Source organism: Lepus europaeus, chromosome 3, assembly GCF_033115175.1.
Source record: "Lepus europaeus isolate LE1 chromosome 3, mLepTim1.pri, whole genome shotgun sequence".
Taxonomy (NCBI): domain Eukaryota; kingdom Metazoa; phylum Chordata; class Mammalia; order Lagomorpha; family Leporidae; genus Lepus; species Lepus europaeus.
In genome coordinates this window covers 105,726,364-105,797,164 of record NC_084829.1, presented here as the reverse complement: position 1 = coordinate 105,797,164, position 70,801 = coordinate 105,726,364, and the positions used below count along the sequence as shown (strand labels likewise).

The window sequence follows — 70,801 nt, the reverse complement described above, 5'->3', positions numbered from 1 at the left end:
ACAGCCAGGGCTGGGCTGAAGCTAGAAGCCAGGACCTCAATGTAGGGCTCCCACATGGCGTCAGGAAACAAACCACGGGAGTCATCAGCTGCTGCCTCCTGGGGTCTGCATTAGCAGGAAACTGGGATTGGAAGTTAAGCTGGGACTTGAACTCAGGCATTCTGATACAGGGGCACCCCCAAAATGCCTTTAAATGATAACAGAACATTTCTATAAAAATTCACGTGTGAGTTAAGTAACACACAACCATACCTGTTAAGATAAAGGGCAGTATTTCCCCCAACTGAAAAGCTGATGCATTCTATCTGTGCCGGGTTCAATAGTGCAAACCTTGCTTTCCAATGTGGATCCACCTTGAGCCTCAAAATATGAACTTACTTGGAAGCAGCGTATTTTCAGATAGAATTAGGCAAGGTGAAGTTGGGGGCTGTATACCCAACAGTGAGTGTCATAATAAAAAGGCCATGTGCAGACACAGACAGACAGAGGGCAGGCCATGTGGCCTTGGGAGTGAAAGCAGATTTCTGACCTCCTGTGTGAGAAGACATTTCTGTTCATCAAAGTCACCCCAATTCTGACAGTGCTGGGGACCCGCACACTGCCCAGCTGGGTGAGCAAAGAATGAAGTCTATGTATTCAACCCTCTGTCTGGTATGCTCGGATACATTTGAATCAATAAAGCACGGATGTGCTCTAAAAACATTCACATACGAGTACAGACAGATAGCAACTTCCCCTGTTGCTCAAGTTCCTTATATAAACTGTCAGAGTCTTTGTACCTCCTGCTTCCTTTACATCACCTCTAGATCACCTGTAATATTTAGTGCAATGTAGATGCTATGTAAATTGCTGTTATACCGAGCTGTTTAGCAAATCATGACCAGAAAAATAAAATACGTGCTACTCTTTAAAAACATCTTCTATCCCAGCTTGTTTGAATCTGCAGAAGAGAGACCTGCAGATACAGACAGCTACCTGCCTGGATCGAGGTGTGTGCCTTTCCTGTACACGTTTTGGATAACATGCCAGGGAGGTAACATGTCCAAGCCTGTTTGCCACTCCTTACTGTTGATTCCTAACAGAGTGAGAAATCCTGAAGACGGTTCTCTGTTAGCACACAGAGGAGCCTGAATGGTTTTCCTCCGGCTGCCTTGAGACCAGGGAGATGATCACTCCTGAAGGAGGTATGGTGTTCCAGGATATAGATTTATCATGATTTATCTTGGCAGCACAGTTCAATTAGACGAAGGGTTATTACATGCCTCGCCCTGAGCATTTCCATTTAAATCTGCTCAATTCAATCCAAGCCAGTGCAAACCCCTTCAACAAAGATCCAGGGAGCCCCTTCTTTGTGAGCCTCACTCTGCGGTGATCACATCTTTTGGTTTCATTTTAATCGACCACACTGCCCCTGAGGTGTCACGGCAAAGGCACTTCTGGAGAGCCTATTATGAAAATGAACACGAGACTGATGACAAGGCCATAAGAAGAGACTGATGCTTGGGATGGAGGAAATATTTTTCTTCTCCTGTCCTCACCTCCTTGTTTTAATAGACTCTGGTATCCTTCCTAAAGCGTGCTTCTTAACCTTGGAGATGTGTCCCCACACAGAAAGCGACAACTCCCACCACGGAAAGAAGTGACAGAGGGGGAGATGGCGCGGTCCCCACTGAGAAGTGCGCGCTCCTAACAGCGTGGGGGAAGTCCAGCATTCTGCGCGCTGCGGTGATGCGCAGGGTTGGTTGGTCCTGCACCTCGGCGTGGTTGGTCCACATGGCTTGTCTCCGCACAGTGAATGCCCCGGGCTGCATGGACCCCGCTCTCTCGTCTCAATCTTGCTGCGGAGATGCGGAAGCCTTATCAACCGCTGCTTTCCCACTTGGGAGTTAGCATCCCAGGGGGGAGCTCTGAGAATCATCCTGTTACTTACCAAGTTTTACATTCTTGGCAGATCGGCGGTGGGATCCTTGGCAGCTTCTGTAGGGGGTGGGGGTGGGGGGAGGCGGCCACCATACTGTGGTTCTACTTCGTGGGGCCACGTGGAGTAGTTTCTTGCTCTCCAAGCTAAATGACCTCAGCCATTTCGACTGCTCCAAGAAGGGAAGTTCCAATGCCTTGCTCTTCCCTCCTTTTGGATTCAATATTGATTTTGATTCTTGCCCCCAGAAACAAGTGTGAAGCGGCAGATGTTCGGCAGACAGTGGAGCTGCTGTTTCCTTTGATCTTGACAACACACAGTCAGCGATCACACAAGCTTCTTGACGAAACGACCCTCACAATAATCTAAATAAGGCTTGTCCTTAACTCCAATTCTTAAATCTTTTTCACACAGGAGATTTTTCCTGCCGAGTCTCTCCTGTACGCTTGTGAATGATACTTTAGCTATTTTATCTTTCTGAAATTTCCCTGGATTGATTTGGCCTGCTCGCCTGGATTGTTTTGAATCTCAGTTCTGTAACCTGGAGCATTAGCTGTTCCTGTATCATCTGCTTATCTGATCGGCCTGCTTTGCTGATCTTCATCTACGTCTTCCAGGCAATTGTAACTAAAGCCAGAGACCTACGGATTGCTGCTAGACAATCTACAAACTGGCTCCATCTTGTGAGGGCTGGCACTGTGGTGCTTCGGGTAAAGGGCCCGGCCTGCAGTGCCGGCATCCCATGTGGGGGCTGGTTTGAGTCCCAGACGATCCACTTCCAATCCAGCTCCCTGCTAGTGTGCCTGGGAAAGCAACTGAAGATGGCTCAAGTCCTTGGGCCCCTGCACCCACATGGGAGACCCAAAGAAAGCTTCTGGCTCCTGGCTTCGGACTGGCTCAGCTCCTACCATTGTGGCCATTTGGGGGGTGAACCAGAGGACAGAAGACCTCTCTCACTCTCTCTGTGTCTCTACCCTTCACTGTAACTCTTGTCATTCAAATAAATAAAATAAACTTGATCTTGAACTTGGGTAGTATCTTGTGTTACGATTCTACCTAAGGTGATATCTCTGCCCGTGTTACTCTCTGATCCTGAAACCACCTTTTGAAAACGTGTCAAATACTTTGTGATAACTAAGATGGCTCGTGGTTGTATAATTTCTCTGATTTCCAAACTAAATATCTCCAAACCCCAATAAACTTAGTTAGATTAAGACATAAACTTTAAGGGAATTTGCTCGTAGGGAGACATTGTCCCAATAAAAGTGACGATCCCATTCTTTTATAAGCACTTAATAGCTCATTTAGTGATCAGTTCTGTAACTGATTAGTCATGTCCACCACCCGAAGTATTTTGAAAACTGGGATAAACTATGCTCCTCTCTGCTCTCCTGGAGTTTCTGCTCTCTCCTTCCCTCCTTCCTTCCTATTTATTTATTTATTTATTTGAAAGTCAGAGTTACACAGAGAGAGGAGAGGCAGAGAGAGAGAGAGAGGTCTTCCATCTGCTGGTTCACTCTTCAATTGGCCGCAATTGCTGGAGCTGCACCTACCCGAAGCCAGGAGCCAGGAGCTTCTTCCGGGTCTCCCATGCCGCTGCAGGGGCCCAAGGACTTGCACCATCTTCTACTGCTTTCCCAGGCCACTTGGACACCAACACTCAGTGTCGCTCTTTGCTCCGACTGAAAGCCAGCTCTACTGGTCCTGGCAGAATCAGAGTCCTTGTCTCTCAGGGAAGCAAAGATTTCGGCTACCAAGTAGGGAGAAGCAAATAAATCCATTTCAAGGCAACTTTGCATTGTTTTTGCCTTTCACCTTAAAAATGCCTCTTTCTTTGGCTGGCACAAGAGGCGAGGGCATGGGTGTCGGTGTAGTTCTCATGATTGCTTTCTGCTGCCTGCCGTGTCCCGCTCCCCTGGGCCCAAGGTGGTGGATCTTTCTTGGGCAGTGAGCTCTTCAAGGACAACAGCTCATCCGACAGCCGTAACGAAGTGCCGTGGGTTCTTCAATGCTTCCTGAAGAGCATCCTGATGAAGATGGCACAGTGACACTGTGTCATGTTGGAAAGATTGGTGTCTAAAGGACGCTTGTCCTGGAACAACTCACAGACCCCCAAGGCTGGTGAATAGATTCCTACATGGTGACATGCTGACATGAGGAACTGTGATTGCTGTCATTTGGATCTTGTTTTCCTGTTGTTGAACTTGTAAGGATTTTTATTAGCAAAGTATTTGAAAGCAATCTTGGTCTATAGTTGGTTTATATTACAAAAACAAACAAACAAACAAACAAAAAAAAACCACACCATCTTGAAAAGAGAGTTTGATTTACAGGCAAAGATTGACCTAGAGATAACCCAAACACAGAACCACCAGTGCTTTCTCAAGACTAAATGTAAAGTATAAATAGAGAGCAAAACAGGAAGTAGTGGTTTACAGAGAAAGAAAGATTTGTGGCTTGTAGCTGCTCGGCCAAGTGCTTTTCCTCACCCTGTAGGATGCAAACTCAGAGCCAGTGACAGAGATGCAACCGGCTGCTGCCTCCGTAGCGGAGACAGGTGACTTCCAGCAAACACTGCCTGCAATGACGCATTCACAGTCCTCGTGCACTGTCTGGGTGCTTCTGGAAGCTGTAGGCACTGACTATGCGGCTGTGCTCTCTACCGGGTCGCCCCGTGGGATACTTCATGCCACGTAGGCTTTCCCTAGTGTCAGTGCATTGCATTACATCCCACGGAGACGTGTGGGTGTGGTTTAGTGAGTCAGGTTCTCCTCCCATCCCCCTGGTCAGCTCCTTTGTTGCCAACCTGAATTCTACCCAAGGCAGACCCGGGTGGACAGGTTGTAGGGAGTTGTGCAAAAGCCTTGGGGTGGGATCTGAGTTTGGCTCAGCAGTAGGTGACCTCACACATCTCTCTGGGCCTCAGCTCCTCATCTGTGAATCTGAGGATGCCAACACTTACCTCTGACTCATAGTGAAAATTGGAAGAGGGAGTGGGGGCAGACCCAGCTAGGCAGTATATGATGCACTAAGACTTGCTGGGGTGGCCTTGTTGAAAGGTGGCTGTTGCGTGCTCCACGGGAGCCGATCTGAGTCTGACAGCAACTACTATAAAGTAAAAGGCCATGGGGCCAGTGCCGTGGAGAAGCAGGTAAAGCCTCCACCTGTAGTGCTGGCATCCCATATGGGTGCTGGTTCAAGTCCTGGCTGCTCCACTTCCAATCCAGCTCCATTTAATATGCCTGGGAGAGCAACAAAGGATGGCCTAAGCCCTTGGGCCCCTCCACTCATGTGGGAGACCAGATGAAGCTCCTGACTCCTGGATTCGTTCTGGCCCAACCTCGGCAGTTGCAGCCATCTGGGGAGTGAGCCAGCAGAGGGAAGATCTCTCTCTCTCTCTCTCTCTCTCTCTCTCTCTCTCTCTGCCTCTCCTCTATAACTCTGACTTTCAAGTAAATAAATAAATCTGAAAATAAAATAATAAGAGGCCAGTGCCTGGGCTGGATGACTCAGAGCTGGGGAGTGGGAGGAGTCCTGGAAGAGGGGCTGGTTACTGATCATTTATTCATTTGCTCATCAGTTATTTAATAAACATTCATGAAATCCCCATGATGATCCCCATGACAGTAAATTAGGTGGGGATACATGGATCAAGACACAGAGTCCCCTTCAAGGCACTTAAGTATGTCGGGAACGAGACATGGATGGGAAGAGACGGAGTACCATGTTGTAGGAGCTGTGTTGGAAATGGTTCAGTGCCAGCCACTGGAAAGGCAGTAGAACAGACCAATCCCATCTGAGTAGTAGCTTCCAGGCAGAGCTGTGAGGAGGAGACTTCGCAAAACCATCCCTTAAGAGGCAGGAGGCTCTGCAGGTGGCTCTTGTGCCGCTAGCCAGGGCCGCATGCCTCTCTCACACCCCAGGCAGATGCTGGTGCAGGTAGGAGAGCGGGACAGCTTCTGTCTTGAAAAGCTGAGCAGAGACCTTGCAATGCCACACCTCTGCAGCCTCAGACTGCACCGAGCGGCTTCTGCAACCTGCCATGAGCCGAATCTCACCTTGCGTTCTCCTTCCACCTTTGGTTGCACCTGGAAGCAGGTCAGTTTCATTATTAGGTCCAAGTCCTTGAAAGACTTCTGAAACGAGTTGATAGGGGAGACTTAGGGGCTGGATCTGGGGAAGCCTTCTGTTTAGGTGTCCTGTAAGGTCAACAGCACAGAGGGAACAGCCAGCGGCTCCCTTGGAGCCCCAGGCGACAAGGGCTTTGGAGGTTTTGTGGCCCTGGGAAAGCTCAGTCCCTCGGGACCCTTTTCCCGAGCATCCTGGGCTCCCTGGCCCTCATCCTTAAGATCCAAGATGCTTCAGAACTGTCCACCTGCCATGGCATAGAGAGGGGTCTCTCTTCCCCTTCCCCAAGGCAGGAGGGGAATTCAGGGGACCAGCTCCACCGTGTCACCCCAGCAATCTTGCACAGGCCATGTAAGCCGGCACAACTGCAGCTAATCTGAGTCTAGCCAGAAACCCTGGGACCCTCCTGGGAGGCTTGTGGGAGCTGCTCTGAGGCCCTGGGCCTCTCGCCTCCCTCTCTGCCTGGGAGGCTGTGGCTAGGCAGGGTCTTGTGAGCTCCTGGGTGCTAGGACAGGAGGAACCTTCTGCTTGCCCTGTCCTAGCACACAGCCGCCGGCCATGGAGATGCAAAGCTGCCGCAGGAAACCACTCCTCAGCCACTCCTTTGCTTCAGTGTTGTCCTGTGGGAGATGTGGAGTGGAGCCCTTTTTTGCTTTTGTTATGTACATGAGAAATCGGGTCTGAAAAAGGTTTATTTAAAAAGTGAAATAAAAATCAGAAGTGTGTAGTCTGGAGCCTGGCTTTCTTATGTCCAAGGTCATTTCACCAGCACCGGCACTGAGTCTCATGTGCTATAGACTGAAGTGGTTACTGGTACAGCCAGCCAGACCCTGGGGTCGTTAGCATCCGGGTCAGCACAGCTGCGCCTCGTGTAGGGTGTGATGGCTGTGGCACCCACATACAGGCCTGGGATTGACAGACTTCAGGGGGCCCAGAGCACCTGCCCCAGCCCATCTCCCACACACTAGTGCAGCCGGCCCTGGCTGGCCTATGGCTGTGGACATCGAAGCTGCTCACTTGTTTCCATTAAATTTATTATGTTTTTTTGAGCACATATAAAATTCAGAAGGTGGAAAACAATGTGCAGAGTCCTTTCATCTCTCAGCCCCTGGATCCCCAGTTCCCCTTCCCACCCTAGCAGGAGACAATTGCCACCATCTTTAAAACACTCTCGGAGATATTTTACGCATGGTAAACATCTAGGCATTCATATATATAAATATATATATTTATGTATGATAGCGCATCATACATGCCGCCATGTAAATTTAATCATCTATCTCAAATATCATTCCCTCTCATTCTTTTTCTCCCATGGTTCAGTTGATTACATCAATAGCGGAGAGCCATATTCTCTCTCCTTCAAGTTCCTTCTCATCACCCATGGGTTTGCCTGTAAACCTGTCTCCAGGCGGGGCCACAGACTCGATCCCTAGAAATATCAGGGAAGATGGGCAATTCTCCCAAAGAGCCTTTCTTAGAAGGTCTCCCATTCACTAACACACCTGTCTAAGGAGAAGGCAGATGCTGTGCTTTTCACGCGTGCCTCTTGGGGTCCACGTAGGAAATCTTTCAAGTATTTAAGGTGTTTTGGTATTTTGTGCAGGAGGATGGGAGAAGCAAACAGGAAACAGGGCCCTGTGCTATAGTCCCTGCACTTGCAACCACCCTAGGCTTGAGGGAGCGGGAAGGTGGCAGAAAACAGGACAAGGTCACTCAGGAGACCCAGAAGACACAGAAGAGATGGCGAGCACATGGCCTTTGTCCCAGACGACCAGGAATTGGCCAGGAATTAAAAGAAGTCTGGTGAACTCTAGCTATCTCACATAATAACCAGGGAGAAACAGAGTTCAAAAGAGTGTCCAGCCTTGTTCTGGTAATAATGTGATGTTGCAAGCTAATCCTGGCCCTTCTCTGTTCCCCAAACACGGAATCAGTTGTGTCCTGGGTTTATTTACAGTGTAGGATAGTAAATGAGAGCGTGTGTGACTGCTGGCTTTGGCTTGTGTTGGTCAAATGTCAGTGTCAAACTGGGAGGAAAATGTGCATGGAAGGAATTAATTTTCTGAAGTTGACATTATACTGCTCTCCTGATTGTTCTCGTGGTCTGAACGTGCTGCTGATGGCGAAAGCATTCTATTATATCGTATAGACTTCTAGCCAAATGTATTGAATCTATGTCTACCCAAAATCTAAGAATATGAAGGCACGTCTCTGAGGCCAGCAGTGGGCCCTTAGCACAGGTGAGATGGCTGGACTCCAGGGTGAATAGCGTCACCACTGGCACAGGTGCCAGGTGCATTGTGTGGGTGTGATATTGTACTACGGTGCTGTGATGAGCACAGCAACGTGAAACATGGCCTCTGGCCCCCAGGAATGTAGAGAAACCATTTCTGTGCATAAAACAATGAGAAAACGATATGAATCCTCATTTAATTAGGACCTGACGGACAGGTGGTAAAGGAGCTAGAAGATCAGTGTGTGGTGGAGAGGTTTTGAGGCAGGAGGGCTTGGGACACCTTGGAGAATCATTGACTTTTGTTTTATTATTTTTTTAAAGATTGATTTATTTATTTGAAAGGCAGTTACAGAGAGAGAGGAGAGACAGAGTTCTTCCAACCACTGGTTCACTCTCCAAATGGAAGCAAAGGCCAAGCCTGGGCCAGGCTGAAGCAAGGAGCCAGGTGCTTCTTCTGGGTCTCCACATGGGGGCAGGGGCCCAAGCATTTGGACCAGCCTCTGATGTTTTCCCAGGTGCATTAGCAGGGAGTTGGATTAGAAGTGGAGCAGTTGGGACTCCAACCAGTGCCCTTATGGGATGCCAGTGTTGCAAGAGGTGGCTTAACTGGCTACACCACAATGCTGAGGCCAGTCTAGACAGATGCCAAGGTGCAGCTTCATCACTGGGCACCACTCAACCCTAATCGCCCACAGAGCCAGAGGGTTAGGGTATGTGTGACGCTGCTGGCAGGAGAATGGCACCAGACACATTGGCTCACCATGAGCCCAATGTGGTGCCTCAGAACAGGAGAAAATAGGACTCTGGATGTGTTTTGGAAATGGCAAAGAGAAAGAACATTATAGTGAAGTCAGTCACCCATTCCATGCTATTACTAGAAGGAAATCACTTAGGGGCCAGTGGAGACCAGAGAGCCTTGTGACTCCCTGCCCTTGATGCTTGTAGGGACACCGGGAAGTCTTGGAGCCTGCTTCCAGCCAGGCCGGCTGGCTCCTTCTCCACGCACTGCCACGCAGCCCTGCTCCCACCTGCGCTACTACCCGCTCCAGGCATTTAGCTTGCTCTGCTCTGCAGGGGAAAACCCTGGCTCGGATGTCACCCTCTTGTACATTTCCAGTCCCCTTGCCTCCTGTTCCTGCCAGAGGAGCTGCGTTCTCTCTGCCATGGAGTTCTCATGGCATTTCATAGAAAACTTCTGCTATGCCATCTATGGCAATGGATATTCTTTGGGTGAACCAGTAACTGACTGAGCGAATGAATGAGTGGATATATGAGTAAATGCTTCAGGAGAACTCCAGGAGGACACAGTGGCCCCATGAGATTGGTCATGCTTTGAAGGTCACCATTTCTTTAGTTTTTCCAAGTATATTATTTATTTATTTGAAAGAGTTACAGAGAGAGAGAGAGAGAGAGAGAGAGAGAGAGAGAGATCTTCCATCCACTGTTTCAATCTCCAAACGACTGCAATGGTCAGGGCTGGGCCAGGCTGAAGCCAGAAACCAGGAGCCAGGAGCTTCTTCCAGGTTCCTCACGCAGGTGCAGGGGCCCAAGCACTTGGGCCATCCTCCACTGCCTTCCCAGTCATTAGCAAGAAGCTGGGTCAGAAGTAGAGCAGCCGGGTCTCAAACTGGCACCCATATGGGATGCCGGCGCTGCAGGGGGCAGTTTTATCTGCTATGCCACAGTGCCCACCCCAAAGCACACCGTTCCTTGACCTTTGTCTTAAGGAAGCACCATTCTTCAGGAGCTTGCTTTAGACCTGCAAGGCTGACGGGAAATCAGCCCCAGATCCGAAGCTGAGACGTTGCACTGTTTCTAGCCAAGCCTGGGTTTGATAAGCAGCAGACTTAGGCCACCAAGGCGGCAGCTGACAACCCCTTAAAGGTTACAACTTGGAAACATAGAGACACGATGATTGGGCGCTCTGGGGACAGCTGCTGTGATGTTTACCGGAACTCTTTGCTCCAAGACCTGGCTCTCCAGTCTGACCTGCCCCAAGGCTGCCTGTGTTCCCTGCCATCCACAGCGGGGTGATTCAGAGGTGTCATGTGCACCTCCAGGATTTTTAGGGTTCTCCAGGGAATTGTGTATTTGGTTGTATCAAATCATGGCTGTGGATGGGATGTCTCGGGACTGCCTTTGAGGCCTTTCGAGGTCTTTGGAGATGGAGGAAACCTTTAGGAGAGCGGAAGTCACCCAGGGCATCGAGGTAGCTGGTGTTAAGGAGGGTGAGGGCAGGGGCTGGTGCTGTGGCGTAGCAAGTGAAGCTGCCACCTGCAGCACCGGCCTCCTATATGGGTCCTGGTTCAAGTCCCGGCTGCTCTGCTTCTGATCCAGCTCCCTGCTAATGCGCCTGGGAAAGCAATAGAAGATGGCCCACATGCTTGGGCCCCTGCACCCACATGGGAGACCCAGAAGAAGCTCCTGGCTCCTGGCTTCAGATCCTCCAGCTCTGGCCATTGTAGCCATTTGGAGAGTGAACCAGCGGTTGGAAGATCTCACTCTCTTTTTCTCTCTTGCCTTCTCTCTGTCTGTAACTCTGTCTGTCACATAAATAATAAATAAATCTAAAAAAAAAAAAAAAAAAGACAGTCAGTGGCCCAGGAGGAGCCCATGTCCACCATGTTCACAGACTACCACTCAGCTCAAAACAACCTTCTGTGCTATTTTAGGGGATGACATCTCTCTTTGCCTTTCTGTTGTTTTGATTCGGGCTGTTAGAGCCGTGGCCAGGGAAATACGGCAGCCCAGGAGCGGAAACCATTACCCAGGAAAACAAGAGGCATCTACGGGAGCAAAGATTTTCCACAGATACCCCTGGGGGATAAGAACTGTCCACTTGCTGTTTACTTCTCATTCGTGTTCTTTTTCTACCTCTGATTTTAAAAGTTCTAACCGATGTCAAATGGTATGAGGAAGAAAGAAAAATATGTGGGGAAAAATAAAAATACATGATGAGACACACTGTTCATGCTGTTTCACAGTCTCCACATGGGTATACATACGTCCAAATGCATACACGCACTCTTGAAATTACAAAGTAATCTAATATATAAATTAAAATTAAATTTTAGATTAAAATTACAAAATAATGTAATATATAAAATAATATATTAAACCAGGGCTGTTTGGAGGGATATTTCAATATCATGGTAATACTGCAAAGAATGTCCTTGGCCCTATATCTTTGTGCTTTTTTCAGATTTTTTTTTTTTTTTACCATAAGCCCTAGGAGCAATAGAGCTGAATGGGGAAGTGTGTGCGTGTGTTCAATTTTTAAGAGGTTTTCAAATTGTCCTTCAGAAAGGCTAGCCAGTGGGTCTCTCTGCCCATTTCGGCACTCCCCGCCCCCAGCGCAGGGTCTGGTCAGGGCTTCTCATGTTTCTCCCTCTGATCATCCACACTTTTCTGAGGGCACTGGCAGGAAAGTCCAGAATCTTTCTTTATGATAATTGATCGTTTTTCCCCTTCTTCTCCTCACTTCCTTCCTAGTCTCTTCCTTTCTTTCCATGGTCTCAGTCCTTTGGCCATTTTTTTTTTTTAATTGAGGAGAAGAAGTTTCCACTTTAATTTTAACCATTTGACTTGGAGCTAACCTTTTGCTGGTCCCCAGGGAGCGGCTGGCTTCCTTAGCTGACCTCTGTCTTCACTCACTGTCTTTCTTTGCACCACAGGAAGGTGTGGAGATTCACGTAGTCACGTCTGTGGCCTTTCAAGTTCTCCTTCCGAGTCTTCTGTCCCACTTAGGAAGCCCACTCCATCCAGACAGCAGAAAAAGGTGCACTTCTATTGTCTTCAATACATTGCAAAGTTTTTTTTTTTTTTAAATGTTTATTTAGGTCTCTGATATCTCTAGAATATTGTGTTGAAATACACCTAAAATTTTCTTTGTTAAAAGAAAATTTATTTATTTATTTTGAAAGTCAGAGTTACACACACACACACACACACGTCTTCCATCTGCTGGTTCACTCCCCAGATGACAGCAATGGCCAGTGCTGCACCAGGCCAAAACCAAGAGCTAGGAGCTTCATCTGAGTCTCCCATGTGGGTGGCAGGCATCCAAGCACTTGGGCCATCTTTCCCAGGTCACCAGCAGAGAACCGGATCAGAAGTGGAGGAGCAGTCAGGACACGAACCAGCGCCCATATGGGATGCTGGTGCTGCAGCAGAGGCTTAACCTCCTACACCACTGTGCCGGCCCCATAAGTAGAATTTTTTCAAATCTTCCTTTCTTCCTTTGAGACCTTCCACTTGTTAAGTCTTTCTGAATAGCAGTGAAGGGTCTGAGATTTCTCGCCTCTGCAAGCCAACAAGGTGGCCGGGCGCAGGGTCGCGGGTGCCGGGAGAACACAGGGTGCAGCAGGCTACGGAAGCCTCAGGTTCCCGTGGGCTCCCTCGCTGTGTGCAGTACACGTGGCGTGTGGCGCCGTGCAGGGCTCTCTGTCACAGCTGACGCACTCCAAGTGAGGAAATCCTAATGAGTGATCAGGGCCAGCTTCCCTGAGCTACCTGATGGCGATTGAGAGGAGTAAATCATAGGAGGAACAAAGCATTCCAAGCAAACAAAACTATATGTGCAAAGGCCCTGTGGTGGGTAGAAATGTGACAACTATAATTAACTAAAAAATCAACCAGTATACTGATGCTATCTTCTCTGGCTAACTGCACTGGAGAGAGCTCATCTGTTTATTTTTCCTACTGTGAATGACCTATTTGTTCTGTTTAAATGCTTATAGATGTTTTTTCCTTTGCCTTTAATTGTATTATGAATGAATTTATCATTCATTCTTAAATTTTCTTAAGACATTGAGAGCCTTGGCCGGCGCCGTGGCTTAACAGGCTAATCCTCCGCCTTGCGGCGCCGGCACACCAGGTTCTAATCCCGGTTGGGGCGCCGGATTCTGTCCTGGTTGCTCCTCTTCCAGGCCAGCTCTCTGCTGTGGCCTGGGAGTGCAGTGGAGGATGGCCCAAGTGCTTGGGCCCTGCACCCTCATGGGAGACCAGGAGAAGCACCTGGCTCCTGGCTTCGGATCAGCTCAATGAGCCGGCCGCAGCGGCCATTGGAGGGTGAACCAACGGCAAAGGAAGACCTTTCTCTCTGTCTCTCTCTCTCACTATCCACTCTGCCTGTCAAAAAAAAAAAAAAAAAAAAAAAAAGACATTGAGAGCCTCTTCATTCTGCATCTTACCACGAGAGGACTTCAAAAAGTTCATGGAAACTGCATGGATTTCAAAATTCCTTCCACCAGAATAAACTTATCTTTGAATTCCATTTTTCCATGAATTTCTATTTGAGGCACCCTGGTATACACTTGAATACTCTCATTTTCTATTTGTTTTTCAGGATTCTTTCTACATCATCTACCGTCCGTAATTGCTCCTCCCTAAAAATATTCCCTCTGTGTCATTAACACTCTGTTCCCAGGTTGAGACCCTTCCTTTATTTTCAGTATTTGCCTTTGCTATTTTTCTGGTTTTGTTCACGTCTTAGTTTTAGAAAGGGAGATTTGGGGACATTTGCCCTCTTTTCTCAGGTGTCAGGGTCTATTATTGAAAAAAATATTTTATCAAGTCCTTCCCCTCCTCCACCCCCCAATTCTTTAAAATTAGTCCAAGGAGACTTATGGGGAATCCCCCTTGGTTAAGCGGACTCCTTCTCCAGGGCTGCCTCTGTGGCGTAGTAGGCTAAGTCGCCATCTGCAGTGCCGGCATCCCATATGGGCACCAGTTCTAGTCCCAGCTGCTCCTCTTCCGATCCAGCTCTCTGCTATGGCCTGGGAAAGCAGCAGAAGATGCCCCAAGTGCTTGGGCCCCTGCACTCACCAAGGAGACCTGGAAGAAGCTCCTGGGTCCTGGCTTTGGCCCCGCACAGTCCTGGCTGTTGTGGCCACTTGGGGAATCAACCAGCAGATGGAAGATCTTTCTTTCTCTCTCTCTCTCTGCAACTCTGCCTTTCAAAGAAATTTTTAAAAACATCTAGAAAAGACAGTTTAAAAATGGCTTTTTTTCTAGGGATTTTTTCTAACATCTTGAGAAATTTGGGGGAAGTTCAATGGATCCAACTGGTAGACATTCCCGGGATACTTACCGATGGCACTCCCTTTACTCTACAGAGCTCATTAACAAGTAAAGCCAGGTGAGGAGTTGTCTCCACCTGGATCACAGCTCCCAGTAAAGGGATTCACCTTCCGAGACAGGAGGCTCATTCTTGAAAGAGCAGGAGGACAGCCAATGCCTTCCCGGGCCGTGGGCTGTTTCTTGCTGATTTTGATCTTGAGGGTAGCGGATGTATGGCTGACCTCTTCGCTAATGACAAAGTAGACAGGTAACTAACCACATCCTAGACCAGAAAGATGCGTGTTTCCCAAGTCTGTAAAGATGAGCCGACAAAGCAGACGTAGAAGCTGGATACTGGGAGGTCAAAAATGAAACTCACACCAGCTTGCACACAGCACAAATCTTGTTGACTAAATTTTGGTGGTTCTTCAATGTTTTGGGAATCCTTTTTTGGGGAAAGCGAGTATCTTGGGTATTTGTTGGCACCGTGCAGTGTAGACATAAATCTAGAAATAGAATGATTTTTTTTTTAGTTCATGGTCACTGATCATAATTCATTGATTTTTTAAAAAAGATTTGTTTTATTTATTTGCAAAACAGAGTTACAGAAAGAGGTAGAGACAGAGAGAGAGAGAGGTCTTCCGTCTGCTGGTTCACTCCCCAGATGGCCACAAAGGCCAGAGCTGTGCCTATCCGAATCCAGGAGCCAGGAACATCTTCTGGGTCTCCCACACGGGTGCAGGGGTCCAAGCACTTGGGCCATCCTCTGTTGCTTTCCCAGGCTATAGCAGAGAGCTGGATCGAAAGTAGAGCAGCCGGGACTTGAACCAGCGCCCAAATGGGATGGTGGTGCTGCAGACTGTGACTTTAATCTGCTGTGTCACAGAACTGGCCTCATAATTCATTGATTCTAAAATGCCTTTCATTCTATATAAAATCACTGCTATACACTAGTAATAAAATGGACTCTCCCCATGGAATTCAGACATTCTTAAAGTACTGTAGGTACAGCCTTATTTCAGAGATGTTAACATGTGAAAAAATGCATATCTTAGGATCAATAAGACAAGTCTTCCTGCTGAGGGCACCCTGGGAGGGAGCTGCTAGGCCCTGGCAGCAAGCAAGTCCTCACCGGGCATGTCAGCAGCATCACAGGACAACCTGCTCTGGCCTCTCCTTTTTCTTTTTTCTTTTTCTTTTTCTTTCTTTTTGACAGGCAGAGTGGACAGTGAGAGAGAGAGACAGAAAGGTCTTCCTTTACTGTTGGTTCACCCTCCAATGGCCGCTGCGGCCAGCGCACCACGCTGATCTGCAGGCAGGAGCCAGGTGCTTCTCCTGGTCTCCCTTGCGGGTGCAGGGCCCAAGCACTTGGGCCATCTTCTACTGCTTTCCCAGGCCACAGGAGAGAGCTGGACTGGAAGTGGAGCAGCTGGGACTCAAATCGGTGACCATATGGGATGCTGGCACTGCAGGCAGCAGCTTTACCTGCTATGCCACAGCACCAGCCCCATAAACATACATTATTAAACCTTGCCTCTGGATTCGTGTTTCAGACAGTGACTGTTTCAAACTGGATGGGCTTCAGCCACTCTCCAGGACTCACCCGCCCTTGATTTCAGCAGAAGCAGGGTACGTTCCGCAGACATTGACACTAACAACTCGAGCAGGCCAGGGCCAAAGGACACGGACGACTGTTCCCAAAGACAGCCCCATTCCAGGCGCTCAGAATGCAGAGCCGGGCGCTCCTGCAGAGCTTCCCACTCATAAAGGGTGCCGATGTCAAGTTTGGCTACAAGGAGGCAAATCGGGCAAAAGTTAAGCCCGGTGACCCTTTTAAGAACTACTAATTGGGCTGGCGCGGTGGCTCACCTGCGGCACCGCCATCCCATATCAGCACTGGTTCTAGTCCCGGCTGCTCTTCTTCCAGTCCAGTGCTCTGTTGTGGCCCGGGAGGCAGTAGAGGATGGCCCAAGTGCTTGGGTCCTGCACCTGCATGGGAGACCAGGAGGAAGCACCTGGCTCCTGGCTTCGGATCGGCACAACGCCAGCCTTAGCGGCCATCTGGGGGGTGAACCAATGGAAGACCTTTCTCTCTGTCTCTCTCTCTCACTCTAACACTACCTGTCCAAAAAAAAAAAAAAGAACTACTAATGATTTAGAGAGGGTGGGAGTGGAGAATAAATCTCCCGATACAACCACAACCACACAAACCAACCCAGACCCTAGGGAGAGCTCCTTCTCCACGCTGCCCCTGGAGAGACTACCGGAGAAGAAAGGATATTCAACTTGTTCCCCACAAGCCTTTTGGGCATTAGAAAATGAACTTCAAAAGTTTTCCTTTGTTTCTTTGTCTTACAAGAAAAACTTGGGTTTCCATCTTGAGACCTGAATCCTGAAACCAAAAGGCAAATTGGCGGTTAGCGCCCATATATTTAGGGAAATGTATGGAAATCATTTCAAGTCAGCAGAAAGAGCTTCTGGAAGAGTTGGTGATGGCTTCAGCCTTTATCGCTTTGGTTCTCTGTAGCTCTTCCAAATACTGGAAAATAAAAACAGCAGGTGGGGAAAGTTCCTTGAGGTCATTGGTTTTAGTAAAAGCAGCTTTTGCTCAGCCATCTCACAAGGTCAAGTATTCCATCCCTGGTTGTTTTGCTAACAGAGTGGGCCTCCTTTATCTTATGGGCATGCCAGGTTTTGCATGGGGGTCTCTGACAGGTGCCACCTGCTGTGGTACCTGTGCAGATGCTAGATTCTGGGAATGACTTCTGCAGGGCTGCAGCAGGGCAGCCCTTGGGTTCACAGAACCAGGGAGCAAATCCAGGACTGGAAAAACCTAACAGAACACGTTTCTCTCCTGTTGGGCCTTTTTCCTACTCCCCTAGAGGCTGTGACCCAAGAATGAAAATTACCAACAGACACAGGGTTTCTGGGCCAGGAAGGATGGAAATTCACACCATGGAAGGAACCCAAGTTTGCAATTTTCCTGTCGCCCACAAGGGGCAGTTTTCAGCTCTCCTAACCCTCACAGGCTCCTCAGATGGCGACAGAAGCGTTTGGGTTGGTCGGTTGCCCATACAGGCTCCGCACAAAGCAAGCAGGGCTATGCCCACTGCCTTACAGTGTCTTTTCTGGGGAGAACAGCCCACAGCTCTTTTCTGAGTGCACTTCCTATATATTTAGGAAAATGAATGGAAATGATTTCAGGCCATCAGCTCCCAGGCAGCTGCCCAAGCCGTGGGCTTAGTGTTGTAGAAGAACAGCTCCATACCAGGGCCGGTCTGCACCAACTCCCCACCCATCCATGAGGACGAGAGAAAAATAAGAATAATTTGAAAGTCTTCAGAAAGCTAAAACGATTCCCCTTAAAGGAGTGCCCTTTGTTGGGAAGCACCTGTTTCCTGTTATTTTTGTGATAAGAGGTTCCTTGTTGGGACAGGCTCTTAGCTCGATGCTTCTGTCCCTGTTGGAGTGCTTGGGTTCGATTCCTCACTCTGCCTCCTGACTCCAATTTCCTGCTAATGCAGACTCTGGGAGGCAGCTAGGATGGTTCAAGTAATCAGCTTCCTGCCACCTACATGGGAGACCTGAATTGTATTCCCAGCTCCTGGCTTTGGCCTAACCCAGCTCCAGCCATTGCATGCAATTGGGAAGAGAACCAGTAGATGGGAGATCTCTCTCTTTCTTTCTTTCTCTCTCCCTTCTCTTTTTCTCTTTCTGTCTGCCTCTCAAATAAACTTAAAAAAGATCATCTAAACTTTTTTCTTGGTTTAGCTAAATGCTGTAGGCCGATATGGTGTGGCAACTTTAAGAAGTATCCTTAGTTGGCAAAATAAAGTGGGCACCTTATTAAATCTCCCATTTTGACAGCTTCCTAGACCCTGGCACCCCATTTTACCATTAATGAAAGGACTGTGATGGTGGAGATGCCAGTAAGGAAATTGTACCATTTCACTCCATTTACCCAGTGGCCACTAATGTGACAATTTTAATTCTTTGGGACATAGCCGGAGAGGCAGAAGTTGTTTAAAAAAAAAAAAATCCTGATCCAACGAGATAAGATATCACATGGGCGGTGGGTGGGCGGGCATTGTGGTGCACCCCATTAAGCTGCCTCTCAGACACCTGTGTCCCATATCAGAGTGCCCATGGGAGCCCTGGTGCCTCTGCTCCCTATCATGCTTCCTACGCATGTGCCCAGGAAGGCACAGATGATGACCCAACTATTTGGGTTCCTGCCTCGACTGCGTTCCTGGCTCCTGGTTTTGTCCTGGTCCAGCCTCAGCTGTTGTGGGCAACTAGGGCATGAAACAGCAGATCCAAGATCTTCTCTGTCTCCTGCTGCTCTCTTTGTCATTCTGCCTTTCAAATAAACATTCTTAAAAAAAAATCACTGACCTCAAAGATTCTGTATTGTACTATAAGAAAACACTGTCGGGGCCAGCGTTGTGGCATAGTAGGTAAACCTGTGACGCTGGTATCCCACAAGGGCACTGGTTTGTGTCCTGGCTGCTCCATTTCCAGTATAGCTCCCTGCTAATGGCCTAGGGACAGCAGTGGAAGATGGTCCCTGCCACCCAAGTAGGAGACCTGGAAGAAGCTCCTGGCTCCTGGCTCTGGCCTGGCCGAGCCCTGGCCATTGCAGCCATCTGGGGAGTGAATCAGCAGATGGAAGAGCTCTCGCTGCCTCTCTCTGTCTCTCCCTCTCTTTCTCTGTTACTCTTTCAAAATAAATAAACCTTTGAAAAACAACAACAACTCTGCCAAGCCCTGCACCAAAGTCCATTGGCCATGATTATAAACACAGTCCTTGCAAGGTCAAGTATAGCCGTTTCCAGCCTTACACTTGAAGGGGAAGGAGCTTGGGGGAGAAGGCCGCACACACAGCTGTCCTGAGCTGCTTTGTCACCCAGCTCAGGGCACAGGGAGGGACTCTCTCTGGCCCCGGGGATGGACGTAGGCCATTGCCTTCAAGACCCAAGCCAGTATACAGAGGCTGTGGCATGTAACTGCTTCTCGGGGTCTGCAGACTAAGAGAAGTGAATTGTAGGCAGAAAAGAAAGCATTCAACTGGCAGTCAGAGGTCAGCCCTCCAGAGTTCATAGGTCATAGGCTCAGAGTTCATAGGTCAAATACAGTCAGCATCGTATTTTCTGCTTTGAATCCTACTCCAATTGCCCCAGATGTGCCTCTTCATTATCAGACAACATTTCCCTCTCAGTTTGCAGTGTCTGCTATTGGTGTTAAGTGTTATGGGTCTTGGAGAGGAGGGCAGTTGCCCCAGTGAGTTTCATGGGTTCTTTTCCTCAGCTCAGTGTAGAAATAAAAAGCTGGGAAACAATTTTCAAAGAGGCAGAAACTTTTATTTGACAAAAGAGTGTCTGGTCCAGGAGGAGACCAGGTGGAGCGCCCGAAGGGGACACTGGCTTTGTGGAAGTGCCCAGGGTTTTTAAAACATTCTATGGGGGTGCCCATCAGACAGGGGGTTTTACATACTGTATATTGACTGGCTTAGGGCTTGTGAAGATTGTGGGGGTCTCTTGGGGGTAGCCCATCTCCTTAGTGGCTCAGCCCCTCCTCTGCTAGCTCTGGGTAAAAGATTGCACCCACCCTGAAGGTGTGATTTAAAGCTGGGAGGTCACACATGCAGCACAAGATGCTATTAGTCGGGAGATGTCTGCCGGTCTGGTTCACTCCCCAAATAGCTGCAATGGCCGGAGCTGGGCCAGTCCGAAGCCAGGAACCCAAAGCTTCTTCTGGGTCTCCCATGTGGATGCAGAAACCCAAGGACTTGGTCCATCTCCCACTGCTTTCCCAGGCACGTTAGCAGGGAGCTGGATCGGAAGTAGAGCAGCTGGGACTCAAATGGGCACCAAGGGATGCTGGCGCTGCAGGCTGCAGCTTTACCCACTATGCCACATCACTGCACCTGCCCCCTCCAACCCAGGTAGAATTCTAGGTTGTCAATTATTAATTATTTTGGTGCAGCACAGTGGAGGTATTACATTTGTCTTCTGGTCCAGAAGACAGCTACCCATGTTGCTTATTTGCCATTCTTTAGAAGGTAACTTACACGTTTTCAGCTAATTTTGAGATCTTGGTCTTGGTGTTCTGCATTTCACTCTGTCTACACATGGATTTCTTTTTTATTCATCCCATTTGGGTTTGTTGGGCCTCTTCAATCTAGAGATTAGAATCTTTCATCAGCACTGTAAAATACTCAGGCATTATTTTGCAAATGTATCCCATGTCCAGTCTCTACAGTCTTTCCTTCTGAAACTTTCATGTTAAAGCTTTTCATATTCTCCATGTGTTTTAATCTCTCTTCCACAATTTTGCTTTGTGTCTGTGCTGCTTTGTGAATAATTTCCCCTGGCACAACTTCCAGTTCACTAATTCTTTCTTTGGTTATATTGACTTTACTATTTGTCTAACTTCTAGTTTTTGTTATTGTGCTTTTCATTTATAAAAGTTGAACTTTAGCCAGCGCCGCGGCTCAATAGGCTAATCCTCCACCTTGCGGCGCCAGCACACCGGGTTCTAGTCGTGGTTAGGGTGCCGGATTCTGTCCCGGTTGCCCCTCTTCCAGTCCGGCTCTCTGCTGTGGCCCGGGAGTGCAGAGGAGGATGGCCCAAAGTCCTTGGGCCCTGCACCTGCATGGGAGACCAGGATAAGCACCTGGCTCCTGCCTTCGGATCAGCATGGTGCGCTGGCCACAGTGGCCATTGGAGGGTGAACCAACGGCAAAAGGAAGACCTTTCTCTCTGTCTCTCTCACTGTCCACTCTGCCTGTCAAAAAAAAAAAAGTTGAACTTTAATTTTGTTCAAAATTGTTGGGGTTTGTTTTTACACAACTTTCTGCTCCCTAGAGACACTTTCAAACTTGTGCCTTATATTTTTATATATAGCACTCTCGTTATTTTAATAATTGAAATCTTAACTGAAATATCTTAAGTACTTGTGAGATTTTATTACCATGGGTTTTTATTTCTCATTCTTTCTTTCGATCCTTGCTTCCCTGAGTACTTGGGTGTTTTGTATTATTTGTAGGACATCTTTGAGGACTTTCTACAGAAATTATTGCTTTCCCAGGCAACTGGGTATTGCCAGGTGGGGTAATTTTTGAACTAAATTCACAGCCTGAAATTTTCTTGATAACCTAAGTTCCATGATATTGGGCTGCAAATCCTGGTGAAGTCTGGCTTGTGGTCCCATCTTCTCTGGGCTCTGGTTAGCTGGCTCACCCTTACCTGAGGTTACAGCCCTGTGGGTGAGCCCTGGGCTCCATAGCAACACCCAAGGGCTCAGATTTCACTAATATTTGGCATAATTCGTTTTCATATATTATCAGCTCTTCTATACTTCCATTTTTCTAACATTTTATCCATTATTTTTTGATGTTTCAGTTGAGCCAAATGACTGTGCTTTCTATATTACCAGAAGCAGAACTCCAAGAGCATTTAGGATGCTGCACTGCTTGTGATTAGCATTCAGAACATGGCAGACTCTGGTATGGTCTCCAGTTCTTTCATGTTTTCCAAAGCAGTCTGATGCCAGGTGTATTCACAGCATAGGAGCTGGACGTCGGGCAACTCTAACCCACCTAATGGTTGCGGAAGGTGAAGCTCAGAAGGCTGGCATGCATGGCCTCTCCCACAGAGGACTGGAATTAGTTACTGTCTAGGTCCCGTGTTCTCGCTACTCCCCTGCTGTGCAATGGGCAGTGTGGAGTTGAGGACCGAAACCATACCTGATCTCCATGGCCGCTCCCCAGACAAGGAAACGTGGGTGCTCGCCTTCTCTTCCTGTCCTCTCCCGGAAGTTCTGCACAGCAATTTCCTGTCCCATCCGGAAGCTTTACTGCTAGAGCTCTAGAGTAGGTGGTGACACCTTAGCCGCTCGGCCAGTATTACTTTTTTAAAAGAATTTTTTTTTTATTTGTTTATTTTGAAAGTCAGAGTTACAGAGAGAAGGAGAGAGGGAATGAAACAGAGATCTTCCATGTGCTGGTTCACTGCCCAAATGGCCACAGTGGCCAGGGCTGGGCCAGGCCGAAGCCAGGAGCAAGGCTGCTTTTCCAGGTGCCTTAGCAGAGAGCTGGACAGGAAGAGGATCAGCCGGGACTCACCAGCACCTGTAAGGGATGCCGGCATCGCAGGTGGCAGCTTCCCGCGCTACACACAATGCCGCCCCAAAGTATTACTTTATAAAACAAAAACTAGGTGTGTATTTCTCTGCTTAAACTCCTCCAACTATTTCTATAACTCACACAGTAGAATTCAGACTCATTATCCTGACTGTATTTGTATACCTGGGTGTCTCTTAAAAAGTCTTCCAAACCGATGGGCTTAAAACACTGGACATCAAGGCATCAGCAGGGCTCTCTCCCGAGGCTCCGACCCCTCCCTGCCCCTTCCTAGCTTCGGGTGTGTGCCGACAACCCCGCTTCCCATGGCTGTCTCCTACTGGTCTCTGCCTCTGTCGTCACGTGGCCCTCTCTCTGGCCGTGTCAACTTTCCCTGCTGAAAGGACACCTGTCACTGAGTTAGGAGCTACCCTGCTCTAGCGTCCCCTCGCTTTACCTTGATGTCATCCACCAAGACCTTGGAGTTTAGGACTTGAACAGAGGAGTTCTCAGGGTGACTCAGTTCAAGCCCCGGCACTGACTTCAGATGCGCTCACCATGGACCCTGACCACCCGGCTGGCCTCAGCTTGCGCTTTCTGCCTCTTGCCCACAGTTCCAGTCGCCCTGGTTTCTCGGTGCCTTCAGGATGTTGACAGGAGCCACTGTGTCAGGCTGGAAAGCTGTGCCTCTAGTCACCACAGGCTACGGCTTGCCGTTCGGATCCTGTCCGAAATGTCACCTCGCAGGCCCACCCTGGCCACCTGGTAGTCTCACTGTGATTTCCGCTCTATTCTTAACCCTCTGCTGATGTGCAGGCTGCCTCTGTAGATCCTCATACTTCCCCAGGCACATTCTCCACCCTCAGATACCAGCCTTTCCCTGCCAGTTGGTCAAACACTATAAATAGTAATTCCATTACTGCTGAACTCACTTATTTCCAGAAGAAAGAAGAAAAAAATCGGATTTGACATCCGCTGACTGTTTCCCGTGTAGTCTCCTCCTAAGCACACATTCAGTTTGCAAATCCCTTCCAGTGATTCCCAGCAAATTGTTAGAGAAGGTTCTCTCTTGAAAGACAATTGGAGGGGCTGGTTCCATGGCGCGGTAGGTTAATCCTCCACCTGAGGCATCGGCATCCCATATGGGTGCCGGTTCTAGTCCCAGCTGCTTCTCTTCCAATCCAGCCCTCTGCTATGGCCTGGGAAAGCAGTAGAGGATGGCCCAAGTCCTTGGGCGCCTGCACCCGCGTGGGAGACTGAAAAGAGGTACCTGGCTCCTTGCTTTGGATCAGCGCAGCTCCGGCCGTTGCAGCCATCTGGGAAGTGAACCAGAGGATGGAAGACCTCTTTCTCTGTCTCTCCCTTTCACCGTCTATAACTCTACCTCCCAAATAAATAAATAAAATCTTTTAAAAAAAAAAAGACAATTGGAGTGAGAAATCCCTCTGCCCCTTACTTTGGACTTCTACATGGAAAAGAAAGATGAGCTGATCCCAGGGTGCCAGCCCCTTGGTGGAGACCCCAGCTGGCAAGGATGGACACTGTGCCCTCTGCTGTGCCTACCAGTGCTTTAACAGGACAAAGTGCAGCAGCTCCAGCAGCATTGACAACCATGCTCTGGGTGAGGAGTGTGACCGAGGTTTTACCTTTCAGCTGAAGGTGCCAGCTGTGCTAACATCTGTCCAGGGTTGCTGCCTTAGAAGGTCAAAGATTAGCTCCTGTATGTCAGAGCAAGGCCTCCTGGGAAGCAAGTCTTCCGGTCTTACACTGTCAAGACAAGGTCTCACTTCTCCTCTCCATGTACCCAGCTTATTCTAGCGGATCCTGTTTTTAATATTTAAAAAAAAATCTACATTAGAATAGTTTTGGATTTGCTGAAAACTTGCAAAGACAAAACAGAGAATTCTTATAAAGCCTCACCTTCCTGTTGTTAACACCTTACTATTGTACATTTGTTGCAACTAGTAAACGGATAACATTATATGATTATTTAATACAATCCAAGCTTTGTTCCAGTTTCATTAGCTTTTGCCTGCCCTACTGGGTTTAGTCGTCTGGTTTCCTTCAGCTCCCCTGGCTGGGGAAGTTGCCTGGCCTGTCCTTGTTCTTGATGACGTGGGCAGTTTTGAGGAGCACTGGTCAGTGACTTTGTAGAATTTCTGCAGCGAGGGTGTGTCTACTGTTTTCTTAGTATGAGCCTGGGGTTATGGGCTTGGGGAGGAAGCTCTAGAGGTACCGTGCTATTTTCACCATGCCCCATCGAGAGCTCACACAGTCAACTTCGTTGTTGATGTCGATGTTGACCACGGATTTGTTGAGCTTTCTCACTGTACACTTGCTTCTCTCCCCGTTTCTATAACATGCTCCCTGGGAGGGGCCACCGTGCACACGGCCCACACCTAAGGAATGGGGAGTTGAGCCTCGCCTGCTTCAGGGTGGAGATTATAGAAGTTAGAATTTTGTGCATGGGAGATTTTTCTAGTCTTTTCCATTTATTAGTTAACCTTTTCTATTAGTATAGACTCTTGGGTTTCTAGCATATTCTTTGAGTTATGATCCATTACTACACGATTCATTTGTTGCTTACGTTGGTCTGGATCTGGCCTGTGGAAGCTCTTTCAGGTGGCGCCGGGACCTGTGGCCTGCCTCCATTGCTAGTTGTTCCTGAGTATTTTATTACTGTCGGGGGCTACGAGCGACTCCAGGCTCCTTTTGTGTATTCCCAGCTATTTCTCCATGGAGCCCTGGCCCAGCAGCCCCATTGCCTTGCCCAGCCCTCCCACCCTTTGGCTCATCAACACGCCCACCTCCCTCATCCTGCTCAGCTTCCTGGATCACTGGGAAATTAGAAGCCACCAGAAGAGACCTTCTGCAAACTCCCACTTCTGCATCCACCCACCGTGGCATTCAGACCTTTCTGTTTTGACTTCCTTCCTGTTGATAAACGATCACCGCCCAGACGCCTGCCCACTAAATCCCTCTTCCTTGCACCTACTCAAAGCCCCGATGCCAGCAGCCTCCACGCTCTCCCCTGGGGCATCAGTTTTTCTCTCTCAACTGCGTTATTGCTCTCAGCATCAAGACACTGTTATTTCTCTCATCTCAACAAATGTAAATTGTGGTTAAACACCCATAAAACTTACCATTGCAACCATCTGTAAGTTCAGTAGTGTTCTGCATATTCCCATTGTTGTACATCTCATCTCCAGGACTTTTTCAAACCTGAAACTCTGAACCCATTGAACAATAACTCCCCAATATCCCCTCCTCCCTAGTCCTGACCACCACCCTCTACTCTGGCTCTGTGACTTTGACCTTTAGCTGCTGTACATCGCACTGCTATGAACATGAACATACAAATATCTCCTTGAAACCCTATTTTCAATTCTTTGGAATATATGAGAGTACTTCAAGAAGTTAGTGAGAAAATAGAATTAAAAGATAAGTTGATTTGGGTGCAAAAGTTTTGCAAGACATGCATAGTTTTTTCACAATACACATTTTCCATGATTTTTTTGATTCCTTTGTATGCTCAGAAGTGCAGTTTCTGGGTTGTACAATACTCCTATTTTTGATTCTTTGAGATACTGCCACATGTTTTCCATAGGGCTGCCCCACTGAACATTCCCACCAGTAGTGCACAAGGACACGGTTTCCCTACTTTACCATCATCTGCTATTTTCTATTTTGTTGATAGCAGCTATCTTCATGGGTGAGGAGGTATCTCACTGTGAGGTTAAAAAAACTTTTTTTTTTTTGTATTTGATAGGGGAGGGGCGTGCAGGACTGGGGTCAGGCTGAGGCTGAAGTCGGGAATGGGATTTCATTCCGGGTTGCCCGTGTGAGTGACAAGAACCCAATGACTTGAGCCAGCCCTGCTACTTCCCAGTCTGCATTGGCAGGAGTTGGAACCAGGAGTCAAACCCAGGCACTGCAGTGTGGGACATCAGCGTCTTAGCCACTGGGCTAAGTGCCTGCTCCCTAAAAGAGTCTCTAAATCCCACTTTTCCCTCTTGCTAATGCTGTTCTTTGCTATTCTCTATGACAAAACCCCTTGAAAGACTTAACTTTATTTTCCAATCCCAATGCCTTCTTCCCATTATATCCAAACTTTCTTCTAATCAGGAAGAAGTAAGTTTTAAGATTTCATCACAAAGTACAACTCCTTGATTGCACTTCCAGGCTCCTTTCCTTATCATCACCAGCAGCTCTGACCATCGTCTAACATTTCCTCATCCAGCTGTTTCTTGTCTGGCTTCCCCCATTAGAGCATCAGTTCCAACAGGACAGAGATTGAAAGCTTGTCTCTGTACTCCACTTGTTGGTATTGCTATCACCCACTAGTCGTCTCCACTTTGTTCCATAGAAGTAACTTTCAGCTCTTCGTTTGTGATTCCAGGTGGGACCCTCAAGGTACCTGCTGCTCCCATCCACCTGCAGGCTGGCTTGGGCAGTGCCTTCTGCAGGAAATAACCGTAGGCAGCACGCAGTGCCGGGAGGGATGGCCACTGCTCTCTTTTCTGGCAGGATCGGAGACCTCTGTGGCAGAGAGCTCAGCAGAGAGTGAGCAGGGCTTTAGGGCCAGTCTCTAGGTGGGAGGAGGGCAAGCTCTGTCCACAGGATCCCAGGGAGTACAGGGATGCAGGCAGGGAGCTGTCTCCTCCAACCTGCACTAAAGGGCTCGTGGATTTCAACTATTCACACCTCTGTGTGCTCCTACACCCACGGCCTGATGCTGTCTTTTCCTGGGGGCTCCCCAGGTGTGAGCAGAGATAGGAGCAGAGATAGGAGGAGGGAGAGCAGTGGACTGTCCTGTTGTCAGCCCCCCTTGGCTCCCCTGGCTTCTAGAAGGAAGCCATGTTCTCCATCCCTGGCTGCCTCTGAGGTTGAAGTCCTTGTCCTTTCCTTTGCTAAAAAGCAGGGCTCAAGGCACAGACCTAAGAGAAATTCTGCTCGTGTGCTTGGTGGCCACCCTGAGCACACTCCATTCCATTAAGTTCTGCAGGGCCCCTGGCCCTAGCCTTCCTGCTCACCCCTCCCTCTGTGGCCCCCCTGGCCTGGGCACTGGGGAGGAGGCTCTGTGTGCCTGGCAGGTACGCCAGGGTGATGGCATTTTTGCCAAGTTGGAGAGAATTCCCAGGAAGGCCAGAGTGGAGCCCTTTCTCTTAACGTCTTGGAAAATGCTGGTGTTTGGAGCAGATGCCTCCTGCTACAGCTCTGAGCTAACTCCCATTGCTGCCACCTTGAGGTCGCTAAGTGGTGAGCTGGCTTCTCACGTTACAGGTGCTGCTGTGGGACAGCTGCAAGGCTGGTGATGGCACCCGGCTCTGTGTGTGTGTGTGTGTGTGTGTGGGATGGGGGGTGGTGTTAGGGAGCAGAGGGGAATCAAGGAGAAACAGTGAGACTCTCACTCTCCACATCAGAGCTCATCCTTGGGGCACAGATTTCCAAGTATTGAACAAAGAAACCAGGGGTTGGCTGTTTCACTTAGCGGGAAAGACGCCGGTAAGATGCCCACATCCCATATTGGATTCCCTGCGTTTGAGTGCTGGGTCCACTTCTCGTCTAATGTGTGCCCCGGAAGGCAGCAGGTGACGGCCCAAGTACGTGGGTCCCTGCTGTCTGCATGAGAGACCCGGATTGAATTCTGGGCTTCTGGTTTTGTCCTGGTCCAGCTTCACACATACTTGCTCTCTCTTGCTTTCTCTCTCAAATAAATAAATTTTTTAAAGAGAGAGAGAGAGAGAATTTACCATCACTGCAAAAAAGTTATTTTCCTCATAAAGGCTCTCCCTGCAGGCTTCTGAGAGTCACCGCCTGAATTTCGTGGTGCTAGCTTAGGGTTGGTGACATCAATGTGAATCCAGGTTGGTTTGACTGTATCTGTGTTTCTCTCTGCAGACTTAGCTACAGAGGCAGACCTAGATAGGTCTGGTGTGGGTGGGGGGGGGGGGAGAGAAAGAGAGAGAGAGAGACAGAGAGAGAGGAGAGAGACAGAGAGAGGAGCCATAACAGCACAGTATACATGCATGCATCTCTCAGCTCTGTCCAGAGTGGATGTAGAGCTGTTCACACCCCAGGAGCAGTGAGCACACCCAGGGCCTTGATGTTGGTGTCTATGTATCACTCTTCATCAGGAGACAGGACTGTTGCCAGAATAGCTGATTCTAGGACCAGAGCAGGGAGAATACAAGCTGAACCTTGGTGGGGCTGGCACTGTGGCACAGTGAGTTAAACTACCACCTGTGATGGCAACATTGCATATGGGTGCTGGTTTAAGTCCCGGTTGCTCCACTTCTCATCCAGCTCCCTGCTAATGCACCTGGGGAAGTAGCCAAAGATGGCTGAATACTTGGGCCCCTGTACTCACGTGGGAGACCCGGATGGAGTTTCTGATTTCTGGCTTTGGCCTGGCCCAGCCAGATGGAAGATCTCTTTCTGTGTCTCTCCTTTTCTCTTTGTAACTCTGTCTTTCAAATAAACAAATAAATATTTTAAAAACAAAAAAGATAAGCCTTGGAGCATACTGAAATGCCTGAAATGCTAATAAATAAATTCCAGAAATGCTAAAATAAAGGTGGGGGCACATATCACAGACGTAGGAGTCAAGCTGAATGAGATCCTAAGGACAAAAACTGGGACAGTCTGAGCAGCAAATTAAACAGGAAGCACTTCGGAAAGTTCATGAAAAATGGAGCTAAAAACTAAGTTTATTTTGATGCAAACCAATTTTAAAATCCATACTTCTTTTGTAATATGCATTTTTTACAAAAATTATTTATTTAATTTGAATGTCAGAGTTATGCAGAGAGGAGAGAGAGAGAGAGAGAGAGAGAGGTCTTCCATCTGATGGTTCACTCCCCAATTGGGCACAACGGCCAGAGCCGTGCCAACCCGAAGCCAGGAACCAGGAGCTTCTTCTGGGACTTCCACACAGGTACAGGGGCCCAAGGACTTGGACCATCTATTACTGCTTTCCCAGGCCATAGCAGAGAGCTGGATTAGAAGTGGAGCAGCCGGGTTTCAAACCTGCACCCATATGGGATACTGCTGGCGCTTCAGGCCAGGCCGTTAACCCACTGCGTCACAGTGCCGGCCCTTGTAATATGCATTTTTGAAGACATGGCCTTCAAAATTTTTTAAGATTTATTCATTGGGGCCAGTGCTGTGGCACGGTGGGTTAATGCCCTGGCCTGAAGCACCAGCATCCCATATGGATGCCGGTTCAAGACCCGGCTGCTCCACTTTTCATCCAGCTCCCTACTAAAGGCCTGGGAAAGCAGTGGAAGATGGCCCACGTTCTTGGGCCCCTGCACCCATGTGGGAGACCCAGAAGAAGCTCCTGGCTCCTGGCTGCTGGCTTCGGATGGGCGCAGCGGCCAGTTGGGGAGTGAACCATCGGATGGAAGAGTTCTTTCTCTCTCTCTCTCTCTCTCGCTCTGTGTAACTCTGCCTTTCAAATAAATAAATAAATATTTTAAAAAGATTTATTTACTTATTTGAGAGGCAGAGTAACAGACAGAGAGAGGGAGAGACAGTAAGAAAGAGGTCTTTCCATCCATTGGTTCACTTCCCCAAATGGCTGTAACAGCTGGAACTGGACCGACTCAAAGCCAGGAGCCAAGAGCTTCTTCAGGGTATAACACATGGGTGCAGGGGCCCAAGCACTTGGGCCATCTTCCACTGCTTTTCCAGGCCATAGCAGAGAGCTGGATGAAAAGTGGAGCAGCCAGGATGCCAATAGGCACCCATATGGGATGTTGGTGCTGCAGGCAGAGGCTTTACCTACTATGCCACAGTGCTGGCCATGATATCAAATTTTTTTGCACCAAAATAAACTGATCTTCTAATTCCATTTTCCACAAACTTTTTGAAGTCCTCGAAGTGTGGTGTTAGATAACCCACAGTACAGAATAGATGTATTGAGACCGTACGGAGGTGAGAAAATAACTGAATAAGGAAACGCAGAAGAAAGGGCGAGTCTTCCTCAGGAAGAATTCCAAACGCTAAGTAGACCTGCCCCCTGGAGGAGGCGAGCTTAATTTCCACCGTGCCCTTGAGTGGACTTGTTTCCAACGAATAGAAATTGGAGAAGAGAGGTCAGTATTGTGGCACAGTGGGTAAAACTTCTGTTTGCAATGCTGGCATCCCATATTGGAGTGCTAGTTTGAGTCCCAGCTGCTCCACTTCCCATCCAGCTCCCTGCTAATGCCCCTGGGAAGGCAGTAGAGGAAGATGGCCCAAGTTTTTGATTCCCTGCACCCATGTGAGAGGCCTAGACTGAGTTCCAGGTTCCCGGCTTCAGTCCTTTTATAAAGGAAGGTACTTGCTGCAAGGGGACTTCGAAATTTCCATGGAAACTGGAATTAAAAGATCAATTTATTTTGGCTAAAAACTTCAAAAGCCATTCATAGCTTTTTCATAATAAGCGTTTTCCAGGAGCATTTTGAAGACCCCTTGTATTTCATTAAGTGCACAGAAAGGTACCTAATTAAGCATGGTCAGCGTGAGCAGATGCCATACATTTCTGTCTTTTTTAGATTTACCTTGTTTATGTTAAAGCCAGAGTTACAGAGGAAGAGAGAGAGAGACAGAGATCTTCCATTCCCTGGTTCACTCCCCAATGGCAGGAGCTGCGCCAGTCTGAAGCCAGGAGCCAGGAGCTTCTTCCAGGATTCCCACGTGAGTGCAGGGGCCCAAGCACTTGGGCCATCTCCTACTGCTTTCCCAGGTATTAGCAGGGAGCTGGATGGGAAATGGTGCAGCCGGTACTTGAACCGTCTCTCATATGGGATACCGGCGTCGTAGGTAGCCAAACGCCACCCCCACACTTCTGCTTTTTCTTGACGTCTCTATACGTGTGAGCTTAGAAAAGTCTTCTCATCTCTCTGAGCCTCAGTTCCTGTATCGAATGAGAGGCCTAGTTGCCGCTGTAGAAAGTTCCTTCTGGTCCTGCCATCTGCAGACCTGGTCTCTCCTGGAAACCGGAGCTGACTCAGAAACACATCCTTGCATTAATGTATCGCTGAGCGAATCTTGCAATGAGAAGGGTCTGATTTCACTTCTCAGGCTCCTGCAGCATCGTTACGTTGAACAAATGATGACTGATGGGCCACTGGTCCTCATAAAGCCACACAACTCATGTCTCCCTCTGGCCTGGAAATCCATCCTGTGGAGCTAGTTCTTCCACGCCCCTGGATGAAGATCGTAATTCCTGTGATGTTTCTGGTTCCTTCAGATTGCAAAATGTCCTTCAGGCCACCAACATACCCAGGTCTGTGCGATGATTGCCATTTAAATTCCACTCCTAGATCCAACCACTGCCCATCTGCCAATGGCCCCACAGCAGTCAGGAAGGGCACGGTCAGTTTATCCGCCCATGCCAGCCCGCGATGGTGCCCCTCCCACATGGACCTAATCTTGAGTTCAGAATTCTTTGTGGTAGAGTGGGTGAAGGGAGGGGAGGCCAGAGGCAGCCGAGTGCTTACCCCAGGAATGCTGCTGTGAGTTCCCATTGCACCTGCCTGGTACTGGCAGCCTTGCAAAGCTGATTCTTCACCCCAAAGGCTCTTGTGTGGGTTCTTCAGGGACGCCACCACCTCTGACCTGCACTGTCCTTGACACGGATCCGTGGGGAGAAATCCAGAGGCTCTTCCCGCGGGAACCCCCTCGTGCCTGCAGAAGAGATCTAAGGTACTCCCATGGCAGGTGTCTCTTCTGATGGCCCGCACCTGGTCTTGAGAGACATGCACACGTCCTCTGCCCAGACAGACCCTGGAGGTGCAGGCCCACCCGGGCAGGCCCCTGTCCTTTGTTCTGCCAGCCAACTGTGACCTCTCAGATGTCCCACAGGCATCGAACAATACTCCACTGTGTGTTTGTCCCACGCAAGGACAAACACCAAGCTGTCCGCACGGCCACATTGGAGCCATTGGGAAAACACCGGCCATGATTTGTCCTGTATCCACCCCCTGTTTCTCAGCCTTTGCAGGCTAGATGCGGGATGGGGGGCGCTTCCCACCACCTCCTTCGGCAAGACCTGCACGGTGGTGTCACCCTTCACCCCGGAAAGTGACAAAACTGAAACACAGATAGTGTCGTGTTCACGGCTTCTCCCCACAGAACGGCAGCCAGCCTCGCAGCCGGCGTCTGCAGCCCTAAGCTGCTTTCCCTCCATCGGCTGGGGAAGCTTGGAAGTCACAACCCCACTCATCCTCCTGAGCCCCGCCCCAGCCCCTGACTACTTTGAAAAACTGAGTCACTGGCGCCAGCGCTGTGGCATGCTAGGTTAAGCCTGTGGCGCTGGCATCTCATATGGACGCCAGTTCGAGTCCCAGCTGCTCCTCTTCATATCCAGCTCCCTGCTACTGGCCTGAGAAATCAGTGGAAGATGGCCCAAGTCCTTGGGCCCCTACACCTTCATGGAAGACCCAGAAAAAGCTCCAGGCTCCTGGCTTCAGACAGGCACAGCTCCAGCTGTTGCAGCCATTTGGGGAGTGAACCAGCAGATGGAAGACTCTCTCTCTCTCTCTGTCTATAACACTGCCTCTCAAATAAATAAATAAATCTTAAATAAAAAAAAAAATCACTGCAAATCAACCAACCACACAGCTGTGGGCGCCCGTGTCCTGGGTATCACAGAACCCAGTGCTGTGTGTTTTATTTGCCAAGGAGCCTGGTGGAGAGTGGGGGAGGCCGTGATGGCACTATGTCCTCCAAATGGGGTCCCTGTCCCACGAATCTGCCTTGAAACCCTAAAATGATACTGTTAGGGCGTCTGCCTTCACGGTTAGACATTATTGCCGCTTCGGGCACACCTTGTCGAAGTTCTTTTAGAGGGTGACACCTTAGTGTCGTTAGATTAGTATTTTGGAGAACTTTGCTACCCACTCTCTCAACTTTGCTACCCACTGCCACAAGAAAGGCACATACGTGTGTGTGTGTGTGTGCAAAGGCAGGTGGGACCCCACCCCTGCACATACTTTATTTTTCTTAGGCCCCAAGCCCACCCACATGGTCCCCAGGCAAGACTGTGAGAGCCTGAGCTGGTCTGAACCAGGGCAAGGCCTGGTTCTGCTCTGCTCTAAGGTTGTTCTATGCAAGGGGACTGTGACAAACCTGGTGTCCCACGCTTGGAGGGTCTGCAACATTCACTGGAATGTTTGCAAGGACAGCTAGTCAGATGATAGGAGCCGCTGAGACGAAGTCACCAGAAGCTAGCGTTAATTAAATCCAAGCCCTGACCTCTGAAACCCTGGCCAGGACCATCGTCGTCAGCTGGGCAAGTCTCAGTGGCTCTCTTGGAACTTTTTTTTTGAGAAAGAGATAGATACTCAGAGAGAGCATCAGACAGACAGGGAAGGGAGCGCCCCTCCTCTGGTTCACTCCACAGATGCCGGTCATGACCAAGGCTCAGCCAGGGCCCAGAGCCAAGAGATAGGAATCCAAACCAGGTCTCCCACTTACTTCAGCCTTGTCTGTTGCCTCCTGGAGTGGGAATTGGGAGCTGAAGTGGGAATCAAACCCAGGCCCTCACGTAGGACCTGGGACATGAGTGCCCTAACCGTTGGGCTGAATGTCTGTCCCCACTCCCAGACCTCATAACTATAGGTTGCCAGGTGTTCTGAAGACACGGGGATGAGGGCAGGCACTGTGGCATAGCGGGTAAAGCCACCTCTGCAGTGCTGGCATCCCATATGGATGCTGGTTCAAGTCCTGGCTGCTCCACTTCTGATCCAGCTCTCTGCTATGGCCTTGGAAAGCAGTGGAAGATGGCCCAAGTCCTTGGGCTCCTGCACCCACTCCTGGTTCCTGGCTTTGGATTGGCGCAGCTCCGGCCATGGCAATCAATTGAGGAGTGAATCAGCGGACGGAAAACTTTCTCTCTCTCTCTCTCTCTCTCTCTTTGCCTCTCCTTCTCTCTCTGTGTAACTCTTTCAAATGAATAAAATAAATTTTAAAAAAAGAATAATAATTCCCCATGTAGAGAACCTGGCAGCTAAATAACCAGGCGGAGCTCCCAGGAGCTAGGAGGCAGGTGGAGTGGACAAGGTAAGGAGCTCTGACAAGTCAAAGCCAAGTTCAGGAGGGGCTGCTTGGCTGGCAGGTGGGACCCACTTCCCCGTTACTGGGGCCCATACATGCCATGCCCACCTGTTAGGAGCACTGGAAGGGATCTCAGCCATTCCGAGGACCAAGATGCCCTCTCGGGTCCCTGCCAGGCCAAGTCCGGAGCAGGTGGCAGCCAAGGACAGCCTGCACAGCAGGAGGACAGGGTGCCCACGGGCCTTGGGGCAAGAACAAGACCCTCGGGTTCTCACCAAGAACAAGACCCTCGGGGAGGGTCTCCCGGGGTGAAGCTGGGGACACCAAGATGAAGTGGCTCCCATAGACACAACACCCACCTCTTCCCTTGGGGCGGAGCGAGGGCCGCCTCCAAGTCTCCTCCCCCAACCTCTGAGGTATAAACTCCCTGTCTGAATGATCTGTTTCCTGTGTCTGGGAAAACCGTGGTTTGGGCGGACTGAGCTGCCTGCGCCCAGCCTGGGGGTTAGAGTTCTTGGCTCGAGGCCAGGGACTCCAGTCCTTTCTCTCTAATTCTGCACATTAGCATGCAAACCCAGCTCGTGGTTCAGGAGGGCGAGTGGCGGTCAGGGGGCTTTAGGAGAATGGAAACAGAACGCTGCATTTGATCCATTGGTGTTTCTGTCCAAGGTCATGGTGTCAGGGGAAATGTTTTTTATCTTTAAAAAAAAAAGTCTCAAATGTAAATATAAGGGTACTTTAAAAAGTTTATTATGGTGCAAAAATGTTGAAATCCGTGCATGATTTTTTTCATAGTACACATTTTTCGTGAACTTTCTGATGACCCCTTGTGTGGATTTTGAAGACCCCTATGCGTGGATTTCATAATTTTTTGCATATCAAGATAATATTTTTAAATTCCATTTGCTGATGGTTTCAATGGTTTGAAGTGCCGGTGCTTCTCAAACGTGAAGGTGCACAGGAGCCATCTGGGCTTCTTGCTAAATGGCAGATTGTGATTTCCCAGGCCTGGGGTGCTCCTCACATGCACCCTGAGTGAAGAAGTGTGGGCAAACAGTTGCTGCTCATGTAGGTTTTCTATCTGCTCTAAGGCCGCTCCTCTCTTGCACACGTAAAGATGGCTGAGGTTTAGGGAACGTGTCCCCTAGGCTAGAGAGCAGAAGAGGGGCATCACAGGGCAGAGCAGTAGGCCCTGGTTGGCATACGCACGAATCCAGGTGAGAAAAAGAAACAGTTTTAGCAGGGGCTCAGGTGCCCTTTAACCCTGAGAAGGTGCCCACCTGTTCTCCCCAGCCCCCGGCTTCCTTGTCCACAGTGGAATTTAACTCTGCACCCAGATCTCTGCTCCTCTGATACACAGAGCAGGGAGCAGGGTGACGCCAGCCCCTGCAGAGTTCGAAACAGAATAAGAACCCAGTAAGTATTTAGAGTTGAACTGTAGGCCACAGGACAGCACACACAGTCTGTTCACCAAGAGAAGGGGATCTTCTCTGGAAACCACAAATGTGGTCGCCAAAGTCTTGTGCAAGATCTAATTGGGGAGCTGGTTTCCTGCCTTTTGAAGGTGCAGCATGACGGGAACGAGTTGTTCACTTTTTGCTGAGTAGCGGCTCTCACGCCCAGGTGGTAGGCGTGGAAGATGAACAGGGTCCTTTATTCTTGAGGCCTGCCATTTTCTTCCTTGGCTGGTGGTCCTTGAACCAGGCACTGGGAAATAGTCACTCACAGTGGGACCTCTTATGATGGGTCCTGCTGTACACCCTGCATTTAGCAATCAAATCCATTTCTTGTGCAACAACACATCTGTCCACTATAGAAACACCACAGGAGACCAAGGAGGATGCTTTCTCTTCTCCAAAGATCTTTCCCTTCTAAAAGAGAAGCGGATTTGTCAAGGGCGTGAGTTTAGAGCTGCCCTCTTTTTAAATTTATCGATTTTTTCATTTTATCTGAAAGCGAGAGAGAGGGAGATCTACCATCTGCTGGTTCACTTCCCAAATGTCTGCAGCAGCCAGGGCTGAACCAAGCAGGAGCCAGGAACCAAGAACTCAACCTGGGTTGGTCTCCCATGTGGATGGCAGGGTTACAAGGACTTGAGCCATCAGCGGCTGCCTCTCAGAGTGTACATTAGCAGAACTTTTTTTTTTTTCAAGATTTCTTTATTTATTTACTTGAAAGGCAGAGTTACAGAGAAAGAGAGAGAGAAACAGAGAGATATCTTCCATCCCCTGGTTCACTCCCCAGATGACCCAAATGGCCAGACTTGGGCCAGGTCGGGGCCAAACTGGACCCAAGAGCCAGGAGCTTCCTCCAGGTCTCCCACATGGGTGCAAGGGCTCAAGCACTTGGACCATCCTCTGCTGCTTTCCCAGATGCATTATCAGGGAGCTGGATCAGAAGTGGAGCAGCTGGGACTTGAACCAGAGCCCCATTATGAGATGCTGGTGCTGCAGGCTGCAACTTTAACCCACTGAGCCAATCGCTGGCCCTACATGCAGGCTTCTTAACTGCTAGAAAAAATGTCCGTCCCTGCCTTGATATTTTAAATAATAAAAGAAGAAGAAAAGAAAAAAAAAAGAAATAATGGAGGAGTTACTGATTCATGGGTACAGAGTTTCAGTTTTATGAGCTGGAAAGAGTTACAGATATAGATGGTGGTGATAGTTGTAATTCATGAAAATATATAACATGACACATGGTATGCTTAAACGTGGTTAGAATAGAGGCTGGCCTTGGGTACAGTCTCTGCCCGCAACTCTAGCATCCCAAATGGGCACTGGTTCAAGTCTGGGCTGTTCTACTTCTGATCAAGTTCCTTGCTAATGGCCTGGGAAAGCAGTGGAAGATGGTCCAAGTGCTTGGGCCCCTGCACCTGCATGGGGGACCCGGAAAAAGCCCCTGGGTTTGGTCTGGTCCAGCCCTGGCCATGTGGCCATTTGGGGAGTGAACCAGTGGGTGGAAGATATCTTTCCCTCTCTCTCTCTGTAACTGACTTTTAAATAAATATAATAAACCTTTTTTTTAAAAAAAAAAGTGGTTAAGATGTAAAATTTATGTTAAGTATATTTTACCACAATAAAAATAATGAGGGGGTGGGGCAAGGAACCGGAACCCCACCACCATGCTGCAAAAAAGAAGAAAAGACACGAAGGAGGGCGTGGTACTCCAGAACCCTGTTGCGGCTGTCTCCCACTGCGCAGCACAGGACTGGAATACCACGGAGCTGTGTGCGTTCTGGCCCAGCCGTGGGCCACGGACACAGCATGAGCTGTGTGGACCCCTGGCTGAGCGCTGGAAACGGATGGTCTGGAAGGAGAATAAGCCATCGTGGGGAGCGCCGGTTGAGGATCCATCCTTGCAGAAGGTTTTGGTGGGAAGGTTAGGAGCATTCACAGGTTCTGCAGCAAATGCCAGAGCTCTCATGTATTTCCCACACCGAGGACCAGGAGAAGCCTGGCTGGAGCCCCCACCACGTGGAACGCGGAGTGTGTTCCCGGGCACGACTTCCATTCCCACCTCCCACTGTGTGCCAATGTTAAGTCCATTGAGAAATACCTACTTGTTATCTTTCCGGTTATTTCTTTTATTAAATTACGGCATCTGTACTGATGTTAAAATAGTGAGCTAAAGGAAAAACATAATTTATTTTTAATAAAAGCACCTCTGGAAAAGGCTGGCTTCTGACAGAGTTAGAGTGGATTTACAGAGTGTCCAGTAACTCTCCGCCTCTGTGCATCGCAAGGTGCAGGTTTTCTCTCAGGTACTGCAGACAGGCTCTGTCACTGTTCACTGAGTGAATGAGTGTCCCAGTGAAGCTGTTGTAATGACCCAATGCACTTTAAATGCGAACAAGGAATAAACAGTGTGAGGGCACTTTTAAAAGTTCATGGAGATGGAATTTTTTAAAAGATTTATTTTTATTTATTTGAAAGGGAGAGTTACAGAGAGAGAGACAGAGACAGAGAGGTCTTCCATCCACTGGTTTGCTCCCCAAATGGCTGCAACAGCCAGAGCTGTGCTGATCCGAAGCCAGGAGCCAGGAGCTTCTTCTGGGTCTCCCACATGGGTGCAGGGGCACAAGCACTCGGCCATCTTCTACTGCTTTCCCAGGTGCATTAGCAAGGAGCCGGGTTGGAAGTAGAGCAGCTGCTTTACCTGCTAAGCCACAGTGATGGCCCTCACGCTTCAATTCTCTGTGAGCCCCTGGAGCTGGCCAGGCGGTGCGAGGAAGCCTGGCCTCTCTGCCGAACCCTGGAGGCTAGGACCTTTGCAGAGGCTGTCTGCATCGATGGCAGCCCTGTATGCAATTAGGAGACCCAGAGCAGGGATGTCAGTGGGCTCAAGGGGACGGCATCAAATTCTCTGGTTCCTTCATCAGAACGCAGAAAGCGTGACATGGGGAAACCAGGGGACCAGGGATTTGAGAGGTCGCCGTCCCCAAGCCTCTTGGCCCCAACTGGTATCTGCTGTCTGCTGGCCAAACATCAGGACCATGGTTAAAATGGCAAACCATGCCGGGAGGAACTAAGGCAGCTTAACAAATCCATAGGTAGCTTTCTAAGATTCACACCTCGCTCTCTTCTATCAGTAAGGTGCTCTCTGAATCTCACACACAAAAAATAAACCATTGGTATGAGAATAGAGCCGTGGACTTCCCAGCACAGAATGGACCTACAGAACTGGATCTGTGGCAGATACACCCCAGCTGCAAGTGAATTAATAATTGCAGCTTCCAGCCCGGGAGGGCAGAGTCAAGAGCAATGAAACAAATCCCCCTATTCCATTCGCATTAGCTACCTGTGGTTGTGTAACAAATTACCCCCCAACACTTTGTGGCCTCAAATAGCATTTATCTTCTCAGAGTTTCGGGGGGTCAGAAGTTCAGGTGCAGCTAACAGAGCCCTTCGGCTTGGGGGTCTCTCAGAAGACAGCAAGCATCTCAAAGCTCAACCAAGGCGGGCTCATTTACATGGGTGTTGGCAGATCAGGTTCCCTGGAGCTGCTGGTGTACTGCCAGGTGGGCCTCTCCGCAGGACGTCTCACAGCGGGGCAGCTGGCGGCGGCACAGAGAGCATTACCCTGGTCCTCCCTTCTGCATGGTTTCAGTTACCTGCTGTCACCCTCCATCGGCAAAGGTCCCATAGAAAATTCTAGAAACAACAAGCTCCCAAGTTTGAAATGGTGAGCTGTTTTGAGTAACATCTTGCACCCTGCTGCTCAGGATGTGAGTCATCTCCTTGTCCAGCGTATGCACACAGTATACACCACCTACCCGTTAGTCCCTTGGTGGCCAGCTCAGTTACCAGATCGGCTGCTCTCACACGTGTGTCAGGCCTTACAGGGTGGTCTAACACTGCATCCCAACTGCCTATGTCACTCACTTCATTTCATCATGTAGGTATTGTGTCATCTCACATTATTACAGGAAGGCTAAATACAGAACAACAAAATATTTTGAAAGAGAGAGCCCATGTGAATAATTACGTGAATCATTGTTTTTATACCATATTGTTATTCTTGTTTTTTTTTTAAAATATTTATTTTATTTATTTGAAAGACAGAGTTACAGAGAGAGGTAGAGACAGAGAGAGGTATTCCATCTGCTGGTTCACTCCCCAGATGGCTGCAACTGCTAGAACTGCGACGATCCGAAGCCAAGAGCCAGGTGCTTCTTCCAGGTCTCCTACATGGGTGCAGGGGCCCAAGGACTTGGGCCATCTCCTACTGCTTTCCCAGGCCGCAGCAGAGAGCTAGATCGGAAGAGGAACAGCCTATATGGGATGCTGGCGCCTCAGGCCAGGGTTTTACCCACTGCGCCACAGGGCCTGCCCTATTATACTTATTCTGCTTTATTGTTATTGTTAATCGTTGCAGCTAACGTATAAGTTAAACTTCATCGTAGGGGTGTCTGCGTAGGGAAACACATAATATATAGAAGTCAGCACTCGCCACGGTTCCAGGCATCTGCTGGGGGTCTTAGAACCCATCTCCCATGGACAAAGGGGCACAGCTGTGCTAGAAAGAATGGAAAAGCCCCCTCAGACTGGAGATGTCTGTTCTGAACTGAAACCTGCCAGGCGGCCTCGATTCCAGTAACTGCACCATCTTCCTGATTCAGGAGCATTTGTTGCATTCTTGCAAAGCCTTATGAACGAGCAAAAAGTGCGGGGGCTGTAGAGGAAACAAGGCCAAGACCGCCAGTGGTCCCACCCACCTGGGCCTTCCCCAGCCGGGTGGTGAAGCTGCCAGACCCTCCAGAGGGTGGTTATGGAACCTGCTCTGCCCTGGAGACCCAAAGGCGTTCATTACGCCAAACAGCTGCCTGTGGTCAAAACTCCCCAAGGAAGAAAGCACCCCGTAGGTTTAGAACAAAGACAGGCACACCGGACACCTCCGGGAGGATGAAAGAAGTTCGGGTGTCAGGCCCCAAAGTGATGGGTGGCTTTCTGTGCATCTCATTGGGGGAGGAAAAAAAAACCTCAAATGCACTTAACTGGGCCCGAGGGGACTCCAGGGTGAGTCCCAGGCTGAGTGATCTGAATGACAGAGACAGGCCTTAGGAGAAAATCCATACTGGCCAGAGACCAAGGTAATGGAAAATGTAATTGAGGCGAATGAAATGCTCAGCCCCATAGGTGGTGTGGCTGGTGCCCTTTGAACCAGGAAGGCTGGGCCGAGAGGCCACAGAGGGCCTCAGGGAAAACATGATGAGCTTATCTGCGAGAACAAGGGGGCGGGACTGAGCCCTAGCAGAAGCCCGCAAACCTCCCCCAGCCGGCACGCACGGCAAACGGCTGCACCAGGGCAGGCAGGAAATCTGGTTCCTGCAGCAAGAAGGCGCTCCGAGGTCCACAGCAGAAGACCCCTCTGCGTCTCACGGCCCCGGCAGAGGAGCGTGGGGGAGGCAGCCGGGTGCAGCCCCGGCCACCCAGGTAGGGACCGAGGCGAGGCACCCACAGACGGGCTGAGTGGAAGAAGGGCAAGCCCCACTTGCACCTGCTGCGGCTTCCTGGGCCTGCCCCTTCTGCCCCTGCCCCCTTCTCTGCCCCGTCCAGGTGGTGGCGCCTGGCTATGTGTCAGATGGCAGTCAGTCCTCTGCGCTTCCAGTTTCTGATCTGGGCTTTAAGGCTGGGGACTTATGGGGCTGCCGTCTCTTTAAGCAGCTGAGCAGAACCCAGGCAGGAGGTGGCTGCTCCTGGAGACTGACAAGTTATGGTTGATGGTGGGGGGAGGCAGGGGCGGGGGCGGGGGTGGGGGTGGGAGTACGAGAGACCGACAGACAGAGCTCTTTAGCGATGAGACAGAGGAGTGTCTCAGACTCTGGGGCTGTTTGGTGCCTGGAGTAGAGTGGTCCAGTGTGGGAATAGTCGGGCTGATGGTGGTACTGCCGCTTCTTGGGGCTTGCTCTGGTTAGAGAATGCGGGTAAAGGGCCAGATGAACTTTTAAAAATAAAAGCAGTGGTCCAGGCTGGCTGCCGAGTCCGGTGTTCTGCCCATGCACAGCACCAGGCTAGGTCCTAGGAGGAGACACATCGCTCCTTCCACCCTCTCTGCTGCTCTCCACTCGGAATTTCTCGCCTTCTCTCTGGCTTTCTCCTTCCTGCCCCTGTCTTTGGAGGTTGTGCACACTACGGACCTTCCAGGACTGCCCTTGTGGGGTGCGGGTAGGGGGCCTGGAAGCCAAGGAGGCAGGAAGCAGCAAACCCCTCTGATCCCACCTTGTAGCCCAGGCCTCAGTCAGCGGGGAGGGAGGCGGGTGGGGTCCATGCACTATGGACTCGGAATCCCAGAGCTCTGTTTGCCAGTCAGAGTGGCTTAGACAGTGTTCAGATTGGACAGCAAACCGGTGTCCACTGAGTCCTGAGTGGGCTGGAACTCTTCTGGAGTGTTCTTTGGGCCTCACTGATAGGCAGGCTTTGTTCACAGTGGCTGGAGGAAATCGTAGTCCACAAACAGATTAGCGAGAGTTTAAAGAGGAATTTCAGGCTCTCCTGCAAGTTCCCAAGACAGGAAGCCCTGGAAATGCGGCAGATTTCTGTGCAACGTGTACCTTTGTGCATTTGCCTTGCTACTTAAAGCGTGCTTTTGTGATTGCACAAAAAGTAGTTTTGTTTTGTTTTCTGGAAGAAAGCTTTAGTGATTTGCATTGTTGGTCTCTCAGAGGGATGCAGGGAGTTATAGAAGTGCATGAAAAGGCACTCATCGTCCTGGCTTTGTTTCGCTGATAAACTCTGCAGTGACAACTCTGCAGCAACGAAACAGCCTCGCCAGGAGACTGGGCTGGGACCTTTTGTTTATGAGCCGTGCCAGGGTGACAGACAGCTCATTTCAGATGGGAAGGGGTTTTGTAAGAATCCAGGAGGAAACGACTGCCTGTCTGTAGCCTTCCCCGCATGGTTGCCAGGAGTCTGAGTACAGGAGTTGGATCCACCAGGGGGCACTGCTGGCCCCACCTGGTGTCCACTCAGCAGTTGGCCACAACACTCTGGAACAGCGTGGTTCTCTCTCTCCCTTCTCTCTCTCTCGCTCTCTCTCTCACTCTAATACAGCTCTGCTCCTTTCTCTTCCCCAGCTTGTACATAGTGAATTTAGGTAGCAAATGTACGTCCCAATTCAATTAAATTCTTCAGCTACTAGAGGTTCTGCCCATGGATGGAGACTTCATCTACCCGAGTGCTGGATGGCTTAATGCTCAACAGACAAAATTGTGTGTATCCAGTAGTCATCTTTTTAACCAAAGCGAGGAGGACCATGGGGGTTAGATGCAAGGAAGAATTTCAGGCAATGAAAAGAACATGTAGTACAACGGCTTCACTGTGAGAAAGATTACAAAATGTCTTTGGGACTCTTTTCAGGAAGAGGCTCGGTTACCCGCCTTGGTTTCCCCGCTGGACACCATCTGCCTGAAGACAGGGACTGGGGCTGGCTCCACGCTCAGGAGCCACCCCCTCAGTGTCCACTCTGAACAGCAGCTATAGCACCATTGACTCACGGTCATCCCTTTAAATGGGCTCGTGTCTCTTAACTGTAGCCTTTAGTCAGCTGAAGCAATGATATTGCATGAGTGAAATAATTATGTCATATGCCAAGTATATTTCACTGATGCACATTAAGATCTATGATCATAAAAATAATGTTTTCCTGTTATGGTAAAGTGAAATTGTATCCTCCAAAAATATGTTCATGTTCATGATCAAATCCAGGTCCCTGGGCCCTTAATCAGGGACAGGGTCTTTGCAGAGGCAATGAAGGTGAGGGCCTGGGGCTGGCTTCCTGGTGCAGTGGTAAGTGCGTGGGCCCCTGCACCCACGTGGGGCACCTGGAAGAAGCTCCTGGCTCCTGGCTTCAGCCTGGCCCAGCCCCAGCTGTTGTGGCTATCTAGGGAATGACCCAGCAAAAGGAAAATTCTCTCTCTCTCTCTCAAGTGAGTAAATAATTTTTTTAAAAAACTTAAGGTCCTGTGGATTAAGGGGGCCTAAATCTAAACCCCAGGATGGGGGCAGAATTGGCAGTCATGTATTTGTACTCTGAGAACACGCAGGAGTGTTGGCAATGCCAGGACCGGGCAGTGGCGAGAAGGGATCCTCCTCCCCTGGAGCCGTGAGCAGGTGCGTGGCCCCACAGACGCCACAGTTTCAGAACAGTGAGAAAGTAGACGTCTGTTGTCTATGGTCATTTCCCCAGCCCTGGGTCAGGAATACACCAGTGCTCCACCTAATGTGGTCTCCTGTCCCCCCAGTAGGACCCATTTAACAGGGGGAATGCTGGATCCCCTGTTTGGTCCTGTGGTTGGATGGTGATGGCCGCCAGCGGATCAGTCCTTGCTACCCGTGGGTAGATGCACCTGTGCCCCTACTGACAAACACAAGGAGGACGCTGTTTCCATCAGACTAGAAACGACTCAGAAAGCCACCCTGGTCTCTGCCTCTGATTGTTGCCGGGTGCTCTCTGAAGTTGGTTTTACCTTCGGATTAACTCACTTGGATCACGGCCCAGAAGCTGGTTTTTATGGCCTTCGGTCCCACCTGTGGTGGTTGGCAGTTTTTAAATCAGCAAAGTGCCTGTTCCCACGTTCCCCATTCCCTGCACTCAGTCAAAAGACAATGAGCCTCCACCTGCATCTGGACTTTGCAGCTGCGGTGCACATTGGGGAATTTTCTGTGTGCTCTGCCTGAAGCTAACAGCATGAGGGAGGCATACTTACTCTAGATGGAAAATATTTAATATATCAAATAAGTTCTTTGCCATATCTTTTTTCATTGTTTGCCCCATGTCTACATGAAAAATTATATGTAAGCCATTTATAATACGAATGTTAATGCATCTTCTGTATAACTACAGCCTTACCACTAACACTGGCCCAAATGTTTACTCAATAAATGTATTGTTTTTTTGACAGGCAGAGTTAGACAGTGAGAGAGAGAGAGACAGAGCGAAAGGTCTTCCTTCCATTGGTTCACCCCCCAAATGGCCACTATGGCCAGCGCTGTGCTGATCTGAAGCCAGGAGCCAAGTGCTTTTTCCTGGTCTCCCACGTGGGTACAGGCATCCAATCACTTGGGCCATCTTCCACTGCCCTCCCGGGCCACAGCAGAGAGCTGGACTGGAAGAGGAGCAACCGGGACTAGAACCTGGTGCCCATATGGGATTCTGGCATCTCAGGCTGAGGATTAGCCAAGTGAGCCATGGCGCTGGCCCTGCTGAATAGTATTCTATAGTGTGTGTATATACCACATTTTCTCCATCTAGTCATCAGATGATGGGCATCTGGTTAGATTTCATATCTTAGCTATTGTGAATTGAGCTGCAATAAACATGGTGGTACAGATAACTCTTTCATATAATCATTTCATTTCATTTCATTTGGGTAAATTTCCAGGAGTAGGATGGCTGGGTCATATGGTAGGTCTGTATTCAGCTTTTTGAGGAATCTCCCTACTGTCTTCCACAGTGGCTATGCTAGTTTACATGCCCACCAAGAGTAGATTAGGGAACTTTTCCCCCACATCCTCACCAGCATTTATTGTTTTTTGACTTCTGTATGACAGCCATTCTAATTAGGGTGAGGTGAAATTTTATTGAGGCTTTGATTTGCATTTCCCTGCATATTTTTTTATGTGTCTGTTGGCCATTTGAATTTCATCTGTTGAAAAATGCCTGTTCAAGTCCTTTGCCTATTTTTAAAAATACTTTATTTATTACTTATTTGAGAGGCAGAGTTACAGAGAGAGGGAGAGACAGAGAGAAAGGTCTTCCATCTACCGCTCACTCTTCAGATAGCCACAATGGCCAGAGCTATGCTGATTGGAAGCCAGGAGCCAGGAGCTTCTTTGGGGTCTCCCTCACAGGTGCAGGGGCCCAAGTACCTGGGCCATCTGCAACTGCTTTTCCAGGCCATAGCAGAGAGCTGGATCAGAAGAGGAGCAGCCAGGACTTGAACCAGCACCTGTATGGTATTCTGGCGCTGCAGGCAGAGGCTTAGCCCACTATGCCACAGCGCTGGACCTTACCTATTTCTTAACTAGATTGTTTATTTTGTTGTTGTTGAGATTTTTGAACTCTTTATAAATTCTAGATATTAATCCTTTATTAGTTGCATAGTTTGCAAATATTTTCTCCTATTCTGTTCATTGCCTATTGATATTTGCTGAGTATTTCCTTTGCAGTGCAGAAAGAAGCTTCTTAGCCTGATGTAATCCTATTTGCCTATTTTTGCTTTGGTTGCCTATGCTTCTTGGATCTTTTCCAAGAAGACTTTTCTTACGCCAGTGTCTTGCAGAGTTTCCCCAATGTTCTCCTCCAATAATTTGATGGTATCAGGTCATGGATTTAGATCCTTGATCCCTTTTGTGCTGATTGTTGTATAAGGTAGGGGTCTTGTTCATACTTCTTCAGGTGGAGATCCAATATTCCCAGCACCATTTGTTGAAGAGATTGTCTTTTCTCCTGGGATTGATTTTAGCTCCTTTGTCAAAGATTAGTTGGTTGTAGATGCATGAATTTATTTCTGGGGATTCTAATTTGCTCCACTGGTCTACATGTCTATTTTTGTGCCCAGGACCAGACTGTTTTGATTAACTACCATGTAATATGTCTTGAAATCTGGTATTGTGTGCCTCCAGCTTTGTTTTTGTTAAGATTGCTTTAGATATTCAATGTTCTTTTGTGTTTCCATATGAATTTTAACATTGCTTTTTCTAGATCTGAGAAGAATGTTATTGGTATTTGTTTGGGATCATGTTGAACCCATAAATTGCTTCCCATAGGATGGACATTTTGATGTATTAATTCTTCCAATCCACAAACATGGAAGATTTTTCCATTTTCTTGTTTCTTCTTCTATTTCTTTCTTTAATGTTTTGAAATTTTCATTGTACAGATCTTTCACTGCCGTGGTTAAATTTATTCCAAGGCATTTCATTTTTTTTGTAGCTGTTATGAATGAGACTGATTGAAGTTCTTTCTCAGCCATGGCATTGTCTTTTGTATAAAAGGCTATTGAGTTTTGTGTGTGAATTTTATATCCTGCAACTTTACCAAACTCTCTTACGAGTGCCAATAGTGTCTTAGTGAAGTCTTTTGATTCCCCCTACATATAGAGTCATATCATCTGCAAACAGGGATAATTTTACTTCCTCCTTTCCAATTTGTAACCTTTGATTTCTTTTTCCTGCCTAATGGCTCTGGCTAAAACTTCCAGGTTTATATGGAACAGCAATGGTGAAAGTGGGCATCTTTGTCAGGTTCTCTGGATCTTAGTGGAAATGCTTCCACTAAGATTTTCCCTATTCAATATGATGCTGGCTGTGGATTTGTCATATGTTGCTTTGATTTGTGTTGAGGAATGTTCCTTCTATACTCAATTTCCTTAAGGTTTTTATCTTAAAAAGGATGTTACATTTCATCAAATGCTTTCTCTGCATCTAATGAGATAATCATATGGTTTTTACCCTTCAATTTGTTAATGTGCTGTATCACCTTTATTGATTTGCATATGTTGAACCATCCCTGCATACCGGTGATAAATCCCACTTGTTCCAGGTGAATGATCTTTCTGATGTGCTACTGGATTTGATTAGCTAGTATTTTGTTGATAATTTTTGTGTCTATGTTCATCAGTGATATTGTTCTATAATTCTCTTTCTTTTTTTTTTTTCTTCCTGGTTTTGGAATTAAGGTGATGCTGGCCTCATAGAAGGAGTTTGGGAGAATTCCCACCCTTTCAGTTGTTTTGAATAGCTTGAGAAGAATGGGGATTAGTTCTTCTTAGAAGTCTGGTAGATTCAGCAGTGAAGCCATCTGGTCCTGGGCTTTTCTTTGTTGGTAGGGTCTTTATTACTGATTCAATCTCAGACTTGTTTATTGGTCTGTTTAGGACTATAATTCTATTCCCTTGATACATATATCTGTCCTTATGCCAGTACCATACTGTCTTGATTACCATTGTTTTGCAGTACATTTTGAAATTGAGAGGTGAGAATCCTTTACTTTGAATATTCATGTGAGTTTTAGAATCAGTTTCTTCGTTTCTATAAGAAATTAGCCAAGGGGCCAGGATTGTGGTGTAGTGAGTAAAGCTACTGCCTATGATGCCAGCATCCCATATGGGTGCTAATTCAAATCCTGGCTCCCTCCTAATGCACCTGGGAAATCAGAGGAGGATGACCCAAGAGGTTGGGCCCTGTACCCACATGGGAGACCTGGAGGAAGTTCCTGACTCCTGGCTTTGCAGACATTTGGGAAGTGAACCAGCAGATGAAAGATCTCTCTCTCTCTCTCTCTCTCTCTCTCTCTCTCTGTCTCTCCCTCTCTTTGTAACTCTGCCTTTCAAATAAATAAAATAAATCTTAAAATAATAATAATAATCTCTATTTAAAAAAGGAATTAGCCAAGATTCTGACAGAAATTGCACTGAATGCATACATCAATTTTGTGGAGTATTGCTATCTTAACAGTGTTAACTCTTCAGATCCATGAACAGAATTTTTTTCATTTTGTTTTATTTTCTTTAATTCCTTTCAACATGTTTCATAGTTTTCAAAATATAAATTTCTACTTCCCTTATTAAATTTTTCCTAAGTATGTTATTCTTTTGACTGTTATTATAAATGAAGTTGTTTAATTCTATTTTCAGATTGTTCAATACAAGTATATATGAATACAACTGATACACTTGCATATTGGTTCTGTATTCTGCAACCTTGCTGAACCCATTATTAATTCTGATAGTGGATTCCTTAGGAGCTTGTACCTATAAAAGACAGCTTTATATCTTCATTCCTAATCCAGATGCTTTATTCTGGCCTAATTGCCCTGGCTGTAACTGTCCATCCAATGTCCAGCAGAAGGGTGAGCGTGAACATCCTTGTTTTGCTTCCGTTCTTAGGAGGCAGCATCCAGACTGCCACCATTAACCTCAGATGGTAGCTGTGGCTTTTTGTAGATGGCCCTTGTCAGGTTAAGGAATTTTCTTTCTCCTGGTTTGAATGTTTTTCTCATGAAAAGTTGTTGATTTTGTCAAATGCTTTTCCTGCACCTGTTGAGATGGTTATGTGGACTTTGTTTTTTGTTTGGTTGATTTGCTGTATTATATTAATGAGTTTTACATTTTGTGGGATACAGTTATTTGCTGTTTTGTTGATGATTTCTATATCCATATTAGCTAGAGTCATGGTTCTGCAGTTTTTTCTTGTGATGTCTCTGGTTTTGGTATCATAGCAGGAGTTGGGCTTCCCTCCTCTTCTATTTTTTGGAAGAGGTTTTGAAGAGTTTGGATGATTTTTTTTTCTTTCTCTTTTTTAAGAGGTCTACAAAGATTGTCTATTTTTTTAAAAGATTATTTATTTGAAAGGTAGAGTTACACAGAGAGGGAGAGACAGAGACAGAGAGATCTTCCATCCACTGTTCACTCCCCAAATGGCTGCAAATGCTGGAGATGGGTCAGGCTGAAGCCAAGAACAGGAGTCAGGAGTTTCTTCCAGGTCTCCCATGTGGATGCAGGGACCTAAGGACTTGGGCCATTTTCCACTGCTTTCCCAGGCACATTAGCAGGGAGCTGGACTGGAAATGGAGAATTAGGACTCGAGCCAGTGCCCATACAGGATGCTGGCATCATAGGTGGCAGCTTTACCTGCTACATCACCAGCCCTGTCTATTTCTTTTTGAGTCAGCTCCAGCGGTTTCTCCATTTCACTTAAGCTACCTAATTTACTTTAAGTTTGGCAGTTATGATCCCTCTTCACTTCTGACTTTGGTAATTTGAGCTCGCTCTCTTTCTCTCTCCCTCTCTCTAGTCAATGCAGCTAAAGTTTTGCCAAATTTGTTGATTTTTTTTTTTTGCAGATTTATTTTATTTTATTTGAATGGCAGAGTTACAGAGAGAGGTGGAGAGACAGAGAGAAAATCTCTCATCCGCTGTTCACTCCCCAAATGGCTGTAGTGGCCGGAGCTGGGCCAGGCCAAAGCCAGGAGCTTCTTCCAGGTCTCCCATGTGGATGCAGGGGCCCAAGCACTTGGGCCATCCTCCACTGCTTTCTGAGGTGCATTAGCAGGAAGCTGGATCATAAGTAGAGCAGCCAAGACCTGAACTGGCACCCATAGGGATGCTGGCACTGCAGGCAGTGGCTTTACCTGCTACACCACAGTGTCAGCCCCTTTGCTGATATTTTGAAAAGAACCAGCTTTTGAGTTCATTTATTATTTTTTAGTTCTCCACTGAATTAATGTCTGCTTGAATCTATTATTTCATGCCTTCTGCTTGCTTGAAGTTGTTTGCTCTTTTTCTCTAGAATTTTTTTTATTTGACAGGTAGAGTTGTAGACAGTGAGAGAGAGAGAGACAGAAAGAAAGGTCTTCCTTCCATTAGTTCACCCCCGAAATGGCCGCAATGGCCGGAGCTGCGCCAATCCGAAGCCAGGAGCCAGGTGCTTCTTCCTGGTCTCCCATGTGGGTGCAGAAGCCCAAGCACTTGGGCCATCCTCCACTGCCTTCCTGGGCCACAGCAGAGAGCTGGCCTGGAAGAGGAACAGCAGGACTAGAACTGGCACCCATATGGAATGCCAGCGCCGCAGGCAGAGGATTAACCAAGTGAACCACCGCACTGGACCCTCTCTAGAATCTTAAGATGGAAGGTCAAGTTATTTAATGCAGATCTTTTTTCCTTTTTAAAATAAATATTCACAACTATTGGGGATGGCATTGTGGTGTAACAGGTTAAGCCACCACCTGCAACACAGCATCCCATATGGGCGCCAGTTTGAGGCTGCTCTGCTTTTGATCCAGCTCTCTGCTATGGCCTGGGAAAGCAGCAGAAGATGGCCAAATACTTGGGCCCCACTCATTTGTGGGAGACCTGGAAGAAACTCTTGGATCCTGGCTTCAGCCTGACCCAGCTCTGGCCATTGCAATCATTTGGGGAGTGAACCAACAGATGGAAGACACCCCCTCCCACCCTCTTACCCCCTCTTCTCCTTTCCCTCCTCTTCCCCCCCCACTCCTCTTCCTCTCTGTAACTCTGCCCTTCAAATAAATAAAAAAATAAACCTTTAAAAATAAGTGAATAAATATATATTTACAACTATAAATTCACACCACTTCAGTTGCTTCCCATCTGCAGTGACTCATTCCCAGGCAGGCTCTCCATGTGTATCCCCAACTTCATGTGTATCCCCAACAGCAAGATCTGTGAGCTCCTCTAAAAGTCCAGGTCTGAATCCTGCAGTGCCTACATTGTGGGGGAGCCCATACATGGAGACGGTCTCGTGGCCCAAATGCATTTCCCCAGCGCCAGTTTTGGAGGATTCGTTTTATTTGGTTGCTGATTGCATTTTCTTTGGGGGTGGCCATGTCTGTCTCAGCGGTGTCTAATATGCAGGTCATCGTTGATGGGGCCGGGCTGATGTGATCTTATCTACAGCGGGAGGACTAGAAGAATCTCATTTTTCTTCCTATTTTCGTAATTCCTTTGGATTTTGTTTAAAAAAAATGAAAACAGAATTGTTCAGGAACCACCACCCCTGTTGCCCACAGGTGCAGCTCCTCATAGAGCTTTCCGCGTATGGGAGGTCCTGAGTTACTTGTGGAGAGTGGATGAGGAGGTTGGGTTCTTCAGGGCCTCTATGCCCCTGTCTCTAGCTCTCTCTTGCAACGTTTGGGGGAATCACGGGTCTGTGTAGCCAGCACTGGTGTCCCCGGTGGTTAGTTCTGCAGACAGTGGCCAGCCCTATGCGTCTGGGGACTCAAAGAGTGGGGAGGAAGCATCACCCCGCCTGGGTCACCACCCAGGCTAAAGTTGCTTCTCTTAACTCTGGGACGCTGTGACTGCTGCTTGATCTTTGCCAGGAATCCTGGGCCGGGCGAGGGAGGAAGGCAGCCATAGTGGACAAGCCAGTGGGGTAGGGGGAGGAGAGCAGGGAGGGTCCCACAAGCCCACTGAGATGGCTGGAAGGCAGAGCCACTGGCATCAGTCGGCTTGGTTTTGTTCCTGAGTTCTCGATGGCCGAGAGCATCACTTTATCACATCTGTTGAGGGCTGTGCTATCAGGAAGCAGACCGTGGGCTTCTCTTCTCGATTTCCATCCTCACACACAGTGGTGACCAGGGGCAGGCAGATTCCTGAGCGCCTCGCTCTCACTCTGCTTCTCTGCACTTCTTTCTCAGTTAGCCAAGACCGTCGCCCCGGAAGAGCACCTGGTGAGCGCCGTGGGCATGAGCCGCTACGGCCCAGACGCCGCCAGCTCCCCCTGCAGCCACAGGGGCTCCTTGCCGCCCTCCTCCTTGCTCTACTGCAAGAAGCAGAACTCCGGAGACGGCCACCTCGCGGGAGGCCCTGCCACCCCTGCCAGTGGGCCCCACACCAGCCCTGTGCCCTCGGGAGGCCCCTCGGCACCTGCATGGAGGCCCCCAGCCTCCAGCCTCAGGAGAAACGGGACGTTCATGGAAGGAAACAGATGTGGTAAATGCAATGCATGTCTTGGCTTCCCAGCGACACAGCTTCCTCTGCTCTTGCCCTGGGGACCCGGCCTGGGGGAGGCGGGAGGCCTAGCGGTCTGAACCTGGTGCCACTGGAAATCAGAAGTGGCCACAAGCCCTTTCATGGGTTTGTATTGTGCTCAAAGGCAGCAAACCTTGACCTTTGGCCACAAGCGAAGAAAATGGCATATTAAGGTAGAGCAGGCTTTAGGAACAAGTAGACTCTGCAATGTATGCTGGCTCCAGTCCCCTAAGAGTTTTTGCTCACAAGTCCAAGGTGAGTGTTACTTGTTGGTGGGCACATCTCCGTGCAGGGACCCAGGCTGTGTCTGTTTTGTGGCCCTGCCATCCCCCCTAGCCTCCACGCCCCGTGCATCCTGCAGGTAGAGTGGGGCGGAGGCACAGCCACTTTCCTGGAGCCTGCAAGGGGTGCATGTCACATCCACTCGCGTTCCATTGCTGAGAGCTGGCCGTTCGGTTACACTGAACAGTAGAGGAGCCGCAGCTCTGTGCCCGGGAGACCATCACATTCAAGCTTCAGTATCTCATTAAAGATTAAAGACCATAGATCCTAGTGGATGATTGCCTGGACCCGAGCCAGACAGCCTGGCCTGGAACCTAGCTCTACTGCTTCCTGATGCTACAACTTTCTGCAAGTCTTGCTTCTCTGGGCCCACGTGTCCTCACCTGCAAAACTGGAATCCTATGAGAATAGCAACACCCGCCTTGTAGGACTGTTGAGAGGATGCAGAAGGTTCCCACTGGTGTTTAGGACAGGCCCAAGGACACAGCGGCAGTCAGAGAGCAGCCACAGGCCACTTGAACACAGCCCCCAGCTCACCACAGGCCCTTGGCTCCACAGCTGAGAGCTGCTGAAGAAGAAGGGAGGCCCCAGCCCAGAAGTCACGGAGTCCTCGTCATGACCCCGGTGGGCTGGCTGCATCTTCCTCGGCAAGCCCCATGTCCTTCTGAGCCCGGGCTGTGTCCACCAGTGGCCCCACCACACTGCACACGACAAGAGCTGTTCCCTCAGAGCCTCACCCAGTCCTGGAGGTTCATGACCCTGTCCAGCCTCCCCCTGGCCAGGGATGGAGAAGCGAGCGGGGCCTCTTGGTCCAGGGCCAGAGCACAGCCATTCCTTCAGCCAAAGGTGGAGGTGCCCTGCGGACCACTCCTGGACGCTGGCACGCGGGGCCACTGGCCAGGCCCACGATGCAAGCAGGGTGGAGCCCCGTTTCCCAACAGAGGGAGACATTGTCCACCGGCTTGCTAAGAATGGGAGAGAGAGCCAGCACCGCGGCTTACTTGGCTAATCCTCCACCTGTGGCACCAGCACCCCGGGTTCTAGTCCTGGTCGGGATGCCGGATTCTGTCCCGGTTGCTCCTCTTTCAGTCCAGCTCTCTGCTGTAGCCCAGGAAGGCAGTGGAGGATGGCCCAAGTGCTTGGGCTTCTGTACCCACATGGGAGACCAGGAAGAAGCACCTGGCTCCTGGCTTCGGATCGGCGTAGCCCCAGCCGTTGCAGTCATTTGGGGGGTGAACCAACAGAAGGAAGACCTTTATTTATTTATTTTTTTTACAGGCAGAGTGGACAGTGAGAGAGAGAGAGAGAGACAGAGAGAAAGGTCTTCCTTTGCCGTTGGTTCACCCTCCAATGGCCGCCGCGGCTGGTGCGCTGCGGCCGGCACGCCGCACTGATCCGATGGCAGGAGCCAGGTGCTTCTCCTGGTCTCCCATGGGGTGCAGGGCCCAAGCACCTGGGCCATCCTCCACTGCACTCCCTGGCCACAGCAGAGAGCTGGCCTGGAAGAGGGGCAGCCGGGACAGAATCCGGTGCCCCGACAGGGACTAGAACCCGGTATGCCAGCACCACAAGGCGGAGGATTAGCCTAGTGAGCCGCGGCGCCGGCCAGGAAGACCTTTCTTTCTGTCTCTCTCTCTCTCTCTCACTGTCTAACTCTGCCTGTGGGGGGGGGGTGGGGGGGAAGAATGGGAGAGAGAGAGAGGAGGCCGGGCGTGAACCAATGCCATAAAGGAAACGAAGACGCAGCACTTCCGTCGGGTTTGTCTCCAGAGTTCGCATCCAATCTGGCCCCTAGCAGGAGTTCTGCTAATGTCACCCTGGTGTCACTCTGTCCTTCAAATGTCCCTTCCTCTCATTCTTCTCAGCCCACTCCCATTATCCCAGGGTGCTGGCCAAAGTAGACACTCTGCTGACAGACAGAACAGAGAGAGAGAGATCTTCCATCTGCTGGTTCACTCCCCAAATGACCTCCACAGCTGGCCGGTGCTGGGCCAGGCCCAAGCCAGGACCCCGGAGCTTTATCCAGGTCTCCAATGTGGATTGGAAGTGGAGCAGCTGAGACCAGAACCAGCGCTCAAATGGGATGCTGTCACTGTAGGCAGCAGCTTAACCCACTATGCCACTGCACTGGCCCCCCAGGTCCCCACATCTTAATCGCAGAATTCCAAGCAGTAAGCAGGTGCCACAGTTGGCTTGGAGAGAAACTTCTATCACTCACTCAAGAATTGTCTGCCCCAGCTCAGTCTACCCCGTGACCCTGGGTTAGGGGATGCAGGGCCCTCCAGGGGGTCTCAAAGTGACTCCCCTGTCCCTCCCGCACTCCCTGCTTCCAGCTGAGCCCTGGATGTCCCTGACCTTCATTGTCATCGAGGTCCAGCCTCTCTGAGCAACCTCACCAGACAGGAAGCAGCTTCTTTGGGAAGCAGCTCTGAGAACATCATGTTGGAGACCCCGATGGATGCCCAGGGAGCCTACATACCTCAGAACTTCTGCCTCTCAGGGTCTTGGGTGAGATCAGAGACACAGAGCCTGCCCTCCTACTGCCTTCTGCTCCAAGCAAATCAGTAACTACCTTGAACACAGGTTGTCTTGCTCCTAACTTGGAAATATTAGCAAGAGGGGATGGCATTGTAGTGTAGCGGGCTAAACCACCACTTGGCATCCTGTATTGGGGCGCCAACTCAAGTCCCAGCGGCTCTGCTTCTGATGAAGTTCCCTACTAATGTGCCTGGCCAGGCAGTGGAGCATGGCTCAAAGTACTTGGGCCCCTGCCAACTGTGTGGGAGACGTGGATGGTGTTCTAGGCTCCTGGCTTCGGCCTAGACTAGCCCCAGCCAAGTGGCCATTTGGAGAGTGAAACAGCAGATGTAAGATTGATCTCTCTCTCTCTCTCTCTCTCTCTCTCTCTCTCGATGATCAGAGTGGTTCATGATCAGCAGGATGCCTTGGGACTGTGGGGTGTTTAAAATCACAAACCCACCCAACCTTCTTGGAGTAGAGCTGCCACAGATGTTAAGAACGGAAGGTCATGGTTGAGCCTGTGTGATACACTGAAGAAAAATGAGATTATTCATTATTTTCAGGCACCTGAGCTCTTTCATGCTCCCAAGACGCCTTTTAACCAGTGCCTTCTGCAGGTACCCATTGAACCTGCAGAGAGCAGACAGCCCCCACCCCCCGCCACGCCCATGATCAGCAATCAGATGGAGGAAGCAGGTGGGAGGTAAGGGCAGGGGAGACAGTTGTGCCTGTGTCTCTGAAAGAGGGTCCTACTTCTGCTCACATTACATTGGCCAGAATTTGGTCACATGACCACCAGCTGCAAGGGAAGCTGGGAAAATGTGGTTTCAGCTGTAGGCAACCATGATCCCAGATGGGAGTCAGAGATTTGCTTACAGAGGAAAATGTGGAAAAAAGATACCGGGTAGGCAGCTGGCACTCAGCCACTAATGGGAAACATTTGCTCCGTTTGCCTTCCCCGGGCATGTTGTTCCCAGCTCCAGCTCTCACTCCGTCTCTCCTGCTCCTCAGAGGGGACCCGGCGCCTGGCTTCATGAGGTTGCTCACGAGCAAACGGTGGCTTGTGTGAGGCCTGCATCGAGCTGTCACCGACTGAGCACCCACTGGGAGCCACACATTACTTATGAGTTCTTCTCAGTTAGCGTTTACAAGAACTAGGTATCACTAGATCTGAATTAGAGATAAAGACAGTGTGGCTCAAACAAAGGTCAATCAAGTGTAAAGCCAAGATGGGGACTTGAGTTGACTCCAGAGCCTTGGTCTTCCAGAACTTCCATGGCCTTTCCAATTGTGCTTGGTGGGGGTCGAGGAGACTCCCCGAGGTTCTGGGGGATGGGGAAAAGGAGATGAGAGCAGAGAGGGCGCCAGACCCCCTGCCTGTCTTTAAGCGGGCTCTCTTCACCTTGGCAGAATGGGGTTCTGTGTGTACTCTGATCAAAACTTGCACGGCTAAAACTGGCAACCATGGAATGAAACCGCACTGGCGTGGGAACCGAATGATAAAGACAGGACAGAAGAGCAGTTGCAACCTCACGGATTTCCCACCTGCCTGCCTGCCTGGCGCCTCCATGAACCCTCGGGGAGGCCGTTACCATTTTCCCTCTGCCCAGAGGACGCTCAGTACTGCTCTGAAATTGCATCCTACGTGAAACAAGTTGGCTTCAAGAAACTAGACTCCTTCACAAGGGTTTGACCCGAGCCATAAACCCTGGAAGAGACCTAGAAATGGATCTTTTTTTTCCTCCCTAAAGTGCAAATCAAAATGGTTTAAAGCCACAGAAGCTGGAAAACTGCATGAGGTCACAGGCAGGAGGGAAGGTATCAATGACACGGCAATTTCTCAGCCTCCTTCTCTCACGCCAAGGCGTACCTCCACCTCCCGCTGTCTTGATCGATGGGAACTGGCTCCACGCCAGCGGGCTCCGAGGGCGTGTGTTCACAGGGCACGCTTCCCGGGGCTGCTGGTGCCCAGGTGCTAACGCGAGAGCTCTTCACTGGCTCCCATCCAGGATATAATCACCACAGAGGTCTGAAAGCCTCCTGGCTTTTGCATGTAACTGCACTTGCTGTAGCATTTGATGGAAAGCAGTCATTGCTAACAGGAGAATGAGCTGATGGCCTTGGGATTTGGGAGCTGCATCTGCCAGCCATTGATAAAATGATGTATAGTAACAAGAAAAATGGTCACAGCCTCTGATGAGCTGTGACTGTTCAGTGCTTCACAACATCATCCCACTGAATCTTCACAGCAACCCGTCGCAGGGCATGGCTTACAGCCGGGCAACTATAGGTCTTGGAAAAGGTTGGGCGGGCCTGGGCAGTGGACACTGACCCAGCGCGATGTGGTGGGGGTCTCTCCTGGAGGGTCTGAGGTCAGAGCTTTGAACCAGTCAGGCACAGGACCTGTTCTCAGAAAGTGTGCGATCCCGCACAGATGTCAGCAAGCGATGGCACACCTTTTGTGACCGCTGTACCCACGGCACAGAGGCCGGGGGTGGCTGGCAGGAGAGCATCAGCTGGGGAGGGCATTGCTGCACCTGCTCCTGGGAGGCAGGAAGGCTTCTCAGAGAAGGGAGAGTGGGGCTAGCTGGGAGAGGCAGAGGGGCGCAGAGTGGAATGGGAGTCAGCTGGCCACAGAGGGGCGATGTGAGGACGGATGGCTGGAGGCTTCCTGCGGAGGTCACTTTGCTTGCTGGCGAGAAGGAATCTGGTCCACTTTGTCTCAAGCCTGTGGTCTCTCCTGGTCTCTTTTCTCACACGGGCAGGTCAGCCAATCTCAAAGAAAGGAAAGAAAATCCTGATTAAAATCTAAGGGTTAGCCAAGCTCTCTTCTCTCTCCAGTCTGTCCCACCTCAAGATGTCTTGAAAACTCTAGAAAACTCTATTCTTGATTTTACCCAAATCGTGGGCTAGCCTCAGTACCTCAAATGCTACACATGGCCCATTTCTATGGGGACCAAGTTGCCTAAAGATGCTGATAACAGATCTGCCAGCCACTTCCCTTTGAGCTCATCATTTCCCACCCCAGCTCTAGTTGCCAGAGAGAGACCAGGAGACCCTCCAGGTCACAGGGGGTGTCCCATCAGAGATGATGGACCCCTCTTCAAGATGGCTCTTGACAGGGTCCAGCCTGTGCCTCCTAGTCATGTCTTGACAAGAGTATTGTATGGGTACAATACTCTTGCTATGCACAAATCATAGCGGAAGCAGCCAAAGCCCACAGGCAACCATCAGAGCCAGGCAGAGGCTCGAGGCCTGGCCACGGCTCTTCCTTCTGAGGGTTTTACATGTGGACAAGCTGAGTGACCAGTGACAGGAGGTGACTGCTCCGTGTCGACAACCAGTGCTGTGAGGCCTCACCCAGGGTCACCGGTAGGGGGGACCCTCGAGACCAGATGCCTTCACTTTGCAATAGAGGAGTCACGTGGTCCACAGCTGGCTGGCGGGTGGGAGGGCAGGTGGGTGGGAGGCCCTTCCGACCGCTGGCTCACTGCTCTCCCTACTCGTCCACACAGCTCCACGGGGAGCTAAAAAAGTTTCCCCTGAATCACGAATGGGCACAAGGACACTGGGTACGTGCTTGTGGCAATGGGAAAGACAGAGAGAGGCTGACCACCATGGAACAAGCACCTGCGCTGTGGGAGTATCTGGGGCATCTAAACCCGGACACATGGCCACGCTGTTCCTGGAAAATGGGAGTTCAGTTTTAGCCACGACAACCACATCTCACTAGACATGCACCCAGCACTGGGTCTCACTTCTCACACATCCCAGCAGCACGCGGGGCGCAGCCTGAGCAAGCACCCGTCCCCGCCCCGTGCTGGAGCCGGCTCCCTGACCTGCATGAGTAAGAGGCCCCTCACACCAGCCCTGAGCCAGGCCAGCTGCCGCCACACAGGGAGCAGGAAGGGAGCCCCTTTTCCTGACTCAGTTGTCCCTCTCTCTCCCCAGCCATCACCGCTTGAGCCCGCTTCTCAAAGACAAACCAGGCCCCTCGCCCAGCCCAAAACGCCGTGGCCAATGGGGAAGCATTTTCCCTGCCTGGCTCAGAGACCTTAGGATGCTCTTGTGGATTGCCCTGAGCTTTCTCCTCCTGTCAAATACAGGAAGTTGGAGCTGACAGCTTCTCTGATCACTCTCAAATCCTTCTGGGCGCTAAACGCTTCCAGCCTTTATAATGAGAACGTCCATTGTCACTCTGATTACGGCAATGCACGGATGGGGGTGAGACCCAAAGGCAGCTGTGATTTCCTGGACTCCTTGTCCCCACACTGGGGACAGAGGGCTTTAAATGGAGTGCAATCAGCCTTCACAAGCACGCATTGGCATTCAGATGGCTCTGGGGTGCTTTAGGGAGACGCCCTGTGCCAAGTCACCCTTAGGGGGCCCTTTGAGGCCCAACAAGGAAAAGACAGGGAAAAATCTCAAAGTAAATCCAGTTTTCCAACCAAACCATTTTATATTTAGGACAAGCACCCCCGATGGCCACAAGGGCCAGGGCTGGACCAAGCCCAATCCAGGAGCCAGGAACTTCATCCAGGTCTCCCTTGTGGGTGCAGGGACCCAAGCACTTGAGCCATCTTCTGCTTCTTTCCTAGGTACATTAGCAAGGAGATGGATTGCAAGCGGAGCAGCTGGGACTCGAACTGACGCCCATATGAGATGCCGGCAGTGCAGGCGGCTGCCGAATCCCCTGTGCCACAGCATTGAGTCACGGCTCTGAGCCCTGGCTCTTTTCTAGCTTTGAAATTAGATGAAGGCTTTTGACCATACCTGCAAAGTCTGTTGAGTCATCTCACAGTTATGGAACCTGTGTTTCCAAGTGACTTACCTGCAGGCATGGAGGAGGCCTTTGTGGCACCCCTATAACGAGGGGGTCTCATTTGTACTTTCCCCCAAGACATCATCCAGCACCTGGGACAGAGAAAGCACCCAGAATGGATGGAGGCAGGTGCGAGGGGGTCCCCAGGAAATGGAAACCTGACCAGAGGGTCCTGAGAAGTGTGTGAATATTCATTCTTGCGCACGGCAGCATGGGCACCGCGCCTAAGAGAAGATTGAACAGAGATTTGCGGGGGAAGAGGAAGAGCAACGGCTCTCACAGAGGTGCTGGTGGCCTGGGCAGCTGGGGCAATGGCGCTGGGGCGAGGAGGGGACTGTCTTTAGAAGCAGCGTGAACACAGAGAAAGGTAGAGAACGGTGGGTGGGGACAGCCCAGGCACGGAGCCCCCTTGCCTCAGAGGATCACCAGATAAAGGCCAGGTGCAGGGCCAGCCATCATCCCCCTTCATGCCTCACACCTGCACCTCCAGGTCTAGAGCACAGCCCATGGCCATCTCACTATCAGAGCAGGAGGGGCAGCTCCAGGAGCCACCCTGAGGTCTCTAAGAGGACCCTTGATCTTGAGGTAGAGGAGGGACTCAGTACAGGGGCAAAGGGGCTCCAGGGGGCGGTGCCTTAGCAGGTGTATGCCCTTGAAAGACAGGAGTGCTGGGAAAGGGACCCATTGGAGAACCCCTGCAGGGGGCGGGTGACAGGTTCTGGGGGAGCAGAGACAGGGATGGAAGAGAGGAGACCAGCAGGAGGGCCCCCTCAGAGAGCTTCAGGATCGGGAAATGAGGGGAGCAAAGAAGGGGAAGGAGGCTGAGGTCGGTTTCAGAAAAGGGGGAGACGGGAGGAGAGGCTGACTCCAGGGAAAGCTGGCGAGTTAGCATGGGACAGAACTAAAACAGCTGACCCCAAAATAGCGCCGCGTATCTGGTGCATCTCTCGCCTGTCCCCACTGGAAATGGCACACCTGCAGCCATTCATCAAGGACCAGCCCTGGAGCAGGCATGGGCTTAGATCCTCTGCTGTCTGAAAGTCCCAGGCTAGGGGTGGAGACCAGCGTGAGTGTTCTGTGGGCTGGGGAGCACTCAGGGTGGACCTGGGGCAGAGAATGTGGTGACATCTTCTTTCTGCACATGCAGCCAGGGGACAAAGTCCTCCCTGCCCCCCTCCCCACACTCTGCAGTCAGCGGTTCTGAGGATGGGGCAGCAGATTGGCCATTCTGCAGGAACCAAGGTCAGGACCAAGATGCACCTGAATTCTGCTGCGTCTTTGTCATCTTTGTGTGAAACTGAGAGACAGTGGGGGCCTGAAGTCAGTGGGCCACCCACTGTGATATTTTCACACTCACCCTGGTACCAACTACCCACCCTAGACCCTCTAAGAGAGAACTGAGCAGGAGGGGCCTGGAGAACCCTACTTGGATAAGAATGTTGACCTGTTGAAGGAAACCCTTGTCTGAGGCCTCACGCCTTGGGCGAGCAGACAGCCTTGGCAAGGAGGGTGGCTGGCTTTCTGTGTTGCTGCTATGGCAGAGTGCTAGGGGCTGGAGGATTTCTGCAGAGCAGAGGTTTATTTTCTGAAGACTGGGAGACCCTAGGGCACAGCACCAGCATCTGCCCAGCTTCTGGTGAGGGCCTTGGCCTGCTCCAGCTCATGATGGAGAACAGAAAGGTAGAGGGGGCAGGTGCAAGAGGAAAAGCATTTTCCCTTGAGGAAAAGCATTCACCCGTACGTGAGGACTCTGCCCATGGCCCAGGCACCTCCCACCAGGCTCCACCTCCCAGCGCTGTTCCATAGAAGACCCAACCCTTTAACGCATGAACTGGTTTTAAAAGTAATTTCCGGCCGGCGCCGTGGCTCAGTAGGCTAATCCTCCACCTTGCGGCGCTGGCACACCGGGTTCTAGTCCCGGTCGGGGCACCGATCCTGTTCCGGTTGCCCCTCTTCCAGGCCAGCTCTCTGCTGTGGCCAGGGAGTGCAGTGGAGGATGGCCCAAGTTGTTGGGCCCTGCACCCCATGGGAGACCAAGAGAAGCACCTGGCTCCTGTCATCGGAACAGCGCGGTGCGCCGGCCGCAGCGTGCCTACCGCGGCGGCCATTGGAGGGTGAGCCAACGGCAAAAAAAAAGGAAGACCTTTCTCTCTGTCTCCCTCTACTGTCCACTCTGCCTGTCCAAAAAAAAAGTAATTTCCCTCTTTTAAAAAATTATTTATTGGGGCCAGCGCTGTGGCACAGTGGGTAAAGCCAACATCTGCAGTGCTGGCATCCCATATAGGCACTGGTTCAAGTCCCGGCTGCTCCACTTCCAATCCAGCTCCCTGATAATGTGCCTGGGAAAGCAGTAGGAGATGGCCCAAGTCCTTGGGTCCCTGAACCTGAATGGAAGGCCCAGAAGAAGCTCCTGGCTCCTTCCTGGCTTCAGATCAGCTCAGCTCTGGTTGTTGTTGCCATTTGGGGAGTGAATCAGTGGATGGAAGATCTCTCTCTGCTTCTCCTTTTATCTTTCTCTGTAACTCTGCCTTACAAATAAATAAATCCTTTTTTAAAAAATGCTATAAAATTATTTATTTATTTGAAAGGCAGAGCAATCCAGGAGGGAGGGAGGGAGGGAGGTCTTCCATACACTGGCTCACTCCCCAGATGCCCACAACAGCCATAGTTAGGCCAGGCTGAAGCTGGGAGGCAGCAACTCAATCCAAGTCTCCCGTGTGGGTGTTAAGGACCTGAGCCATCACTGCTGCCTCCCAGGGTGCACATTAGCAGGAAGCTGGAATCGGAAGCAGAGCTGGGATTGAAACCCAGACACTGCAGTGTGGGATACAGGCGTCCCAAGCTGCCTGTTAACCAGTTTGCCAAAAGCCTGCCCCTAACACATGAGCTTTGGTGGCACACACTCCACCCACAGAGGCTGGGAGGGTGCTGCCTCCGGAACCACCTTCCGGTGCTCCGCTCACAGCCTTTCCCCCTCACCAGAGGTCCCTGGAGCCCCTGCCTTGTCTCCAGGGCACTGAGGACCCCCCTCCCAGGCCTGAGCAGGGTGGGCAGCACCAGGCAGGCTCCCAGCCCTGGTCATTGCTGGCTGACCTCCTCCCTCTCTCTGCTCACCCCATTCAGCCCGGAGCCCCTCTCCAGACGGACAGGACACCAGGCAGCCACGGAGCAGGAACCCGTCCACCTGGACCGTGGAGGACGTGGTCTGGTTTGTGAAAGATGCTGACCCACAGGCTCTGGGGCCGCACGTGGAGCTCTTCAGGAAGCATGTAAGTGGACAGGGGGCGGGGCAGGCGGGGGGCGGGGCTCACGGAGCCAGGTGAGAGACTGGGGCAGCCACGGGTTTCTAAGGCTCTTCTGTCCCTGTCCTCTCATTCCCGCCCTAATGGGGCAATGCCTATCTTCCTGGCCGTCCACCCCTCTGTGCACGCAACAACCATTAGGGAGGCAAACTGTCATGCTGGAGTAGCCTGAAATCATTCACAGGTATGGTTATTACAGTTATTTAAATTTTGAAATCTATAAAATGGTGAATAAAAAAAGTAAACATTCCCAGTTTAGCTGTCCAGCTTGCTGTGTTGGTTCACTATTGTTCCTGTAACAAAATGCCTCAAATGCACTGGCTTGCACCTGTAGCACTGCTTTGGTCGTAGGGTTCTGTAGGTCAAAAGTCTGCTGCAGTCTCCCCGGGGCTAAGGTCAAGGTGTCAGCCAGGCGGCAGTCCTTCCTGGGTGTTCCAGCTTCCAGAGCCACCCTCATGGCAGGGTTCACATCTCGCTACTCTCATCTTTCAAGCCGAGGGCGCCAAGCTGAGCCCTCCTCTTTGGTTCACTCTTCTGATTTCCTCATCCATTTTTAAAGAGTTTTATTATACTGCCCCCATAATCCAGGACACTCTCCGTGCCTCAAAGTCATCTGATTGATCTGTGGCATAGCCGGTAAACCTGCCGCCTGCAGTGCCAGCATCACATGTGGGTGCCAAGTCGTGTCCTGGCTGCTCCACTTCTGATACAGCTCCCTGCTAATGGCCTGGTAAAAGCAGCAGGAGATGGCCCAAGTGTTTGGGCCTCTGCCATCCACATGAGAAACCCGGAAGAAGCTCCTGACTCCTGGCTTCGACCTTGGCCATTGCAGCCATCTGGGGGAGGGATCCAGCAGGTGGAAGATTTCTCTCTCTCTCTCTCTCTCTCTCTCTCTCTCTCTCTCTGTAACTCTTTCAAATAAATAAATCTAAAAATAAATAAAGTATTCTGATTAACAACCTCAGTTACACCTGCAACTATTTTTTTTAAAGATTTATTTTATTTATATGAAAGACAGAGTTACAGAGAGAGGTAGAGACAGAGAGAGAGGTCTTCCATCCACTGGTTCACTTCCCAGATGGCTTCAACAGCCGGAGCTGTTCCAATCCCAAGCCAGGAGCCAGGAGCCAGGAGCCTCTTCTGGGTCTCCCACATGGGTCCACGGCCCAAGGACTTGGGCCATTTTCTACTGCCTTCCCGGGCCACAGCAGAGAGATGGATGGGAACTGGAATAGCCGGGACTTGAACTGGCACGCATATGGGACGCTGGTGCCACAGGCAGAGGCTTTAGCCCACTATACCAACCTGCTGCATTAACCACAGCACCTGCAACTTTAATTTCCCTTTGCCAGGTAATAGGGTGACCTGTCTGCTGGTCCAGGGATCAGGATGCAGACATGCTGGGGACAGGGCGGGGAAGGGGACATGACTCTGCCTACCACGGTCCTTCCACTATTTTTTTTCCTTCCTGTCTCATTTTATTTGGTGGTTCTGTCATGGAAATTGCAATGTCAGGCCCAGGGAGGATCCTCATGCCACTCAACACACATGCGTCAATATTCTCAGCTAGCAATGGGCCTGAGACCAAGGACCACAGACTGAATGGGGCAGGTTTAGACAGATGTGGGCAGAGGCAGCCTGGCTGTCTTCCAGGTGATAGGACACAGTGGGCATTGAGGAGGTGGTTGGGAGTTGAGCTCTGCCCACTCTGCCCTTTTGCCAGGGACAAGGAGAGGGACACACAGTAGGTGCTCCATCCATGCCGGCCATCTGGGTAAGTGAACTAAAAGAGCTGGTGACCTTTGCACAGTTATATGAGCCCTGGAACTGTGCCTCTTCTCCCCACCTGAGCATCCAAACTGTCTACCCCAGTCTCTAGTGACCTGAAAGCAGCCCAGTAGGTGAGCACAGAAACCCAGCCTCGCTAGGGTCTGAAGGGCTGCCATTGTCAGAGGTGGAGGGAGCACTACCAAGCCCTCATTCCCTTGTTAGTTCTCTGTGCTAACCACTGGCATGGAGCAGGTGCATTATTTAGTTGGTGTATGTTGCCTCGTATTGTTGAGTGGGCCCCCCCAAAAGAGAACAAACACCTGAAATCCCTCCTGAGCATTATAAAGCCAGCTTTACAGCCAGCTAAAGCCACGCCTACTAAGAAAAAAAAAAAGGGAGAACTTAAGGGCAGGGGGCAAGTCAGGGGCTCTTCCCAGTGTCTGGGACAGAAAGGCGCCCTCTAGTGCCAGGGTCTCATGGATAACACGCTGGCTCCTTTAGCACTGGATTGGACAAAGGGATCCTATTTGGATCCTGTGAATCAAGACAGGGTTACGTTCCATTCCTTCAATCAGAGGGGAGCAGGAAAATGAAAGGCCCGCCACACGTGTTTCATTTTTCTAAAGAAGTTCTTGCTCTGGGACTGAGAGGATAGGAGACTCACTCTCCCGGATTGCGCGTGCCCTCCCTGCGTCCCCGACCCCACCCTACCTCTCGCCCCCCTTGCTCGGATCCCCCCTGACAGCTTCTGAGTCTTATTGTTTTGTTTTATTTTCCTGATCCTCTTGCACCAGGAGATTGACGGCAATGCTCTCCTGCTTCTGAGGAGTGACATGATCATGAAGTACCTGGGCCTGAAGCTGGGGCCCGCCCTGAAACTCTGCTACCACATCGACAGGCTGAAGCAAGCCAAGTTCTGAAGACAGAAGCCAGAGCTCAGGTTCATCTCCTGCCTGACCGACAGCCAGCCAGCCCTGTGAATGGGCTCTCCTGTGCACATCAGCAGCCACAAAGACTTGTTTTTTGTATTTTTTTTTTGTAAAATTTGTGCACCTTTGCCTTTAAAAAAAAAAAAAACAGTCTTTTTGAAAAGCCCGCGTGTGTTCATGATTTGCCAAGAAATAACAAAGACCTTATTATTTCGAGCACTCTTGACACGTTGGTTGTACTTAGAATGGATGCCCCTCAGGGTTCGAAAGTCGTGGAAAACCCCTTAGTCGCTGCAGGTGCCAGCGGGCGTTCCCCCACCCCGCCTCTGCTCTGACCTGGGGACCTACCCAAGTGAGCCTGGTTTGATCCCGTTCTGGAAGCCCAGGACCAGCGTCTGGCCTGGCGCTGTCTGGAAAAGAATTCTTTGTATTCCCCGTTCTCGGATGTTCTGGGTTGCCCCACTAGAGGGCAGATTGGCGCTGAAACGTCAGCCGCGGGCTGGCTGCAGGAGCCCGGGGCCGGGTGCGGGTGCTGGGTGCTGGCTGGGTGGGTGGGTCGGAGAGCCAGCTGCTCCACCGTCGGCACCACAGATTGCAGCTTGGGAAGAAGCCGCCTTCGAGCAAGTTCTAGCTCAGATGCAGTCACTGTGGATGACTGACTGCTAACACAGGCAGCACAGGCAAGGATTTGGAAGTTCGCTCTCACCAGATGGGCTTGGGGCACCTGTCCCCTCGCAGGGTCCTTCAGAGGTGTTGATGTGTGGCCCGCGAAGCCTCTTCGGGACGTCCAGCCCTGGGTGTGTTCTTTAAAAACGAAAGAGAAAGATGTCTCAACCCGGCCTTGAGACGGGAGTGTGCTAATTTCTAGTTGCACTGCTAATTTCTCCAGTGTTCCACAAATACACAGACAGGCTATTATTGGATTTAATTCCATTTACAAATAGGCTTTCCTTTCTCACCGAGGAGTAATAGGAAAAAAATTGATTTTCCACCCCTTGGCAGCTGCGACCCCAGAAGACAGACGGATCTACGTCTCCTCCACCATCCTTTTCTCCGTTTCTGCTTCCTCATCCTCACTGAGCAGGAAACACATCTCCAAAGTCACCTCTTCCATACACACGCCCTCCGCCTTAAAGGAATATCTGCGGTGTTGGAGGTGAAAGTTCTCGACTTTCTGATCCCTGAAGGTGAGGGTCAGGGCTAAGAGAGGACTTCCCTAACAGCAGCTGTGAGAGGCGGGGCTTCTGCTGGGACAGGATGCAGCCCCAGCCCGGTCTCAGCTGGCCCAGGGCCCAACCCCTCCCTTCTTGACCCCCTGCCCTTGTGCAGATGACCCATTTGACCTTGAGGTCAGCCCCCCCCCCCGCCGGGTGGGAGGGGGCTGCCTACTGACCCTCCATAAATCACAATGTGGGTGACAATCATGCCAGGCTGTTAGGCCCACTTTGGTGAGCAAGGCTTGAGAAAATGGGCCAGAGCAAGCTGCTTCTGAGACACACGAATCCAGGCTGCACAAGCGTGTGCAGAGAAGGGCAGGGGTGCCCAGGTTGTGAGGAGCTTAACACCTACAGGGCTCAGCATGGGCCAACCGGCCCTCAGTTCGGCCTTGGGACAGAGTCAGCGAGATCTTAACAGTTTTTGTTGGGGGTGTAGGAGAGATTAAGATTTACTCATTTATTTGAAAGTCAGAGTGGCAGGAGTCAGTGTTGTGGTGTAGCTGGTAAAGCCACTGCCTGCAACACCGGCATCCCATAAGGATGCCGGTTCGAGTCCCAGCTGCTCCACTTCTGATCCAACTCCCTGCTAATGCACCCGGAAAAGCAGCAGAAGATGTCCCAAGTACTTGGGCCCCTGCACCCATGTGGGAGACCTGGAAGAAGCTCCTGGCTTCTGGCTTTGGCCTTGTCCAGCCCTCGCTGTTGCAGCCATTTGGAGAGTGAACCAGTGTATGGGAGATTTCTCTCTCTCTCTTTCTCTGTCTTTCCCTCTCTCTGTAACTCTTTTAAGTATATAAAATAAATCTTTTATTTATAAAATAATATAAAAGAAAAGAAAAAGTGGTAGAGAGAAAGAGTTCTTCCATCCACTGGTTTACTCTCCAAATGGTCAGCCAAGAGCTGGATCAGATACAAGCCAGGAGCCCAGAATTCCAGAAAGTCTCCCATGTGGGTGCAGGGGCCCATGTACTTGGGCCATCTTCTGCTGCTTTCCCAGGCGCATTAGCAGGCAGCTGGATCAAAGCAGCCGAGACTCCAACCGGTGCCCATCTGGGATGCCAGCATTGCAGCAATGTCCTAACCCGGTGCGCCACAATTCCAGCCCTAGTCCTCTGGATCTTAGAGTAATAAACAGACTCTGTCCCTCGAAGCTTTGTTTGTCCTCAGTGCTCACTGCTGCTCTGAAGGTAGTTTTCCTCCAAAGCCATGCAGAATTTGTGCATTTGGAACTATCAGTGAAAACCATGAGACCCCAAACTCCTCACGTCTCACTCTATTGCTTTTGCCCAGTCCTCTGACGTTTGTGATGCCTCTTCCATTGACATATACTGGGGTAAAAAAAAATAGTTCATGGAAAGTGGAATTACAATTTTTTGGGGGGGAGGCATTGTGGCACAGCATGTTGAACTGCTGCTTGGGTGCCCACATTCCACATCGGAGCACCAGTTCAAGTCCCGGCAGTTCCACTTGTGATCCAGCTTCCTGTTAATGTGCCTGGGCAGCCGCAGATGATGGTTCAAGTACTTGAGTCGGGAGACCTGGATGGAGCTCCTGGTTCCTAGCCCTGGCTGTTACAGGTGTTTGGGGAGTAAATCAATGAATAGAAGCTCTCTCTGTGTGTCTTTCCCTCTCTCTCTTTCAAATAAACAATTAACATTTTTGAAATTCATATACGGGTTTTTCATAAAACACATTTTCCACAAACTTTTCAAGACTCCCTTGTAGGCACAGATTTCAAAAGTTTTTTTGCAACAAAATGCACCAATTTGCCCCAAACCTTTGAAGTACTCTGGTGCCTAGTTTATAGGGACTTTGCATTATTAAGCTTTCAAAGCTCTTTGCCCAGCTTCACGAGGGCCCTCCTGCACTACAAACAGGTGAACATTGGCGCCCCAAAATTAAAATCAGCCCACCCCACGTGAAGGGGTGGAGAGCCACGTGTGCCCTGGGAGTCTTGGAGAGACGGAATCTGCCTTCACACAGAGCTGCTCTTGCCGAGGTGCGATCCCGTTTCGCATTCAGCTTGAAGCAGGACAGGTTGCCAAAGCCTTGATATTTAAGGTTTGACTTTTTAAAAATCACGTAGCTCTGAAAAGGGATGCTGCCACGTCAGAGACTAACCTGGGAGGAAATTCTTCCCAGTCCCTCTCTGCACTGAACTGCAATCAGCTGACCCAATGAGTGTGGCAACGCTACCCTGATCATTCATTTTTGCCCCTCTTGGAAACCTTGGCAAGCCAGGCAGCTGAATGGCTTCACAGACATGAAAAGAAGCTTGCCAGGCCACGTCAGGTAAGCTCACCTTGCAGGGCCAGGCTACGAGCATTGCCCTGGCCCAAGTGAGCCTCCTTGGGGAACTCCCACTGGCACAGGGAGAGAACTTGCTATTCCTTCAGGGTCACTTTGCTACAAGCTGCAGAGGATACTGATAGAGTTTTGCATAATTTCAAATTAGAGTGTGTGTGTATGTTTTCATGTTCCCAACATCTCTGATTACATTTGTCTTGAGGCAAAAGAAAAAAAAAATCAGAGACAGTTCTGGGATGGAGCTCATGATTCCCTTGGTGATGGCTAGAGGGGAAGATGCGGGTGTCATGAGTGTGTGTGTGTGTGTGTGTGTGTCCTGACACTGTATTTGGAAGTGCCCTAGGAGAGATAAACGTGTACCCCAGCTGTGTGGCACAGAGGCAGTGCCTGCTCTGTCTCCCTCCAGGTTGGTGCTACTGGATGTTCCTGCTTATGCCAGCAGTGGGTACCCTGCGGGCAACTGGCTGACCAGGGTGCTTCCAGGGTTCTGATCTGCCCCTCAGGCGGCTGGGACTCATGGCTGTGGGTGCATGGGAAGGGGCCTTCCTGGGAGCCCACGGTTATGGGGGGGCCTTGTAGAAGATCTGCTAGGGAGGGAGCATGGCTGCCTTCATGGCCCTCCAGCAGGGCGCTGCCATATTCTCTTCCTTCCAGCAGGAAAAAGAAGTGAAGAACTCCTCGAGAGAGCCTAACCTGCCATTAACTCCACAGGGAAGGGACCCCAGGGCTGAGGCAGAGTTGCTTGAAAAGGACACCACTTGGGGCCGGCACTGTGACATAGAGGATATAGTCACCACCTGTGACGCCAACATTTCATATGGGTGCCGGTTCGAGCCCCTGCAGCTCCGCTTCTGATCCAGCTCCCTGCTTGGGCCCCTGTACCCATGTGGGACACCTGGAGGAAGCTCCTGGCTCCTGGCTTTGGCCTGGCCTAGCACTGGCTGTTGTAGCCATCGTGGGAGTGAACCAGCGGATGGAAGAACTCTCTCTCTCTGTAACCCTTTTAAATAAATAAACCTTAAAAAAAAAAAAAAAAAAAAAAAAAGGACCCCAGGGGCCAGCGCTGTGGCATACCGGGTAAAGCCACCACCTTCAGTGCCGGCATCCCATATGGCACCAGTTTGAGACCTGGCTGCTCCATTTCCAAT

General features: G+C 50.1%; 1 protein-coding gene across 1 annotated transcript; it reads left to right on the top strand.

The window, feature by feature from the left end:
* The first annotated feature begins 52,182 nt into the window (after positions 1–52,182).
* On the top strand, positions 52,183–66,126 carry SCML4 (Scm polycomb group protein like 4). The gene is made up of 3 exons (XM_062187643.1): positions 52,183–52,465; positions 63,252–63,397; positions 65,995–66,126. The coding sequence occupies exons 1-3, from the start codon at positions 52,219–52,221 to the stop codon at positions 66,118–66,120; spliced, it is 519 nt and encodes a 172-aa protein (XP_062043627.1). The 5' UTR covers positions 52,183–52,218; the 3' UTR covers positions 66,121–66,126.
* Positions 66,127–70,801: the final 4,675 nt, after the last annotated feature.

Excerpts from the sequence above, each read along its gene's own strand:
- SCML4 (XM_062187643.1), top strand. The coding sequence starts at position 52,219 with ATGAGCCGCTACGGCCCAGACGCCGCCAGCTCCCCCTGCAGCCACAGG. Across the intron at positions 52,466-63,251 it reads CATGGAAGGAAACAGATGTG|CCCGGAGCCCCTCTCCAGAC; the intron begins GTAAATGCAATG and ends CACCCCATTCAG. Across the intron at positions 63,398-65,994 it reads TGGAGCTCTTCAGGAAGCAT|GAGATTGACGGCAATGCTCT; the intron begins GTAAGTGGACAG and ends CTCTTGCACCAG.